This window comes from Mustela nigripes, chromosome 2 (genome assembly GCF_022355385.1).
Source record: "Mustela nigripes isolate SB6536 chromosome 2, MUSNIG.SB6536, whole genome shotgun sequence".
NCBI classification, from domain to species: domain Eukaryota; kingdom Metazoa; phylum Chordata; class Mammalia; order Carnivora; family Mustelidae; genus Mustela; species Mustela nigripes.
The window spans coordinates 149,285,396-149,357,484 of NC_081558.1; the positions used below are offsets into that span (position 1 = coordinate 149,285,396).

Below are 72,089 nucleotides of genomic sequence, written 5' to 3' on the forward strand. Positions count from 1 at the left end.
CAATACCACAGTGAGGTACCATCTTGCACCAGCCAGAATGGCTGAAATTAACCAGTCAGGTAACTACAGGTGTTATTGAGGATAAGGAGAAAGGAGAACCCTCCTACACTGTTGGTGGAAATACAAGCTGGTGGAGCCACTCTGAAAAACAGTATGGAGCTTCCTCAAAACGTTGAGAGTAGAGCTATTCTATGACCCAGCAATTGCACTACTGGGTATTTACCCTAAAGATACAAATGTAGTGATCCAAGGAGGCACATGCACCTAAATAGCAGCAATGTCTACAATAGCCAAACTATGGAAAGAGCCTAGATGTCCATCAACAGATGAATTGATAAAGAAGATACATACAGATATATATATCTGTATGTATATATGTTATATATATATATATATATATATATATATATATATGTATATATGTAAGATTTGGGGGGGTTTTGATGACTGCATAGTATTCCATCAAAAACCCCCAAATCTTGCCACATTTGTCATGAGATGGATGGAAATAGAGGCTTTTGTGCTGAGCAAAATAAGTCGATCAGAGACAGGCAATAATTATATGATCTCTCTGATATGAGGAATTTGAGAGGCAGGCAGGGTGGGGTGTTGTGGGGGAAGGAAGGAAAAAATGAAATAAGATGGGACTGGGGAGGGACACAAACCATAAGTACTCTTAATCTCAGGAAACAAACTGAGAGTTGCTGGAGGGTGGGAGGGGAGGGATAGTGTAACTGGGTTATAGACATTAGGGGGGGTATGTGCTGTGGTTGAGTGCTGTGAGTTGTGTAAGATTGATGACTCACAGGCTTGTATCCCTGGAACAAATAAAACATAATGTGTTAATAAAAAGAAAAGAACAAACGAATCATTTGAAGGTTAAAAAAGAAATAATGTGCAAAGGAAACACAATTTTATAATGCTTTAAAAGCAGTTCCAAAAAATAAAAAGGACTTACCAAATTCTAGAGAATAGCACTTACTTAGCAACATGGTCAACCTCCACAATCATCTCCATCAACACCACATTCCCCTGAACAAAGAACACATCACACACATACACAAATGCGTATGAAAGCAAATATATTTCATTTAGGTAATAAGATCCCTCATAGGAAAGTATGTAAAAATAAGTCTAAGAAGAACTTTATCCCTTGGTCTTAGTGTGTGCATCAACATGTTTCTCATGTAGAGTGTGCTATGACCCACCTCAGCTTACAGAACATATCTAATCCTCCAGTAAGCTTTTAATGCAAGTCATCTTGCTTCACACTATAGTTATAAATGGTTATCTCACATCTTGTTGGCAGACTCCCAGTTCCTTAAAGGCTTACATATTTATTGAAAATATATTTAAAATTATTTAACAGTACTTCAGTAATTTGTTCATTATTACTTATCCAATAGCATAGCATTTATTGTTTTAGAAACATAGTTATTGTTTTAGAACATCAATTTTTGAGGATTATTAAAATATGGTGTTTATGTGTATTCTAAAGACCACAATAAACTTATAAATAAATATATATATAAACTTATATATAAATAAACTTAAAACTATAGGAAGCTGCAGCTGAAAATGTCCTTAGGAATAATTTCATCCTACTTCCTCTTTAGAAGAAAAAGTTGAAAACCAAATAAACAAAGCAATTTTCCCATGATTATTCAGCCCACTAGTGGTAAAGAGTCATGAGTATCCTGGCATCTAAATCATATCTCCTTTCTCTAAAACTTAGTAAATTCCCTCGATCTTAAAACTTAATACTCTGAATTATTTAGCAAACTGAATCTTTTAAAAGAATTGGATAAAATGTCCTTAAAATGCTTAAATATACTCTGAGAATAATAACTTTAAGTCTATCCATGGTAACCACTAGTTTTATCACAGCAAAATAGCAGCATTTAAATCTTCTCTGGCAAATCATGTTTAACACAAGTAAACACAGCATTTGCCTTGAGGTTGCAGCCATCCTGACCTTGTCATGCCATTGTCTAAGATGAAGACATTTAGGCAGACATTGTAGTAGCTCTCAGCAAAGAACATCTATTCTGAAATCCATAGAACAAATTCAACCTTAAGGATGAGGCGTTTTCCCACATTATTATCTAGGCTTGACCCAGCCTCAAAAATGAAAAGAGATTATTCATGGTGACTAAGCTCTAGAGTGGCAGCAAAGGAGCTAGAAAGGTGTGTGCAGATGGAATTTAAATCTGAAACATTATAAGACAGAAGATTAGAGAGAATTCCTTGGAGTCCATGTGGAAGTCACATTGGAGATTCGTCAAGGACCACCTCCTTGCATATTGCAGAGTAAAGCACACAACTGGAATTTTATGTTTCTGAGTAGAGATCAAAGAAATGTCCTACATTCTCCCTTTCCTTCAGCCAACCCTTCTACTGACCAGGCATGCACATTTATTTACAAGGCAGCTGCTCAGAGGAATAAAGGGGAAACCCGGAATTTCCCTAAACTTTTAACTTACAGTAAACTAATGGATGAATGATTAACTGTGATAAGACAGGCCAAAGTGATATAACTCTCTTTAAAGTGGTAAAAATGAAGTTGTTTTCCTAGAGGCTTCAGATGAAAATAGAAAAAAGATTAATGAACGTGTCTCACTTTTTCAGATTAGCCTTTTCCCCCCTTTGAGAATGATTTTTCAATAGTCTCTCATTTGGAAACAGTCTAAAAACAGAGCATTTCTTTTTGGTCCTATTAGATACAGGAGGCAAATAGATGAAGGATAAGTTCCTGTGGCCACAACTCTTCTTCTTTACCTAGTATCTCGTTTATGTAACTCCAGATACATTCATCCACAAATAGAAATGCCCTCCAAAGAAAGGATAACTTCTCAAAGTGTGGCAACACATATGAGCATATATTTTGTTCAGCTCAAGGCCTGGTACGAACTAACTTTTTAGTGTCAAAAAATAAAATGGTGCAAGGCAAATATTGAAGATCACATCACAGACATATATTTTTTAAAGCATCAAGTTGTCAGAAACTTGCCAAAAGGAAACAGCTATCATACACACTGAAAAATCTTGCCAAAAACTTGAACAAAGTTGAAAGATCTGTAGACCCATACTTTTTTTTTTTGGCCAGTAGCACTAAATATAACCTGAGGTGGCATGTAAACTCAAAAGCTAATCTCATCTGATGGGTTGTTTCCTAACATGTGACTTAAGACTATCTTAAAAGGAAAAACAAAACAGATATGAGCAGTGCTTTAAACAGTTGTCAGTATTCAGATTTAGAATTTTTATTAAAACAATACATGAAGGGTAAATTAAAAAAAAACTCATGTCTTGAATTCCTGGTTTAAAAGAAATCACTCTTGGGGTGCCTGGATGGCTCAGTCGTTGTCTGCCTTCAGCTCAGGTCATGATCCCAGGGTCCTGGGATTGGGCGTCGCATCGGGTTCCCTGCTAAGTGGGAAGCCTGCTTCTTCCTGTCCCACTCCCTCTGCTTGTGTTCCCTCTCTCCCTGTGTCTCTCTCCATCAAATGAATAAATAAAATAAAATTAAAAAATCACTTTTTATCCCTATAGAATGTACAAAAAAGGCAGTGAGTAAATGTTTCCTAGTTAAAACAGTTTAGTGCTAGTTTATTAAAACTATAAAAACTATGGAGAAAGAATTACTGGGAATTTCAAGTGGGATCCAAACTACTGAACTGGTTTTTTTTGTTTGTTTTTTTAAGGTTTCTTCATGCAAAGGTATGACATAAGTAAATGTTTCTTCAAGGACCAGATTACATAGATACGTTTTTTCAGCCCGGACAGCATATCAAAATGACAAACAAAAACACTGCTAGAGATCTAGATAACTTAACATTTTCCTCCAAGGATTGCCAAGATTTCCTCTAGATGTTAGACATGGTAACAGCATACTTGCAATTTAGAATTTAGTTTTATGAATTCAGTTAAGGGTGAACAAACCATTTTCTCAAAATCAAAACTGAAAAATTTGTACTTGAGAAAAGTATGCATCACAAGAAGAGAATTAGAATCAGATGAAAAAATTCAAAGATGCTTCTTATAGATTAGAAATAATTAGGGCCTGGGAAAAGAAGAAATGGAGAGTTATTAATACTTAAGAGTTTTGCTAGGGGTGATGAAATATTTTGGAAATAATGGTGGTGATATTTGCACAACACTGTAAATGTAATTAATACCACTGAATTGTACACTTGAAAGTAGTGAAATGAGGGTGCCAGGGTGGCTCAGTCAGTGAAGTATCAGCTCAGGTCATGACGGGGGTGGTCCTGGGATCCAGCCCAGCATCTGGCTCCCTGGTCAGCGGGAGTCCACTCTTCCTTCCTCTGTCCCTCCCCAACCCTTACAGTGCTCTCTCACTTGCTCTCTCTCAAATAAAGAAATACAATCCTTTAAAAAAAAGGGGGGGGGATGATAAATTTTGTTGTATATATTTTACCACAAAACCTGAAAAGGAAAACAAAGACTCATGACACACAGGAAAAAAGAACTCTAAATCATCAATTATAACAAACATTTCTTCAAATTTTCACATATCTTGAGTCAACATTTGTTGTACAATCAGTGGTGTCTTACATTTGCTGTTTGTCAGGGAGTAGTTGTGAAGTAGAGCCATTGTCTGGACATGTTCAAAATTGGTTGTTTTTCACATTATTATTGGAAAGGTACAACCCCTTAACACTTCGCTCAACACACTGTTCAAGAACCATTTCAGGAGGAAAATATGAGTCCTGTTTTTTTGTGTCTGATAAGTTCAAGAAAGCAGCATCAAAACTTATAGAATTTGTGGTATGGCTTAAAAAAAATTCTAAAGACAGTAATGAAGAAATATGGCTGCACCAATGTATTTGATGACACAGAGGATGATATATAGTGTGGAAAACCATGAACAGCAAAGGCTCTGGACAGAAAAACTGACTCTTTAAGAGAGTGGGTAAGCTCTGAATATGAGGTGTTTTGTGAGTATCTTAGCCAACCGATTTATTTTGCTTATATTTTCCCTTTTAGTATACATGCCAAAAAATGTCTAAGCAAGTTCTTTTAATTAATATAAATTCTAAGTTACTTAACATTGTTTTTTTAACCTCCCTCCTCTTAGGAGTGTATAAAATAATGGTGTCTTATAAGTAATGGCATCTTAGATTTTAATAAATACAGTAATTTCAACAAATAACCAAAGACTAATAACTTTAATAAGAGTGGAGCACTCCTACAAAGCTATAGAAGAATGTGAACAAACCAGCTTTTAAAAATGGGCAAGGAATAAAAATAAGCAGTTCACAAAAACTGCGTAGTGAGGCTGGAGTTTGAGTGTTGGGGAAGACACTAAGTTCCTACTGAAGTTTGATGGTAGAAGGACTGCCTAAGAGTGGCGCTCCTGATCTGTCTTCCTCCCTTCCCCTAACCGGGAAGTTTGGGGAAGGGAACTGGTCATGCGTAGTTCAGCCACTCTCTCTCTTTCCTTTTGGGATATGACTGTCTTATGAATCACAAATTTTGCTTCTTCACGTACATTTTCCAAGGAGAGACTGCTAATGTCAGGTCTGTTACTTTTCCAACACTGCCTGTGATAAAAGTGGCAAAAATTAGTTCTAGGATACATATAGTATTTGAAAAACTATTGTTATCACAAATATAGGTCAAGCTATCCACAGCTTCATCAATAGCATAGGTGATATTCTCTATATTGATTCCTATATCTGACTCTTAACTCATTCTAAATTAGGCAGGAAGGTAAAAGGGTGTTATTAGTTCTCTCAAGCCTTACCAGTGAATTATTAAGCAGCTGTAATAAAAACAAGGAAATACTATTTTTGCATATAGTATTGGTAAACATTTTTAAAAAAATAATAGTGTTGGCAAGTATTAAGATGTCCATTTTCATATGGTTTTCGGAGTACATGCTGGTAAAGGACTTTGGAGAATTTAGAAGCTATATTTTACATTTAAATATACATATCTTGGGGAGGAGTCAAGATGGTGGAGAAGTAGCAGGCTGAGACTACTTCAGCTAGCCGGAGATCAGCTAGATAGCTTATCTAAAGATTGCAAACACCTGAAAATCCATCGGCAGATCGAAGAGAAGAAGAACAGCAATTCTGGAAACAGAAAAACAACCACTTTCTGAAAGGTAGGACCGGCGGAGAAGTGAATCCAAAGCGACTGGAAGATAGACCCCGGGGGGAGGGGCAGGCTCCCGGCAAGCCGCGGAGCAACGGCGCACAAAATCAGGACTTTTAAAAGTCTGTTCCGCTGAGGGACATCGCTCCAGAGGCTACCCGGGGCAAAGCCCACACGGGGTCAGCATGGCCTCAGGTCCCGCAGGGTCACAGAAGGATCGGGGGTGTCTGAGTGTTGCAGAGCTTGCGGGTATTGGAACGGGAAAGCCGGCTACAGAGACAGAGCCGACAGTAAGCTCGCAGCTCGGTGTTACCTTGAACCGGTCGCAGGCTCAGTGAGCTCGGAGCGCGGCCGGATGTCAGGCAGACGGGAGTAACTGGGCGCTGTTCTCTGAGGGCGCACTGAGGAGTGGGGCCCCGGGCTCTCGGCTCCTCCGGGCCGGAGACCAGGAGGCCGCCATTTGTATTCCCCGTCCTCCGGAACTCTATGGAAAGCGCTCAGGGAACAAAAGCTCCTGAAAGCAAACCCGAGCAGATTACTCACCCCGGCCCCTGGTAAGGGCGGTGCAATTCCGCCTGGGGCAAAGACACTTGAGAATCACTACAACAGGCCCCTCCCCCAGAAGATCAACAAGAAATCCAGCCAAGACCAAGTTCACCTACCAAGGAGTGCGGTTTCAATACCAAGGAGAGCAGGAGAATTCCAGAGGAGGAGAAAGCAAAGCACGGAACTCATGGCTTTTTCCCTGTGATTTTTTTTAGTCTTGCAGTTAATTTAATTTTTTTCTTTTTCATTTTTTGTTTTTTTTTTTCTTGCCTTCTGGTTAAATTTTTTTTTAACTTTTACCTTTTTCTTTTTTAACGTTTTTTAACTAGTTTATCTAATATATATATTTTTTCGTTTTTATATTTTTCTTATTTCTTTTCTTTTTTTTTAAATTCTTTTCTTTCCTTTTTTTTTTCTTTTTTCTTTTTTATTTCTTTCTTCTTTTTGAACCTCTTTTTATATCCTTTCTCCCCCCTCACGATTTGGGATCTCTTCTAATTTGGTTAAAGCATATTTTCCTGGGGTTGTTGCCACCCTTTTAGTACTTTCCTTGCTCCTTCATATACTCTTACCTGGACAAAATGACAAGACGGAAAAATTCAACACAAAAAAAAGAACAAGAGGCAGTAACCGAAGGCTAGGGACCTAATCAATACAGACATTGGTAATATGTCAGATCTAGAGTTTAGAATGACAATTCTCAAGGTTCTAGCTGGGCTCGAAAAAGGCATGGAAGATATTAGAGAAACCCTCTTGGGAGATATAAAAGCCCTTTCTGGAGAAATAAAAGAACTAAAATCTAACCAAGTTGAAATAAAAAAAGCTATTAATGAGGTGCAATAAAAAATGGAGGCTCTCACTGCTAGGATAAATGAGGCAGAAGAAAGAATTAGTGATATAGAAGACCAAATGACAGAGAATAAAGAAGCTGAGCAAAAGAGGGACAAACAGCTACTGGACCACGAGGGGAGAATTCGAGAGATAAGTGACACCATAAGACGAAACAACATTAGAATAATTGGGATTCCAGAAGAAGAAGAAAGAGAGAGGGGAGCAGAAGGTATACTGGAGAGAATTATTGGGGAGAATTTCCCCAATATGGCAAAGGGAACGAGCATCAAAATTCAGGAGGTTCAGAGAATGCCCCTCAAAATCAATAAGAATAGGCCCACACCCTGTCACCTAATAGTAAAATTTACAAGTCTCAGTGACAAAGAGAAAATCCTGAAAGCAGCCTGGTACAAGAGGACTGTAATATACAATGGTAAAAATATTAGATTGGCAGCTGACTTATCCACAGAGACCTGACAGGCCAGAAAGAGCTGGCATGATATTTTCAGAGCACTAAACGAGAAAAACACGCAGCCAAGAATACTATATCCAGCAAGGCTATCATTGAAAATAGAAGGAGAGATTAAAAGCTTCCAGGACAAACAAAAACTGAAAGAATTTGCAAACACCAAACCAGCTCTACAGGAAATCTTGAAAGGGGTCCTCTAAGCAAAGAGAGAGCCTACAAGTGGTAGATCAGAAAGGAACAGAGACCATATACAGTAACAGTCACCTTACAGGCAATACAATGGCACTAAATTTATATCTCTCAATAGTTACCCTGAGTGTGAATGGGCTAAATGCCCCTGTCAAAAGACACAGGGTATCAGAATGGATAAAAAAACAAAACCCATCTATATGTTGCCTCCAAGAAATTCATTTTAAGCCCGAAGACACCTCCAGATTTAAAGTGAGGGGGTGGAAAACAATTTACCATGCTAATGGACATCAGAAGAAAGCAGGAGTGGCAATCTTTATATCAGATCAATTAGATTTTAAGCCAAAGACGATAATAAGAGAAGAGGAAGGACACTATATCATACTCAAAGGGTCTGTCCAACAAGAAGATTTAACAATTTTAAATATCTATGCCCCCAACGTGGGAGCAGCCAACTATATAAACCAATTAAAAACAAAATCAAAGGAACACATCAACAACAACACAATAATAGTAGGGGACTTTAACACTCCCCTCACTGAAATGGACAGATCATCCAAGCAAAAGATCAACAAAGAAATAAAGGCCTTAAATGACACACTGGACCAGATGGACATCACAGATATATTCAGAACATTTCATCCCAAAGCAACAGAATACACATTCTTCTCTAGTGCACATGGAACATTCTCCAGAATAGATCACATCCTTGGTCCTAAATCAGGACTCAATTGGTATCAAAAGATTGGGATCATTCCATGCATATTTTCAGACCATAATGCTCTGAAGCTAGAACTCAACCACAAAAGGAAGTTGAAAAGAACCAAAATACATGGAGACTAAAGAGCATCCTTCTAAAGAATGAATGGGTCAACAGGGAAATTAAAGAAGAATTGAAAAAAATCATGGAAACAAATGATAATGAAAACACTAACAAAGGCAGTCCTGAGAGGAAAATATATAGCGGTACAAGCCTTTCTCAAGAAACAAGAAAGGTCTCAAGTACACAACCTAACCCTACACCTAAAGGAGCTGGAGAAAGAACAAGAAAGAAACCCTAAGCCCAGCAGGAGAAGAGAAATCATAAAGATCAGAGCAGAAATCAATGAAATAGAAACCAAAAAAACAATAGAACAAATCAACGAAACTAGGAGCTGGTTCTTTGAAAGAATTAATAAAATTGATAAACCCCTGGCCCGACTTATCAAAAAGAAAAGAGAAAGGACCCAAATAAATAAAATCATGAATGAAAGAGGAGAGATCACAACTAACACCAAAGAAATACAAACTATTATAAGAACATACTATGAGCAACTCTACGGCAATAAATTTGACAATCTGGAAGAAATGGATGCATTCCTAGAAACATATAAACTACCACAACTGAACCAGGAAGAAATAGAAAGCCTGAACAGACCCATAACCAGTAAGGAGATTGAAACAGTCATTAAAAATCTCCAAACAAACAAAAGGCCAGGGCCAGATGGCTTCCCGGGGGAATTCTACCAAACATTTAAAGAAGAACTAATTCCTATTCTCCTGAAACTGTTCCAAAAAATAGAAATGGAAGGAAAACTTCCAAACCAATTTTATGAGGCTAGCATCACCTTGATCCCAAAACCAGAAAAGGATCCCATCAAAAAAGAGAGCTATAGACCAATATCCTTGATGAACACAGATGCGAAAATACTCAACAAAATACTAGCAAATAGGATTCAACAGTACATTAAAAGGATTATTCACCACGACCAAGTGGGATTTATTCCAGGGCTGCAAGGTTGGTTCAACATCCGCAAATCAGTCAATGTGATACAACACATCCATAAAAGAAAGAACAAGAACCATATGATACTCTCAATAGATGCTGAAAAAGCATTTGACAAAGTACAGCATCCCTTCCTGATCAAAACTCTTCAAAGTGTAGGGATAGAGGGCACATACCTCAATATCATCAAAGCCATCTATGAAAAACCCACCGCAAATATCATTCTCAATGCAGAAAAACTGAAAGCTTTTCCGCTAAGGTCAGGAACACGGCAGGGATGTCCATTATCACCACTGCTATTCAACATAGTACTAGAGGTCCTAGCCTCAGCAATCAGACAACAAAAGGAAATTAAAGGCATCCAAATCGGCAAAGAAGAAGTCAAAGTATCACTCTTCGCAGATGATATGATACTATATGTGGAAAACCCAAAAGACTCCACTCCAAAACTGCTAGAACTTATACAGGAATTCAGTAAAGTGTCAGGATATAAAATCAATGCACAGAAATCAGTTGCATTTCTCTACACCAACAGCAAGACAGAAGAAAGAGAAATTAAGGAGTCAATCCCATTTACAATTGCACCCAAAACCATAAGATACCTAGGAATAAACCTAACCAAAGAGGCACAGATTCTATACTCAGAAAACTATAAAGTACTCATGAAAGAAATTGAGGAAGACACAAAGAAATGGAAAAATGTTCCATGCTCCTGGATTAGAAGAATAAATATTGTGAAAATGTCTATGCTACCTAAAGCAATCCACACATTTAATGCAATTCCTATCAAAGTACCATCCATCTTTTTCAAAGAAATGGAACAAAAATTACAAAATTTATATGGAACCAGAAAAGACCTCGAATAGCCAAAGGGATATTGAAAAAGAAAGCCAATGTTGGTGGCATCACAATTCCGGACTCAAGCTCTATCACAAAGCTGTCATCCTCAAGACAGCATGATACTGGCACAAAAACAGACACAAAGATCAATGGAACAGAATAGAGAGCCCAGAAATAGACCCTCAACTCTACAGTCAAGTAATCTTCGACAAAGCAGGAAAGAATGTCCAATGGAAAAAAGACAGCCTCTTCAATAAATGGTGCTGAGAAAATTGGACAGCCACATGCAGAAAAATGAAGTTAGACCATTTCCTTACACTACACACAAAAATAGACTCAAAATGGATGAAGGACCTCAATGTGAGAAAGGAATCCATCAAAATCCTTGAGGAGAACACAGGCAGCAACCTCTTCGACATCAGCCGCAGCAACATCTTCCTAGGAACAACGCCAAAGGCAAGGGAAGCAAGGGCAAAAATGAACGATTGGGATTTCATCAAGATCAAAAGCTTTTGCACAGCAAAGGAAACAGTTAACAAAATCAAAAGACAACTGACAGAATGGGAGAAGATATTTGCAAACGACATATCAGATAAAGGACTAGTGTCCAGAATCTATAAAGAACTTAGCAAACTCAACACCCAAAGAACAAATAATCCAATCAAGAAATGGGCAGAGGACATGCACAGACATTTCTGCAAAGAAGACATCCAGATGGCCAACAGACACTTGAAAAAGTGCTCCTTATCACTCGGCATCAGGGAAATACAAATCAAAACCACAATGAGATATCACCTCACACCAGTAAGAATGGCTAAAATCAACAAGTCAGGAAATGACAGATGCTGGCGAGGATGCGGAGAAAGGGGAACCCTCCTACACTGTTGGTGGGAATGCAAGCTGGTGCAGCCCCTCTGGAAAACAGCAAGGATGTTCCTCAAATTTTGAAAACAGAACTGCCCTATGACCCAGCAATTGCACTATTGGGTATTTACCCTAAAGATAAAAACGTAGTGATCCAAAGGGGCATGTGCACCCGAATGTTTATAGCAGCATTGTCCACAATAGCCAAACTACGGAAAGAACCTAGATGTCCATCAACAGATGAATGGATCAAGAAGATGTGGTATATATACACAATGGAATACTATGCAGCCATCAAAAGAAATGAAATCTTGCCATTTGCGACAACATGGATAGAACTAGAGCATATCATGCTTAGCGAAATAAGTCAAGCATAGAAAGACAACTATCATATGATCTCCCTGATATGAGGAAGTGGTGATGCAACATGGGGGCTTAAGTGGGTAGGAGAAGAATAAATGAAATAAGATGGGATTGGGAGGGAGACAAACCATAAGTGACTCTTAATCTCACAAAACAAACTGAGGGTTGCTGGGGGGAGGGGGTTTAGGAGAAGGAGGTGGGATTATGGACATTGGGGAGGGTATGTGCTTTGGTGAGTGCTGTGAAGTGTGTAAACCTGGTGATTCACAGACCTGTACCCCTGGGGATAAAAATAAATGTTTATAAAAAATAAAAAATTATTAAAAAAAATTGAAATTGTGAGAGAAAAATAAATAAATATACATATCTTTTTTTTTTTTTTTAAAGATTTTATTTATTTATTTGACAGAGTGAGATCACAGGTAGGCGGAGAGGCAGTCAGAGAGAGAGGAGGAAGCAGGCTCCCCGTGGAGCAGAGTGCCCAATGTGGGGCTCGATCTCAGGACCCTGGGGTCATGACCTGAGCTGAAGGCAGAGGCTTTAACCCACTGAGCCACCCAGGCGCCCCTAAATATTCATATCTTTGACCTGTCAATTTTACTTCCTACAGAAGTACTCATACATACAGGATTATTTGTGAAAGGATATTCGTAACAGTAGTGTTTAAAAAACTAGACATAATTAAGTAGAGAAATAATTAAAACAAAGTATGATGATTTTTATGCAGGAATATTATGTAATAATTTAGAACAGTTTGGCTAACTGCAACCCATGGGCCAAACTTGGCCTGTTTTTGCAAATAAAGCTTTATTGAAACACAACCATGCTTAGGAATTTATGTGTTGTCTATGGCTGTTTTTGTGCTATACAATGGCAGAATTTAGTAATTGCAACAAAGACTACATAGCCTGTCAAATCTGAAATATTTATTATCTGATCTTTAACAAAAAATATTGGTCATCTCAGTTTAGAAGAATAAAATAGATTCATTTAGACTGATAGGCGGTGAGGCCAATCATGAAAAACAAAACAAAAAGAAACAACAGGGGAAGACTCACATAATCCCTATTTTATAGCAAGCATAATCTCTCTATAGGTATAATCTGTATGTGTGTGTGCTTACCTAAATGCAATCCAACACAGATAGCATTATTTGAGGTAAAGAAGGGCTTGGAGTAGGGAAAGGGGGCTGATTTTAATGTGCATATAATCATGTACTCCTTTTGGACAGTATTAATTATAGACATCACAAAAGGGCAAAAGAGGGGGGGTGGCAGGAGCAAAGAAATATCTGGATCTGTCCAGGAATTTCTCTCTAGCTCCTGGCATTCTCTGTCTCTCCACTAAATCTTTGCCTACGACTCATATTCTGCCAAGCCAAAAGGAAAACACTAACTATCATTTTTACTGGTACTGTCACCTTCCAATGAGGAAGGTTGAGATGAAGTGGTTTATTATTATTAATAAGCTTGCATATCTTGCCATGTTTCTCCCCACTGTATTTCCTTTTTTGAGAATTCTCAGTAACACTTAAGTTATAGAAACTGGCTCCATTTACTTTTGATCAGATAAACTAAAAAAAATTTTAAATGAAACCATGAGCCGAAAACAAGTAGCCAAGTATCATGATAACTGCCATTTTCCCTTACTTTGATATTTCAAAGATGACGACAAAACTAAGCTTCAGAAATGAGAACTAACAGTCCCCCCTCCCCAAAAGTTTGAGAATATTTTTGCCTGCTGATTATAAATTATTATCCTATGAGGCAGAAGAAACTGGAACCCCTTACAGTAATCATACTGAATCACACCTTTGGCAATTTCACCTAAATGCAAAGTGTTTTCCAAAAATATCTGCGGCTCCTTCTCCTGTTAAAACTATTTAATCTTAGTTATAAAGAGTGCATGGTGGTCATGCACTGACAACTAGCAAGAAGCCGATTACTTAATTCTTGAATGAAGTTCCTTCTCTCTGGGATAAACATGTTTATTACAATATACTTGTACAGTACTTTGCAGGTATAAATGTGTTTTCCTGTACATAACCCCATCTGTCCAGTAAACTTGTAATGGAGTCAAAGAAGAAATTCTGAGTTTCTTTAATGTGAACACTCTCATAGATGTTAAAAAATTTGTCTAGGGTAAAAACTGGTAACTGATAAGAGGGATTCATACTCTCCCTCTCAGACACATTTAACTGTACATTTTTAATGGTTTAAAGAGGTCTATCTTTCCCCAATTTTTAATTGCCTTTTCTCAAATGACTTGAGAATCATTATTTCTCCATGAGAGATGAGTGTTATTGAGTGTTAGAGATTCTTATTTATGGTTTTAACAACAGCAAGTGACTTTTTTTTTTTTTTTAAAGATTTTACTTATTCATTTGTCAGAGAGCACAAGCAGAGGGAGTAGCAGGCTCCCCACTGAGTAGGGAGCCTGACGTGGACTCTATCCTAGGACGCTGGGATCACGACCTGAGCCGAAGGCAGGCAGACACTCAACCGACTGAGCCACTCAAGCGTCCTTTTTTTTTTTTTTTTTTTTAAGAGAGAGCATGAGCAGGAGGTAGGGTGAGGGTGTGGTCAAAGGGAGCAGCAGAATCCCAGCTGAGAAGGGAGCCTGATACAGGGCTTAACCCCAGGCCTCTGGGATCATGACTTGAACAGAAGGCAGACTCTTAACTGACTGAATCACCCAGCCTTCAGAAAATAAATTGTCTGAAAATAATTACATAAAAGGACCACAAAATTTCTTTTACATAGTGTCCCAGTAAATGTGAGAAAACCAAGAAACTCAACCCATGGTATTACTATAAAAATACAGGCATTGATTTAAAATAAACTCTAAAAGGTTGATTTTTAGAGTTGCTGATGGCAGCTAACAACATACCCTTTAAGGCACATTTCAGAAAATATATAATTTGGGTTGGGTGTTTTCCTCACCACTCCCTCCCCACCAGCAAAGTATTACTGATTATTCAAAAAATGGAAAGATAACCTCCATAAGCCCTAAGGATAATGCAAGTATAATGAAGTAATTTAGGTAGCTAAAAAAATGGATGAAGACATATTGCTTGAAACTAAAATCAGTAATAGTGTCTTTAAATACAAAAAGAAATTAGGGAGACCACTTAATGCCACTGGAGGGCCATTGACTATTTCAGAATTAAAATGAAATACTGAAAGATCGTTGCTTTTGCTAGTTCTGTCTTCAGCTAAATAGCCTGTAAGAGACCTCTTTCAATATTTACCTAATCGTGTGATATACATAGAAATGGAAAGCTAAAATTAACAAAACACCATGCCTGAGTAACTGTTGAGCTTAATTTTTAATTACACCTTACAAGGTCAGCTTTCTTAGGAAAGTATTTTTTCCTCCAACTATATGCTTCTGGTTCTGAAGAGCTGCAATATAATATAGTAGGAAGAATATTTAAGTCAATCATGTGTTAACACAACTCTGTGTTAAAATTTAAGATTCTTTTAGTGTGAAAGGCCTCCCTCCTTTTCTTTGTATTTTGTTAAGAAAAAAAAAAAGTCATTTATCCTGTAGAATTGCCCATGTTCCAGATTTTGTTGATTGCACACCAATGGTATCTTTTAACACATTTCCTTGTGTCAAGTATTTCCATTAACAGATTTAGGGGCTTGATCAGATTTTTTTTCCTTTTCTTGTGGTGCTGTATACTTTTGAGTCATAGTATAAGGCTTATCATTACAATTAACCAAGGAGTTCAGGTCTCCTCACCTTGATCTATCCAAAGTTCCTTATCAGCTTTTCAATTATTGGTTTCAGTAGCAATTGATGACTACTGCCTAGCTTTCATTTCATTAGTATTTATGAAATGGTGATATTTTAACACTCCTTCTGCATTTCCTAACTGAATAATTCTACATATTTTATAAATTCTTCCACTCAATTATTTGATTGCCCTGGGGTAATAAGGCAGGATGAATGCTTCTTTGTCTCCAAGTTACCAGTTTCCAGAATAATTCCCTATCTTTCCAAAACTGATGAAATTGGTTTGTCTGTGTGCTATTAACATTTTGAACACATAATTTACATTTTTACAATATTTTGGTCCATTTTAGTTATCCTTATTGACCATCAAATTAACTCCATGTATATAATAGCTAGCAGTTTAGAATGCCTGCAGCTGGATATTGAACTTTTAAGAAAAGACAATGGTATCTGAGAGCTTTTCTGCTTTGGTGATACTGAGGTACTACTGTTAATTTTTAGACTTGATATGGTACTGTGATTTTGCTGAGAAATATGTACCTCTGAATCAAATAACATCTCTCAAATTTGCTCAATATAACCTGGGGTCAAGCAGATTAGGACATAGATGAAATAAGTTTGGCCACATGTTGCTAACTTTTGAAGTTAGTAAAATCATAGTTAACTATTATTTACTATATTATTCTTTTGTATACATTTGAAAAATTCCCTATTTTTTTAAAACTTCCATATCAGCAGTAAGTTATCTACTTTAGAAAAAAGTTTACTACAGAAAAACAAAAGAAAACACACAAACTTTAAGTCTAGCACACAACCCACCAGATAGTTTCTGAAAACAGTATCAAAATACATGCAAGAGGAAAAAAAAAATAACTTATTGACACAACCTCACTTTCCATTAAAAAAAATTTTAGATATCTGAAGTTAAGAGAGTCTGAAAAGTGTGGTTCTTAAAGTATTCTTTATTAAGATCATTAAAAGTTGTAGAAACAACTTTATATTATAAAGGCACAGGGAGACAGTTCTGATAAAATATTCAAATTAAACAGTAACTTACAGTACAAAAGACAATTTTAATGCACATACAAACCCCAAATGTCTGATTCAAAAATATTTTACTGTGTCTATTAATGGGCAATGATTAAAAATATAAATTGCTGCTGTATAATAAATATCTGATAGTGAACATCTTGATAGCAAAGTGAACAAAATATTTATTGCTTTTCACATACATATTTTTCCCTGTAATTTAAAATTCCTAATTCTTTTACTATCTTCTCAACTTTTTCCAAAGATAAAAGAAATTCCACATAATCTCATGGGGGAAATGGTAGTTGTAACAACTACCTCCAGTAGCAGTCACTGCTGGCAGTGTTTTCTCACTTCCTGTTCTACAATCACAATTGCTTTTCCAAAGTAAGATAAATGTTTGCCAACCCACATAAAGACAACCCTCTGTGACTGGCATTCTAAAGTTTGTAATGAACACTTATCAAATATAAAAGGTGCTCTGTTTTGAAAATGTGTATTTTATTTGAAGTTCTAAGCATTGAACGTTTGACATAATTTTACCTGCTCCCCTCAAAAGTTTTCTGAAGTTATAAAAAGTCAGCTTTGTGAAACTTCTAGCACTTAAATGTTTGAGGGCTAGTTGATATCTGTAAGGTACGGATGTATAAAAATTAACATAATGCAATCTATTTTATAATGGAGAGAACTTACCCTTCTCCCAGTTTTTTATACTGGGGTTAACATTATTGATTTCATCATGCTTTTTTGTAGCAACCCAGTTATAGATGGTACAAGTAGAATTTCTATCACAAGAGTAAAATAACATGAATGCACCATCCTAACTCAATGCTATCTCAACTTAAGAAATACCTACATTAAAGTATTTGATAATCATTGTAAAGTTACTTAACCATGTCACCTTTAGACAGTGTGTAGCAGCTAGTAATGTGCCTGGCACAGAGCTGATGCTCAATAAATAGTTGCTGAATGAATGAAAAGAAAAAGAAAAACCTGGCTTTGGTGTGCATATTTTAATCAATTTCTGATTTAGAATAAGGTCCACCTAGAAAAATAATTACGCACTACACCAAACTTTGCTGTAAGCTAAAGCGACCAAAAAAAAAAAGTATCACCTATGTTAGTGATAGTTAATTTATATATTCTAACTTTTAAAAATAGCCCACAAATTTCACATGTTTGTTAATTTTTATCCACATACTTAAATTTGGGGTAATGAATACCAAGTTGGGCAGACTGGCTAAACTATGCTTTTCGATAAAAGTAACTAGTCCATCGATAAATAAAAAGTTATGATGCCCAATTAAACTCATGATGACTATAACATGTTAATTTCTGCAAAACTACCAATGACTATAAGGTAGGATATCTTTAAGTCACATATGCCTGAAGCAGCTTACCTCTTTGCAACATAAAGAATAACCAGTTAGATCTGAATTTAATAATGACAGAGTTCTAGTACTGCAAGTGTGATAATAAGAACTTTAAAAATCTAACCATGACACCAGATCTAACATTTCTTTGGCATATGCATTACTATCTTGGACTAGTTAGCATTTAAAAATACTGTGTTGTTGTTTCTTTTTTCTTCAATCAACATTAACAAAAGGTGTAGATTGCTTGTATACTCTTCTTAAAGCCTTTAAAAGGACAAGATGACATTTTGCAACATATGCCAAACTTTGTGTTTAGTGTACACTTGTAATTATAGGCATAGAGGGACGTAACTGTTAAATAACCTTGAATGATTTCATGCAATGGTGAAACCACAGAAAGTGGGAAGAAAAGTATTTACATAATAAAATATTCAGCTCTCTGAAAATACAGTAAACCTGGGAATCTTGCCCTAATAGTAAATGTGTACCGCATAGCACTGAACAGAAACTAGTTGAACTTTAAATAAACACATAGAATAACCTGAATGTGTAAAGTTTAATAAAAAAAAAAAAACATAAAAATGAGGGGAAAAAAAAAACACCTCTATATCAGAAGGAAAAAGTGGCCTATAAAACAGGCCAATCTAACTTAACATTCAAAGTAAATGCAAGAGATTCACAAAATCATGATAGTAATGCAAATTAAGTCAAATACCAAGTACCCTTTGATACGCAAGCCAATGCAACTATCAGACTCATTTCCAATAGCTTCACAATATTCATCAATCCACTCAGGCATTCAGGGGAGCGAAGCAGTCAATGATGATAGCTCAAGTCTCCAAAGTCTAAGAACAAACTTATTTGCAGAAGCGTCACGAGATTTTTGAAGTAATGTCTCATTTTGATGTTAACATAAGATATATCAGTGCAAGTTTATCATCTTCTGAATGTATTACTTCCAAATTTCATTTTTCCAGATAGTTTTTGGTGGTTTAGTTTTAGCCAGTGCTATTTAAACGGAGAAAAGAAAAAATTCGCCATAGACTACCTCACATTGTTACTTAATTGTGCTAGGTATTCACGCAGTTCTTTTGCAGCCTGGAATCTTCCATAGCGCTTCTTTGGGTTGGCACACTCGTCCAGCAAGGCCTCTAGTCGGCCGTCTTTGGCAATTTCACTTGGTGGGTCATGAAGAAGTCCTCCAGAAGTGCCACGCCAGGTGGCATGTCTGGATAAGAGGTTCTGACAAACAGCATAGTAATTGTGGTCCACAGTTGCACGAGCACAAAGAATTTCTTTTGAAAATGATAAGCAAGCCTCCTTATCACAGTCATCAAATTTGCTTTCATACCATACATCCCAATTTTCAGGTTTATCTGTAAAAGGGGGAAAAGCAGAAAGAGAAAAATACATTTTAAAAAAGCTCTCATTCCTTCCCAAAATATAAAATTTACTAATCAACACAGTAGTATTTGTTCCTAAAATTATATAATTTTAAACACTGAAATTTATTAATTTATATATAAACATTCAGTGGGAGTTCACCAAGGCCAGGCCTAAAGATCCTAGAGGATGGAAACTTTCCATCACAAAGAGAAAGTGCCATACAGAAGACTCAATGCTACAAGAGTACAGAGGAAGCAGTACTTTTGCCTGGGGCTATAGAAAGCTGCATAGAAACATATGTTTTAGGTCTTAAATAATAAGCAAGTGTGCAAAGAAATGTGGGAAAACAGAATGCTAGGCCCAGTATAAAATGTGCAAAGGCATGGATTTAAGGGCTTGTTCCAGCTAATTCAGGGGACAATAAGATCACGGAGGCTGAAGTGTGAGAAAGCTACCTGGGCAGAAGGTACAAATGAGGCCAGAGAAATAGCTTGGAACTTGTGTGGTCATGAAGACGACTTCTTTTATAGAAAGATAACTGGCACTGAAGACTGGAGTGACTAAGATGAGGATAGTAACTAATGGTCCAGAAAAAAAAAAAAAAAAGCCAAATTGCAGAAACACAGGAGTTTAATTTTGAGGAAAGTTTGAGGTTCTAATTGGATGACAAGGTAGATATTATTTACATAATATTATTAACATTTTATATATAGAGTAAATATAAAGTAATTACCAGGCATTCGGGTGAGCATATCACATGCAACTAGAAACAGACTTGAAACTTAGGGCTTTAAAGTCAAAGCTACAGTACACGTATTTAAAACACATCAATATACAAGTGCTTGATGGAGCCAAGAAAAGAGCTGAATTATATTGGAAAGCATGTTGAAAGCAAAGGAAAGATGTGAAGACAAGATGGAGCCTTGGAACTTAAGGGGTTAGCAGAGGAGAGGCTAGTGAAAAAGCTCATTCATTCAGCAAATAATAATTTGAATGCCTACTCTATGACAATAAAGGGTATATACTAGGTAAAAAAAATAATTAATAAGATGATTCCTGCCCTCACTGGCTTACTATCAAGTACATGAAATAGATATTAAATAAATAAACATTATCATAAGTAGTGGAAAATGCTACAAAGAAAACACATTTTTAACAGTAGAAAGGTTTCTGAAATAAACAGCTTTCCCTTCCATCAGTTACAGTGGTCAAGTGTAACTTTTAAGCTAAGGTTCAAAGGACAGGTACCTAGATGAATATGGAAGACAGATGAGGCACTTTAGGTAGAGCATATGGAAAAGCCCAGAAGCAAAAAAGTTCATTTAGAAAACCAAAAGGCCATTGTAGCTGAAGTATCAAGGGAAGTAGACAGAGGGATATTAAAATTCAAGCATTTTAGGCCCTGATTAAGAACGCTTTCTTTCTTTTCCTTCCTTCATTCCTTTCTTCCTTCCTTTTTCTTCCTTTATTCCTTTCTTTTTTCCTTTCCTTTCCTTAGGCCCTGATTAAGAAGGTCTTCCTTCCTCCTCTTTTTCCTCCCTTCTTTTCTTTTCTTTCTCTTTAATGTTTATTTTGTACATAAAGAACATAACTTACTCTACTTCTGCTTGAAATTCACATTCAAATGTTATAAAATTTTTTAAAAATTGGTTCACCTTAAGCTCTTGCTTTTAAATTGAAGTATAATTAACATACAACATTATATTAGTTTCATATATGCAACATATTGATTGACAATTCTATACATTATTCAATGCTCACCATGATATGTGGTCACCAACTGTCACCATACATTCTTGACTATACTCCTCATGCTATACTTTTCATCTTTCCGATTTATTTAATAACTGTAAGTTTGTATCTCTTAATCTTGTATCTATCTTGCATCTATCTTTATCTATTTTGCCCATCTCCCCTCTGGCAACCATCAATTTGTTCTCTGTATTTAAGAGACTTTGTTTTTTCTTTTCTTTTCTTCTTCTTTTTTTTTTTTAAATATGTTCCAAATAAGTGAAATCATGGTATTTACCTTTCTCTTCCTGACTTACTTCATTTGGCATAATGCCTTCTAGGTCCATCCATGTTGTTGCAAATGGCAAGATCTCATCCTTTTTTATGGCTAAACTTCCACTGTGTATATGTACATAAATATATACACATCACTTCCTCTTTTGTGCTTTCACCTTGAGTTGCTTCCATGTCTTGGCTATTGTAAATAATGCTAGAGCAAACATAGGGGTTCATATATCTTTTCAAATTAATGTTTTTGTTTTCTTTGAATAAATACCCAATAGTGGAATTACTGGATCATGTGGTATTTCTACTTTTAATTTTTTGAGGAACCTCCACACTATTTTCCACAGTGGCTGCACCAATTTACATTTCCACCAATAGTGCATGATGGTTCCCTTTTCTCCACATCTTTGGAAATGTTTGTTACTTAGCTTTTTGATACCAGCCATTCTGACTAGTGTGAAGTATTCTCTCACTCTGGTTTTGATCTGCATTTCCCTGATGACTAGTGATGTTAAACATCTTTTCATGTGCCTGTTGGCCAGCTGTATGTGTTCTTTCGATAAATGTTTCTTCAGTTCTCTGCTCATTTTTAGTAAGATTGCTTGTTTTTGTGGTATTGATAGTACGTAAACATGAATTTGAGTTTTACTTAAAGAACAATGGGAATTCATCAAAAACTTTAAGCAAGCAAGTGGTAAGATCAGATTTATGTTTTAAGAAAGAAACTATGTGAATAGAAGGAAATCAAAGGACTCAAGAATTTCAGGAAGTTGTTACTAATCAGTCACTTCATAAGTTTTGCAATTAGGTGGTTGCTAATGGTAATGCAGAAATCTGTCAGGTTCTAATGGGTGGAGGAATGAATGGAGGCTGAGGGAGTAGAAAGAGGCGAAGTAAGCAATACTTTTAACAACTGAAAAGCATGGGGAAAAAAGAAAAAGTCTTAGACATATTATTTATGGGGACGGAAGTGAAACTGGATTAAACTGGATTTTAAGAAGGGAGTGGGAAGTTGAAGATAAGTGTAATAAGTTCTCAGAGAAGGATCTACTCTGTCTGAAATAGAGGAATAAATGTGTATTGTTTTTACTAGTTTAGGTAATAAAGAAAAGGACACTTAGGGAGTTGTCACAGCAAAACCTCAGTTTCCCTGTGAAGGAGAAAATAAAGATCATTTACTATAAAGAGTTCAGCAAAGAATGTCAATAAATACAGCATTTTGAAAAGTAGATATTTAAACAACCCTACCATGAGACATTTGAAAAGAACTGGTCACGGCTAAGGTATTACTGGGGCAACACTCACTGTACGAATATACTTGTGTGGTTGTAGTCATCCAAGATTAGGAATTAGTTGGTATAAAAAACTGTGACATGTATTCCAAGAATGTCTACATAAAAAACTGTCAGAAATTATTTTTACAAACACTGAAATGAAAATTTTAAAAGTTTAGGCAAATTGCATAACTCTGTAAGTATACTAAAAACTACTGATCTACACATTAAAAAAGAAAAGGATAGGGTCTCTTCCCTGGAAGGAGCTACGTGGTGAGTCGAGAAATAATTAAGAAGGTAGTTTGGGTGAGTATGGAATCAGAAGGTACTGGGAAAAACCAAGGATCAATATAAGATCATGCAAAACCTAAGTGTGAACCTAATAAATTGCTGTTACTGTCACTGCATTCCCCAGGTGCCACACATTTTTGGTCTGGGCTCATAAAAAGATGCTCATATGACAAGAACAAAGGGGATTAATAATATAAGACCCTTATCATAGAACAACCCCCTTTCAGTTTCTTTTATTAAGTTATAGAGTTATAGACTTTGTCTCTGACACTTTAAAATTCCTGTAGCATTTAATTTTCAGAATACTTCAGACAATCTATCCACTTTGGCCATGACAAGCTCACAAATATATAAAGAGTAAAGTTTTGGGTAAGATGTAATAATGTCAAATCAAAATTAGGAATTTGCAGTGTTAGAAATCATCTAAATGGTTAAAAGAAAAAGAAAATCACCATGGGGACCCCACAGAACAATGGAACACAGAACATCACTGTGTTAAGTGATCCCACAGAAAAATAAGACCTCCTTGAGAGCATAACAGTTTCTCTGATAGTCTGTAACTACATAAAAACTTAATTCTGCATTACACTCCTAAACTACAGAATGTAGCAGACTGTTAAGAAAAAGACATGCATACATACACACACACACACACACACACACACAGAGTATATCTGTGTCCATTTGATCCAAAGGATATTTTACTAGTAGAAACTGATTAAGAGTACAATAATATAATAAACTGGTTCTGTTTACTGATACTGGTCAAATTAAAAAAAAAAAAAAAGGGGCAAGGCTTTCATCTAAGAAAGAAATTAAAGGTTTGTGTCATATAAATGTAAACTTTGACATAAAAAATGAGTATAAGAAGCAAATTTAAGTTATATACTTACTTTGTCTAATTAACCTTTTGTCAGCAACCAAAACATTTTCAGCATCCACAATGATTACCTTCCCATCTCTAGGACCAACTGCAAAATTGTCGAAGCTGACGTCCAAGAGGTAGAGTGCAAATTCAAAGTCATTGTTTGTAAGCTGCTCTGCTATTTCCATTAATTGCCATGCAAGGTCAACTCGTTTCTCCCATGGTGCATTAAAGTAACTCCACAGTTCTTCTCCAACATAATTTACAGCCACCATTCTTCCACAAGCTCCAAGATATTTTGCAAATGGCCAACCTTCATCAGATGGAAAACTCTACAAAAGAATTATCCTAATATTACAAGAGATTTTGATGAAGATATCCTAAGTCTACCCCTCAGATCCTCTCAGCAGAGATTATTACTAGGCATGCGCTTGGATTTCTTGTTATATTCAGGAGCTGAAGAGAGATAATTTGATTTCTAATTCATATCATTACTATGGACCTGAAAAAAATTTAAATACATAACTTTACACTATAAAGCTAAAATAGAAAGTCCTGTTTATCTTAAATTTCAGAACCAAACTGATCAACAAAACATAAGGCAACTTCCTTATTACCAAACCTGTAAGTATTTACAATTTCTTTTTGACTTGGTGTAAGTACAGTCAACCATCCTTTCTTTTGAGTGAACAGCACTGCAGGCCTATTAGCCAGCAAGTATTTACCAGGCACCACTCACTGCGCTGTGCTGGCAATTAGGAGTGAACTAAATGAAGAGTCTCTAAAATAAAAATTTTAGAAGAGAAGACAGATACTAAGCAAATAACTTTGAATCTAAATGTTAGTTACCAGGAAGTGGTATGAGTCTTGAGAGCATTTAATAGAGACCTTACCTAGTCCACAAACAGGTGGGGGTACAATTTAGAGAGGAATTTACAGAAGTGTTTTTTGTTTTTTGTTTTTTTAAAGATTTATTTATTTGTTTGACAGACACAGTGAGAGAGGGAACACAAGCAGGGGGGACTTCATCCCAGGACACTGGGATCATGACCTGAGTGGAAGGCAGATGCCCAACGACTGAGCCACCCGGGCGCCCCTACAGAAGTATTTCTTAACCTATAACTAAAGGTTAGTAAAGCACAATCTGATGTCCTTTTGATACAACCTGCAAGTTGTACCTTTGGTCCCAAGACAGTCTTGCTTCCCTTTCTACTGTCACTGTATTTCTGTTCACCTTTAGCTCAACTTCAAAATTATTTATTCTCCTAATCAGGCTTTATCTAAGATACTTTCCAGTGCTAAAACACCCACCTGGCAAAATGAGCATTGTGGTGCAAAAGGATGGGAAGTAATGTTTTAAACAACTTCTGGGAAGATAATATGACTAGAGGAAGTACAGAGGAAGCCTGGCATCTTTCCTTAAAATGGGGGAAAAAAAAATCACAAGATGATATTTATATAAACACTTGTAGGGGAAACAGAACAAAACAGTGCATAATATAAATACAGATTACTTCTATTGTTAAAAATTGAACAATCTACACACTATTTTTTTTTTTTTTTTGAAGACTTTATTTGAATGAGAGAGCGAAAGCAACAGAGGGAGAGGCAGAAGCAGACTTGCCACTGAGTGGAGAGCCCAATGCAGGACTCCATCCCAGAACCCTGGGATCATGACCTGAGCTAAAGGCAGAAGCCTAATCTGACTGAGCCACCCAGGCGCCCCAATCTACATACATTTAAAGAGCTAAAGGCTCTTCTTCCTGGACCACTTATGAAAATAAGTAACATTAAGTTTGCCCTGAACTTTCATAAAATTGAAAAATTCAGTAATATCCTTAATATTAACATGTTTATCAACTTTAAAACAAAATGTTCTTAGAACTAAACTTGATCCATAATCATCTATTTTCATTTGTGCTTCAACTATAACTATTAAAGCACAGTAACTGTATTTGTTTCTTTGTATATATAATTTCTTTTAAATTTTAATATCTGCAGTTTTGTGATAAAACACTAATTAAATAAATTAAAATTTAGATATGATAGTAAGAATCTTTAGTAAATGAATTGATTCAATTTTAATTCAAAGGCAACATCTGATTCTTTAGCAAGAAGGAAGAGGGAAGCCCATTTTTCATCTTATACCTAAGAATTTTTTAGGTACTAGGTACCTTAAAAAGTACTGGGTACTGGGAAAGTGAGACTGCTCATGTCCAATGTGAGCTGCAAAAATCTGTTTGCTAACCATCTTGTTTTCTACTTTTTCTTTCAAGTGTAAAATACCTCAAACCTTGAAAATTTACAAATAATTACAAAAGAGTTAAGTGTTTCCCAGAAGTATTTATGTACAATGTCCATGACATTAAAAGAAAAAAAGGGGAAAGAACTAAAAATTGTAATATAAGAGATTATATAGTTTTGTCCCACAAAAAGTGAAACAAAAAAATTCCTCCATACATTATTGGTATATTATTCACATGTCATACCGTAGAACAGATACAAACATATCTTTGTGAAAATAAAATGGTCTTTGACAACAGGAGAAAAGGGAACCTTGCCAATATCTGCACATGTACAAATGCCTCCTTGTTTTTGGAGCCTTTCCAACTGGCAAATGACAGTCAAATATACACTTCATTACCCAAGTCCCTCATAGAAGAAGATAAAATATATGAACAAATGTCAGACTGAACAATTTTACATTCATACAGTGGTTTCTGACAATGTTAACTGAAATACTGTTATGCCTCATTTTAAGAAGAGCACTAAAATTCTTTCATATAGCTTGCTACCTAATCTTTTGGAAGAACTTTAACAAATGAATCCACACCACTAACTCAGATGACAAGAATTTTTCAGGGTATAATCAAAATAGTCAGATTTTATTAATGAGAAAAGAATTCTATTGAAAACACTATAGGACAAAGAAAATGCTCAAAGGAAGCCAAAACATAATTTTTATTTAAAACAATTCTGGCTTAGAACCAAATTACAATGGTCAAGCAGAGTGTAACAGACAAAACTTTTAAGAGGTTACAGCCTGGATTTGTTAAGTAATCACACAATGAGAAACACAATTTCTTACCTTCTGATTATTAAACTCAACAGAGCAAAAAAACCCCCCAAAACAAAAACAAAAACAAAACCCATGGCAGCTAGAATAAGAAGTTTATTGCTGAGATTCATAGTCCAATGATTTGTTAAGAGCTTTACACCAGGTTGAATGTACATCAAAGTGTAATAGCTAAAGTTTTAAAACTAAATTATTAGCTTAAAATTATACAAAAGGTACAAAACATTTATAAAATTATGTATTCCCTTTCCAGGACTGTACTTAAAAAAAAAAAAAATGGTGAGCACCCAAAGAAAACTTCTCTGACTAATCCTACCAATGTAAAAATTAAAAATGGAAATTTAGGTATCAAGATAAACAAGGATAACTGATAAGATTTAAAAAATATATTATATGCCTTCAGTTAATTTACAAAATAAAAGTATTTTGAATATGAAACCCAAGATAATTCACTATGTCTCTTTCTCTCTTTCCTTTTGTAACAGAAAACTGCAAGCTACCTCTTGGATACCATAAAACTCCAATAATACTAATAATAATATTACAGGCATTCACAGTATCTTAAAGTCAGTTTCAGAAATAAGTAAACAAAATCACCAAGGTCACCTTCCATTTTAAGAGAAAACGAAGTTGACATAAAATGTACACACTCGATATTAAAGATTAGAAAATTTAGGTATTTTATATTCTTTATGGTAATGTAACATTTTATAAAATTCACATATTTAAAAGACAATAAAATATACAAGTAAATAGTGGACTTGAAATCACTCTGTATCTCATGAACTGTGACTGTGCCAAACTGAAACCTCTTAGAGCTTTCAGTCTTTTCCTCTGTAAAACTGGACTATTTGTACCACCATATATATTCATTAAGACAATCCAAGAACCAAAGGAAAAAATAGAAAATGTACTTTGCAGATATACTACTTTAAAAAGAATTTTTTATACTACTTTATAAAGAACTGCTTACCAAAACATTTTATGCTTCCTATTTAAACCCATTAAAAAAGAAGTCCAGATATTCAAGAGTTACACTTATTTTCATATCACTTACTGAAAGTCATCCACAAATAATGAATATATTCCAAAAATAGTCAAGAACCACCAAATTAGAAAAGCATCATCACTATCCTCTAATAGTTCCTAATTTACAGTGAAATATATAAATTAGCTACCAAGGTTTAAGAAGGCTTAATACTATGAAAAATGTATAGGGCATCCATAAGCACTAAAAATAAAAGAAATTAAAACTTGGTAACTTGTACATACATAAACTCAGCATTGTAATTTATTTTCATTTATAATAGCACAACAAAATAAATTCTAAAAGCTTAAGTATTCTATCATCTATTTACTGATCAAAACCAACCATCATAATAGTTTACGTGATTTATAATGGGGATGTGAAATCTAAGAATTCTAGAGTTGGAAGTCCGTGAGTTATAAACCTAGCGCAATCTTACTATCACAATTTAAGTGATCTGCCTAAAGTCACACAGATAGAGGTAAAGTTAGGCTAGTACAACCCCTCAATCCAATATCTTCCTGTTTCAAAAGTTTCTAAATTTTGGAAAGGTAACAGTGCATATATTGCATTCTCCTATTATGGAGAACCTGGGACACATTATGCTGTGAAAATAATGTAAGCTAATTAAGTACCAAATAGGATAAAGCACATAACTCTCATGTTTTCATATATTTTTTGATTTGATAAACCCTATTTACTATAGGTTTTTAAATTTGGAATTGCAGATAAGAGATTGTAGGTTAACCCACATTTCACTGACTACTACTAAAGTAGTAGTTAGAAAGTGAGAGAGTCACTATGGAATGAAGAGAATACGAATTTTATATTAAAAAGTTCTAGATCTAGCGTAACAACATCATGAAATACTAAGTAAACAGCTGTAAATAAAACACTCCCTATTCTCAGGAAGCATTTTCAACCTGAGTTGGGAGAATGATTATTAAATATACAAAAATCATAAATTACATAATTTGTTACAAATTATGAAGTAGAGTATGCTGAGAAAGAGAAGTAGGGACATATTTCAGATTGTGTGGTAAAGGTCAGCCTCTCTAAGGAAGTGCTACTTAGGCTGAGATAAAAAAGATGGGTGTAATATTAGACAGACTGGGGAGGGGGCGTAAAAATGTTCCAGGCCACAGAAGAGTCAGAAACAGTTTTCTCAGTACTGAAGAAAAGGCCAAAAGCAGCTTTACAAAAATGAATGAGGAGGAAATGGCTTGAGGTAACAGAGTCTGTAAAGAGAAGCAGGGACCAAATCATGCTGGGACTTAAAGAATAAAACAAAAACAAAGTCCTCAACATGGCCTAAATGCTCTGGAAAAGCAAAACAAAACAAACAAACAAAACAAACAAAAAACCCAAAACAATTAAAAAAAAACAAAGCCTTAACATTCAGAAACATTGTACATACTGGAATTAACAAATATCTTGTAATACATAATGTTATTCTTTAAAAAGAACCACAAGCTTTTATAATACCTCAATATCCTTTGATCACTAACCAGTCTTACCAGATTAATAAGGTCATTTTATTATATTATGTCAGAACACAGTTTTTTAAAAAGACATACAATGTATGAGTAAAACTGACAGATTCAAGTAAGGTCAACTCTAGAACTTGTGATTTACTCTTTTGTTTTTCGTCCTTACATGACCAACAGTAGGGTTTGTATATTACGTTTAAAAGACTGGGGCACCTGATAGGCACAACAGAGTGTTGTGTCCCAACTCTTGGTTTTGGCTCAGGTGGAGATCCCAAGATTGTGAGATGGAGCCCTGTGTTGGGCTTCGTGCACAGAGTCTGCTTAGGACTCTCTCTCTGCTTCCCTACTCCATGCTCACTTCTGCCCTTTTGCGTGCTTCTCTCTCTCTCTCTCTCAAATAAATAAGTCTTAAAAACAATAAAAGATCAGGTGCCTGGGTGGCTCAGTTGGTTAAGCGACTGCTTTTAGCTCAGGTCACGATCCCAGAGTCCTGGGACAGAGTCCCCCATTGGACTCCTTGCTCAGCAGGGAGTCAGCTTCTCCCTCTGACCCTCTCCCCTCTCATGTGCTCGCTCTCTCAAATAAATAAATAAAATCTTTTTTTAAAAAAGATCATATACTTCGTTTAATGCAAGAAATATTTTACAGTCATTTACTAACAATATTCCATTAATTTATTAATAATCAAAACACACAATTTAAAATCTGGTTATAGGTTTTCTAAACAACTGGCATTTCTGAACACACAGGAATTTAAACTTGAGAATACTTATCAAAAGTTAATGTTATCAAAAGACAAGAAAATGCTTAAAAGTTCAATTTAACTTTAAAATTATTTTTAAAAGCACAAATGTGAACAAAATCCCATTGTAGTAACGCATGTTATAACAGCTGTTCACAGAGATTAGTCAACTGTACTGGTGACAGACTAATGTGTTCACAGTTTTGTGAACTGTCTGGAGGGGGAATATAGTAAAATTACTGGGATGATTTAATGGTTACCTAATTTTTGCTAAAATTTCTCTAAGACTTTAGCTTCTTAATGTATACTGCTAAATAGTGGCCAAAATCCATTGTAAATACTGTAGAATCTTAATAATCTCAAATTTCTAAGTTGCAGGTTATGTTCCATTTATTTCATTAAATAATTTCCTGAATGCCATTTTCCACCCACCTAGAATTCCAAATATGTTAAGCAATTCCTTGAAAATAGCAAGGTTATGCTATTTCACTGAATATGTCCAACAGCTGTTTCTAAAATTGGAAACTAATGTCAAAATGCAACAACAAAAAATCTACATAAGTTTGATAGAAAACAATAATCTTTTAGAATAAATAGTTTAAGCAATGCACTCCCCTCCCCCATCACTTGGCTACAAGTTTTAAATATGCATAAATTTACCTATCTCAAATGATGTTTTCTTACCTATAGTTACATCTGCAAGTGTGATCCACATTTCTAAGTTGAAATACAAATCTAAAACACCATACTCATACACTCATACTTATTTTCTTCCAATAATGTTGGAAGAAAAATTGAAATAAAATTTCAAATAAAGAAAAAGGATATAATAAGCTTCTTCAGGACCCAATAACCCAAAAACACTACTTCGCTTTCTTCAGTCAAGACTTTATTTCTTTAAGGTCTGACAAGTAGAATAGTAAGTACGAACTTACTCCCCTGGTTCCTTTAATAAAACATAAACTGAATTAACATCACCCTTTTGAAAAAGACCAAACTATCCTCTAGTAGCACACTGTATGTGTTAAACCCGAGGCCTAGTTTTAAATTTGTATTCCTGTTGTTGCCTTAAATTCACTACAGACAAACAAAAACTTTTGGTCCCCCTACCCCAAAGCCATTCCTTCTCTGGGCTTGCACATTATGATAAGGAATTATTTAGTAGTGTCTCAGACTAAAACCCCAGGATATATCCTTTATTTTTCCCTTTCCATCATACCTTTACCCATCAGCAAGTCTTGTCAACTATTTTTCCAAAATATACTGGTTCTGTCCATTTTTTATAATGTTCATCGCAACCATCTTAATCCAAACCACCATTCTCTCCCACAGTCTTGTGCAAAAGCTTTTCAGATTTCTCTCTTACCCCTTACAATGCTTCTCCCAAATCAAGCCCTACTGAAAACACCTCCATTGTTTCAAACTGCCCTGAAATTAAAAAAAAAAAAAAAAGAAAAAGAAAAAATCCCAAAACTCATTATGCATGGTTACAAAGCTGTACAGGATATGACCCTTGTCTACCTCTATGATCTTCTATTCTACCAGGCTTCCCTACTCCCATGCTCCCTTGCTCCTCTGGATTTGCCTTATTTCTTGTCCAAAAACACTGTGCCCTCTGATCCTTGCACCACTAGCTATATCTCCCATCATTTATACTTCGGCTGAAATGGGACTCTTCCTGACCACCGAAATTAGAGTATTCTATCCCCAAACCAAGTCTCCATCACAGGAGTCTGCTGTATTATTTTTATAGTATGTAAAATCTGAAATTACCTTGTTTTTTGTTTGCTGTCCTCACCTAGTGTCTGACAACACAAAGTCTGCACAAACTATCCTGGCCTGCCATCTTCACAGTATCCTACAGGTACACAGATCAGTTCCTGGAACTACTGAGCAATGTCACACAATTCTTGCCAGAACTTTTCACTTCATAGTTAAAACTCCAAATGTGCACTGGAAAGTCAAAATATGAAGGAGACCCTGAAGCATCACACCTACCTCAGATGATCTAGCTTTTAAGACTGTATCTCAGCCTAGGAAATTAGACCAGAATTAACCCTTTAAAAAAAATTATCACTTGTTACTGTACTAATTACAATTATTGAACTATAATAACTTAGAAAAAATTAAAATATTGATTAATATTGCCTACAATATTCTTTCTATTCAAAGTACTTCATATGGGACAAATCCTTAACCCTTTTAATTACCATTCAAAAAAAATCTATAGCCTGAAACAGCAACTAGGTAGGTATTTAAGGTGTGTATATATGTAAATAAGGTAACATTTGAAGGTTTGTTATAGAAAGAATAAAATGTGTGTGTGTGTATTTATTTATTTAAGGTTTTATTTATTTATTTGACAAAGAGACACAGTGAGAAAGGGAACATAAGCAGGGGCAGTGGGAGATGGAGAAGCAGGCTTCCTGCTGAGCAGTGAGCCTGATGAGGGGCTCAATCCCAGGACCCTGGGATCAGGACCCGAGCCAAAGGTGGACACTTAACGACTGAGCCATCTGGGTGCCCCAAAATGTATACATTTCTAAGATAGATGTCAACTTAATGTACTGAACAACTTTTCAAGTACAACTAAAAATGAAATAAATTAATTTGCAAAGTTAAAAAAACAAAGACATTTTGTGTATATTATTGGAATAACTGTCTCCTTTACTCTTTAAAACAATCTTGTTATAGGTAACTATTATAATTCCTATTTTGTTAAGAAACTAAGGCTCTAAAACATTAAGTGACCATTCAACAACTTTTGAGTTAGTACAGAATACTATCTCGATACTACCCCACCACTCTACCTGCCTCCCCTAGCCTCATCCATGGGCAAAATCCTATTTATCCTTTAGAACTCAATTCGCATGAAATCTTCCTTGGTATCCACACCTATAAAGATACACTCATGTCTCTCCCTAAATGAGTCATCTGACAGAATGCAGGTATATATATTTTTTAATAGGGCTTATTACACTATACTGGTTGCAACTCTTCATTTATATACCCACCTCTTATACAGTACACTATTTATCTATCTCTCTAGACAGATCCTTTGACTCCAATTGCCTTATAACAGACCATTTACCAAATAAATAAAGTCCAGTTCTTCTGATTCTAAATCCAGAGCTATAGGTTCAAAGAGCTTCCAGGTTATTTCAGATAACTTTCTATCAAGAATCTATTTTAATAAAGACATACAAATTGGATAAAGGTTAGATACATAATTAAAAACCTTTCAAGGTCTATGACCAGGATGAATAACTATCCACATCTTACTAATAATTTACAGTTATTTACTAAAGTTAGTTGTATGTGTAGGGAAAATGCAGGGCCTATATTCTAAGGTCATATTAGTTCAATATATGCATAATGAATAAAAAGTGAAGACAGGAAAAAATGTCAGCCATTCTGTGAAGTTTACTGCAATACAGGAAGTAGGCCAGAAACTATAAACCAGAAAAACAGAAAATAAAAACCAGTTGATGATCCTGAGAAAATGATTATCCAAGTCTAGAAAGCAAATCCCCCAAAAGTAAGCTTTCTATTCTCTACCAACATGTGTGAGGACATGATCTACGTGGTGGAAATATGAAGGAAAATTGCTTGTAGATTAGACAAAGTACAAAAGGGACCTCAGAATTAATAATGTTGAGAAGATATGAATAAATCCAGAAAATAGGCCAGTGGGGCAAAATTATTTTGCTCCACTGATCTGGAAGTGGTGCTATCCCAAGGGTGATTGCCTGTTTCTACAGTCTTTCCAAAATAAGAGTCTCTGGATGAGAGGTACACATAATTATAGCATTATTTTTGTTTTTTTCATGAAGCATTTTCAAGTGTCAATAAAACCTCTGATTAAAGAAAAACACTAAAACCTCTAGATTTAAGGCTACAAATTAGATTTTAAAAAAAGGTGCTCTACTTAGAACTACCTACTCAGAACCATCTTTGAAAATCTGGGAATGCAGTTACCACAGTAGCATCCAGTGGGAGAGAAGTAGGTGGCTCCCTAAGCTGTTGTTTGCAAAGACACTCCTGAGATAAAGTCTGGAACATTCTTTCAAAATGCTACTGCCCCACAAGATACTTGGCCACATGGAGCTCCATGTTTTTTTCCTTTAAAGGAAATCTCTGGTTTTTCGTTTTGTTTTAATCTGATTCAGTGTGTAAAAGTCTGGGAGGAAGGGAAGCTTGAAAACACGGTTATCTATCCTGGCCTCCTTCCCATACCTTCTAGCAGGGACCAAGTACCAAGTCCCCCAATCCCCTTTTCGAAGTTTAAACCCACCACTTAAAACTCAAACTCAGAAGTAGAAAAAAATAATTTCTCAAATCAAGGGTTTGAGACTAAGGATTTGGGGGCTAAAAAGGAAAGGACCTAATACAACAGTCTTATTTTATAAATAAGTAAGTCCCATTAAGAGTTCATCATCTTGTCCAAAGTAAGACAGCTAAATGGCCATAATCTTTTGTATACTTCAAAAACCATATCTTGGGCAGTGCACCTTAAAAATATTTTCTCCTTTGGGAAGTATTTTTAAGGACAAAACAACATTCACTCAACATTTTCTGTAAAAAATTCATCATGTAATATAGGGATGGACTAAATCAATGTAACCAAAGGTATGGCTCATATTCTGAATCATAACTATTTTTAAGATGATCCATATAAGCTTCAAAACAGCTGATTAACTAGCTGATGGTTAAAGTTACTTTTACCTTATTTAATGTCTAACATTGAGTGCTTCCTTAACAGGGATTTGGCACTATATAATGTGGTTTGCATGTACTATGTCATTTATAAAAATTGAAATAAAAGCTAAAATCTATAGCATAAATGACAGTTACATGCTGATAAATCAAGGTATTCCTATTAAAACCATGATTCAGAAAATTTAAGATAAAGTTCTATAAATGTAATGAAACAAATCCCAATTCCTCCATCTTAAACAAGTAAGAGCTTTGTTTCTATAAATAAGACCATCGTCATTATCTCTAGGTCATCAAGTCAGAGATAGTTTGGGCTTCAGCAAACTCAGACAGTATTTTTCTCTAACACACACACAACTTTTATAAATTCAAGAACAGGTAACTACAATATTGGCAGAAAATTTACCAATAACCTTGACATCTTGTCAAAACACTTCAATTCCTTGATTTTCCAGTATTCCAAGAATGCTATACACAATAAAAAATCAACAAAGTCCCTCTCTCCAATTTTCTTCACAGGATTATTGGTATACTTATAATTAAAACATAACTTCTTGGTGAAGTAAAACTGTGAAGAAAAATAGTATCAGTGTAGGAAAAAAGGTTCTAGCATTATCTTGCTTGAATGTTTATAAAATTTTTTTTAGAAGATGATAATTTTATGGCCAAACAACTTTTCTTTGAACTAGATAAGCTGCTGTAAGCTAGCAAAACTAATCAACGATGGGAAAAAAGAGTTGTACTTTCATACCATTTCATAATGGCTAAGACCATATTAAAATCTACATAGCCTTACATAGATAAGGTATGTGTATAATAGATCTTACAGACACTTAGTATCTTCCATGTCTTCTTTCAAGGCATAATAGAAAATTCAATTGCTTATTGTTTCTTGAAATCAGAAGAGGCAAATTTAACAGGCAAAATTTATATACATTTTCAGTTCTTTCTTTAGTATCCATCAAGAGATTTTTAAGTATTTATTTTGGAAGCATGTTTACCACACTGGAACTTTTGTTGAGAATACTTTGATGAAGTCAGTACAAAAGACTTTTTTCCCCCCCAAAGTAGTTAATTTTTGGACAATCAATATAAGAAAAATCCAATTTATCACCAACTGTCCAAAAATTCAATAAGTAGCTCCCTCTCCTGGAAACAAAAAAATGCTGCGTTCCTCTTTGAGCTGTAAAACACAGGCTTGATCTTTAAGCGTATTTTTTAAGGTACGTGAACAAAAATGCACAAACAGGCAAATATGAGTGAGGTTTTCTATCATTATTAATACAGCATAGTACCTTAAATAGCTATTAGTTTTATAGAAACCCATATAAATATTAAACTTGAACTCATTTATCTAGTTAGCAGAAGTAACAAACATCGTGATTTGACTTTGTAACAATCTGCACTTTATCACAGAATTTCAAGATTCCTTTAACTTTAGTGGTTTTACGCCACCATCAAACCTCAAGTGCATTGATCATACTTAACTCACTAATATTTCCCCATAGATGAAGAGGTTCTATAAACAAAGTACCAGCTCTGTGAAAATTTATTTAAAAATAAGTCTTACTCAACTTGCTTGTTCATCATGTAAAAAATTAAACATACCAATATGACTGACTGGTATTAAAGACCCCAAATTTATATTTAACACAGCACTTACTAGTTATAGAAAGGGGTTGCCTAAATTTCAAATGCAATATACAAAAGCCAAAATTAACCAGGTTAACATATATTTTCTTACATATTAAAAACAAACTCTTATCCTATAACCCATCTATCACCCACTCAGAGTAATGGTGTCACTAAGTTTAAATAACAAGGATATAACTAATTTTTTTAAGTTGTTTATCACTAAAGATGAAAACAGAAAGAGGAAGTTTGAGGGAAGAGTTAATCAGAAAAGGAGATATGAGCTCACTTGCCTATCTCGACTACAAAGTAAATTGAAAATGTGAAAACAATTTCAAACTTCAAAAATTTAACATAAAAGCTTCCCAAATAAGGCAAATTTTCCTTAGTGCAAATCAAATGCCAAGACAGCTTTATAAAGGACTGGATTTTTAATCTTAAAATATTAGTCCTATTGTTTCTAATATACCAATACTCATAATCACCTGATAAAAATCTTTCAATTGGTACCCACTATTACAAGTGCAGAAAATGTGTACTACTACTCAGATAGCTCCTTACCAAATTTTTGGGTCCCAGAGAATTTGACAGGTTATCTGCAAATACACTGCTAAAGCCTTCTACAGGGACCAACCTTTCTAATATAAACATCTACTTCTCAAAGATAAAAGACAGTTTAAATGGAAAAAAAAAGTTTCAAGTCAAATGTATATCACAAATATGGACTTAAGCTTTATAGACTGGCTAGTTTTATTGAAACCACTTAATAAAATAATTTCTTAGAAGGAAGTTTAACCAGTTTTACACACCATTCACTGTTAAAGAGAGCAGTATTTAATATACAATCTGTACTTTAAATGTAACCCCTTAGGTACAACCAATAATAGTTTAAGATTTACTAAGACCCTACACTAAAGTTTTGAGGCAAAGTATTTATTTTGTGTTAAAATTATCTGGCTAAACTAATGAAACAAAGCTGGTTTCTCTTAGCTAAGTTGGGCAGCGAACAACTTGAGAAAAGAAAGCAATATAAATGAATACCGTACATTCCTATTCATGCACTTCAGATTAAAAAAAAAAAAAACAAGAATTCTGTACAACCACACCCCCCACTAGTAACATTCTCAGGAGCACAGAAAAAGCATGAAATATACCAAAGTTAGTTATTAATTTTAAGTGATTCCCCCCGCCTTGTATTTGATAAACAGCAAAGCTGGTATGGGAGAGGAGCAAGGTAACTTTCCTGCAGTTACAGGAAGGGTCACCACCCCACAGCTGTAACCACTACCCAAGGACAACACACTAAAGCCGGGTGGGAATGTGCAGAAACTCAGTAACTACTCCAAAGGTCAACAGTGTTTTGGGTTTTCCTTTTTTTTTTTTTTGCTGTCATCACTAAAAAGACGCCAACCTACTCCCCGAAAAGGTGTGTTTGTTTTCAAAATAAAGTCAGGAGAGAGCCAATAAGGAGAAGAATCTCCTTCCCCTATTTCTCACCCTGGCTGAACATTTCATCTTCTTCCTGGAGCCAAAGTACTAGATGAATACAGCAGGTCACAGAATCAGGATGAAAATGTCCGTGTTGGCCTCAAATCCTTCCAGCCCCAAGTCCAACGGTGCCTTACTTTTTCCTCTTCCTAATCCCACTCAAAGCGCGGCTCAATGGATTATGCTGACCACAGCCTCAATTCCCCAGCTCGTCCCCAAATTAACTGTCCCAATGACCCGTCAGATAACTTAGCTAAAGGATAAAACTAAGACTTTGGGGCCGAAGTTAGGCCGGGCACGAAGAGTACCAAAGGGGACAGCGAATGCAGTATAGAAACACTTGAAAAGAATTAAACATCCAAGGGCTCGTGAACAGACCGCACTGTGGAAGTGCAAACCCCGGTGGATAAAAGCAGAAAGGCAGGGAGAAGAACCCAAGGAAACTCACTGGAGAGACATTTTAGGAACGTACAAGACGCGCTCCCTCTGCTGTTAAAGGACCCGCAGTCGAATCCGAGATGCGCCCGCGTCTAGCTGCCAAGAACGGACTCTCCCCGCTCCGGGTCGCCCTCCCCGATCCGACACAGCGCCCAAAGGTCCCCCCGTGCCGCCCCCTTCCCACGCCCGCAGGCTGGCCCAGCCGGGTCGGTCCAAACCCGGCAACGAGCGCCGGCTGAGCCACTTCTCCGACTGCGGTTACCCCACGCGGCCCTTCCCGGTAGGACCCCCCCCCCCACCCCCTTCCTGGGCTCCGCGCCTACCTGTAGCACCAGCGGCTCGGGGTTGAAGGCCAGGGTCAGCAGCAGTTGCATGCGCTCCGAGTCCTTGAGATTGCGCAGCAGGAAGCTGCCCGAGTCCTTGGTCTCGGCGTAACGGCGCACCAGGCGATCGAGCAGGCGCTGCGAGGGGCAGTGCACCAGGTCCGACCAGCCCTCCACCGCCTCGGGCGTGAGCAGCCGCACGTCGCCGTTGAGGCGCGCGAACTCGGTGCGGGGCATGGCCTGGAGCAGGTCGCAGCGAGGTCGGCCGGTGGCCCGTTTGCAGATGCTCTGGTCGAGCTGCGCCAGCTCGCGCTGCGAGCCGAGGCGCTTGAGCACCACTCGGCGGCGGCCGCCCTCGCGGGGCTCGCCGTACTGCGCGAAGTAGACGTTCTTCACGTTGAGGAAGTCCAGCAGGCGCAAGCGGCCCCACGCCTCGAACACCACCTGTCCGTTGAGGAAGCGGCGGCACCAGCTCGTGCCGAAGCACGCCGGGCACTTATTGAGCTGCAGGAAGCGCCGGTCGGCCAGTTCGTTGCGCTGCCAGGAGGCGAGCAGCGACGGCGAGTGCAGCACCATCAGCACCAACAGGCTGCCCAGCGCCGCCAGCTTCAGCGAGCGGGACAGGCGGCCCAGCTTCGGGGGCACCAGGCGCCACATCCCGCCCGCCGCCCGTCCACACGCACCCGGAGGGCGAGGGCACCCGTGGGCGCCCCCGCCGCGCCGAAACCTGGAGAGAGACCGGCAGGGGTCCCCGGGCGAGAGAAGGAGCGAGGTCGTGGGCTGGGGCGGGAGGCGGAGTAGGTGTGTAAGAGAGAAAGACGGGGAGCGGGAAGGAGCCGACCAAAGCAGGCTGCGACTTCTCCCAGTCACTAGTCTTCACAACTCTCGAGCTCCCTCCTCCGAGCTCCCCGCCCTCCGACTCCGGCGGCGCCTGCTGCACGCCAACCAAGTTATAGAGGAGCGGGAGGGAGGGGGGAAGCGCGGGGACCCGACGGCCGCGCGTCCGCGCGCGCGCACGCGCACTGCTCGCAGGGGGCGCGAGAGCTGCGGCGGCGACCGCCTGTGGGGCGAGCGGGGTCTCTGAGGAGAGAGAAAGAGGGACTCACGGAAGGGGAAGAGAAGCTGGAATAGCTCACACCGAAAAGTAGCAACAGTGTAGGAAGGTGGGAAGGATGAGGTGCCCGCGCGTCCCTGACGCCTCACGCCCCGATTCGTACGCGCTGGCTCTCCAGAGAGAGGGAGCGGGGGCCAGGGGGCGGGGCTCGCGGGGCGGAGCGAGCGCGTCGCGCGCCGCCCGGAAAGCGTAAGCGCGAGCCCGCGGGGGTGGCTTTCGGGGCCGGCTTGGCGGGGGCGGAGCTCGAGCTCTTCGGGGAGGGATAAGCTGGCGAGATGTGGTAGCGAAACGACTTTCAGTTAACAGTAAATCTTTTATGATTGTTGAGTTTTACTGGGGCCTCTCTTTTGCTATCATGGAAACGCTCCTGTAAGCGGGAGTAAAAAATGAATTGCAGAATTACCAGTCCTCCACCCACAACTGCTCTCGCCTGGGAAGGAGGGGGGTGGGGCAACGTGCTCCACGCCTCTCACCCGGGTGGGGCGCGCGCCTGGGGGCGGGGCGAGGCGGGGCACGCCTGGCGGGAGTTCGCGTCTCCCTCGGCTCGCGCGCCTCTAGGCCAGGGGCGGGTCTGCGGTGAAAACGTGGGAAAGGCGTGAGTTGTTGGCGGGCGGGGTGGGGCGCCGCGTCTTTGGCGTCTGTTATTATCTGTGGAGGCATCTTAAATTTCCTGAGCGGGTACGAAAAAGCGAAGCTAAATGAAAAGTGCCATGAAGAGAGAACCGACGCGGCCTGGTGTAGCCGGGAGTTCTGTCCTAGCTGCGGCGAGCGGGGATGAGCAGTTGGCGGGGTTGCCCTGCTCCCGCTGTTTTCACGGCGCGGCCCTGAAGCCGTTTGCTGCACTTTGGAGAAGTGAATTTTCCGGCGCGGTCGGTGAGGCGCGGGCTGGTGTTTCCAGCCCCCGCCCCCCACAACTCCGCCCCGCGGCGGTCGCGGGGCTGGAGCCTGCTGCCCCGCGGGCCTCGACGCGTTGCTGTGGCGGTAACCATGGGGACCCTGGGCTGTCTGGCGCTCCACACAGGCACGTTGGCTCAGATTCACGCCACGACTGCAAAAATAACTCGGAAATGCTGAACTATAGCGCCTTGTTTTGGTTTGAGTTTTAGGGGACCCGGACTCTAGCAGTAGCTGAGAACATATAATCCTTTTTAGTCTGAGCGCTGAGTTAAAATGAGGGGTGTTGGTGGTTCTGAGAAGAAGGTGGTTCCTGATATGGTCTTAAAAGCCAGAGCCCTAACTGAGTTAACTTTAAGGATTGGACAGGGATTTTTAGAAGACGCTGGTAACTGGCATGTATAGATCACCTCTGCAGGGGCGTATTGACAGACTTCGCTTCTCTGTATTCTCAAGTTACTTGACTGTAAAAAGCGCAGCCATCCTCTCGAGAAGTACTGTTAATATTTTGTCCTTCCAGATAGAAGACTTCAAACTTAAAAAGAAAAAACTTGACAATACGTATATTCAACATAGAAGTGAATTTTAAATAATACTATATTACAGACAATTTGGAAGATTTAGGTTTCAGAGTCATATAAAGTGATTAAGAAATTTGGCTGCCACAGCTAAAGACTTTCTGCCCCCTTTGCAGTAATTTTATTGAACTTGCCTTCAAGCATCCTAAAACTCCATACAATGTGAAGTTATGATCACAACATCAAATGAGGATTTCCTGAGAAAGCGTTTGGTGTGATTACTCTGGAAATGTCAACACTGCTGCTGCTGCTGCTGTGAATTGTAAACTAGGCAAGTCATTACTAAACAACAAATTTCCTAATTCCCTAATACCTTCTTACCTGTCCTGTAGATGTATTTGATTAATACCAGATAATTTATGTGAAAATGTTTTAAAACAATAAAAGCACTACATACATTTTAATATTTATAGCTGAAGTGAATGATTCCATAAGCATTCTTGACGATAAACTGATTAAGCAGAGAGAATAGGAGCTTAGTTAGAGACTATTTAGGTGACTAGTAACAGGATTTAACAAGTACTGCTTCTGTGTATGAAAAAGATCTTTGGAGTTTTTAATCAGTCTCCAAATCCTTGGAGTTCTAAGATATCATCTGAAGAATGGATGTAGAAAGGGTTACTAGTCTATACAAGTTGAATTTTGAAAAATAGTTGCTTTTTCCCTACATATGTTGTATTTGTTTAAAAGCCCTGATACTTACAGTTTTCTAGACTTTTATCAAGTGTTTAAAAATTTAATAAATTTTAAAGTATATTTTTAAAAAGACATAGCTAAGTACTGTATTAGGGTTTGGAGGAAGATCAATAAGTGAATGTTAAAGTACACTGAATATTAAAGTACATTACCCACCTGTCCTATAAATTACAGGATGCTTTGGGCTAATAGATTATAAACTAACATCCAGAGCTCTTCCCCATAAGTTTAAATAATGGCAAATAAGGTAATTTACAGTGTATCATAAAATGTTATTTTACAATAACACTCTTTTAAATGTGTACCATAGATACCCATCATCCAATTTTAAAAAGTGAACTAACATTTTGATAGTTTAAGTATTATATTGCATTGCTGTTCTGTCCCTTACAATAGTGGTTTTCAGGGACTATTGCCTCCCTCTCGGGACATTTGACTGTATCTGGACACATTTTTGGTGTCCTAGCTAGGAATAGGGGCTACCGGATATCTAGTGGGAGGAGGCCAGGGATACTGCAGAATATCCAGCATTGCACAAAGGAATCCTCAACAACAAAAATTAATCAGCCCAAAATAGTGCTATGCCTCTGAGAAACGCAGACCTATAGAATTCTACTCTTATGTAGTATGGTTTTAAGCATAAAAGTCTTGCTGGTTATCATTTTTCACTGCAGCAAAAAAAAAAAAAAAAAAGTGCGTATTAATTATTTACTGCATATCTTGTGGTCATAATGTTCTAAATGTTAAGTCAGTCCAGGGAAATTTTTTTTATCATTATAACTATTAATATACAGCTAATAAACATAAATATCATAATTTTGAATAATTATAAAAAGTAATGCTTTGTTGAAATGTATTTCTGGGTGACATTGGGCTTTTTATCATTTAGCTGAAGTTTTCACGGATAAATATTGTTTATTGCTAGCATCTGACAGAGTTCAATATCAGTTTTTCTTTTCATTTTCAGAGATGTAAAGGCCAAAATTGAGAGGAATAAAAAGAATATAGCAGTATCGTTCAATTCCTTTTATTCCTATTGAGTTATATGCCAAAAATTATGGCATATCATGATTCCAGTGGCCTCTCAGAATATTCTCAATGACGTATCAGTTAGGTTCTTTAGTTTAGTTTGATTTAGAATGAAAGCATTAGGATCCCAACTTGGAAAATGATACTTTACCTAGTCATTTCATTTTCTCAGTATTGACACTTAGGTGCCCTGGGCAGTTATGTCCTGGAACAATGCACTGTAGTGAGATTCAGGTTAGATAAGAGGTGTTTGTTTTGTAAAGGCCAAAAGGGTAATTCTCTGTGTACTAAAGTGATTGTTTATTTGTAGTTATTTGATGGGTAGATGAATAAACAAGTGAAGGAACACTTTAGGACTAAATATTATTGTAAAAATCCAAGCCAGAAATAATGGTTGATAGCGAGGAGGTTGGTGGGAATATTCTGAAGACAGACTTAACATGATTTAATCAAGGAGATGAGTAAAGGAGATGTAAGGGAAGGAGAAGCATCAGCTATCACTGTGTGGTTTTATCCTAAACTACCCAAAGATTTACTCTTTGCTGAGGTAGGGGATACTGAGAAAAAAATAATGAGGCAGCTAGAAATAGACTTCCTCCTGTCCATTTTCTTTAGTGCCACTTTTGTGTTTCTAAGCTTAAGGTAGTTTTGAAACCAATAACTATCCATCAAAATGTAAATTATATATTACTCTCAGTCCAATTAAGACATCCCACAAAATGATGGAATCTTTTCCTTTGTTTCTAACTCCATTAAATTTTAGGCAAACACTTGACAATGTTAATTGTAACTCTTCACTAAGTAATGTTAATAATCTGATTTGTGTATACTAGATTACCTTGAGGACACCTTTTGTAGTTGAAAGCTGGTCAGTGTTTTATTTTTATTTATTTATTTTAAACACATTTTATTTTATTTTAACTCAACAACTCTACACAGGTATTTTTTTAGGATTGGTTCAATATCAAACAGTTGGCTTTGTTGGGTGTATAAAACTCATAAATACCCAAATTATGATTTTGTTTGATAATTGAGTTACATAGTTTCTGACTTGTGCAGAACAGTGCAACTTAGCTCAAATGCAACTGCAACCTGTAATTCATGATTTATATTTAATTCAAATTAACATGCTGTGTTATTGGCTAGGCTAACCCAGAGGCACATTTTTCTCTTAGTGAATTTTAATACTTAAGAGTTTTTTTTGTTTTCCCCAGTTTGTTTCAGCAAAGAAAATAATTCATGCAGAAACAGAAAAATTAGCACCATTTCAACGACAGGTTTCTTGTGTACCCAGTTGTTAAGATCTTTTGAAAAGTTAATCCAAAATGTGTGACCTGTGCAAATTAACATTATTATCACCTATTTTATGGGTTGGCATACATACTGAAAGTGCCCCTTACTCAGTTTTACCCAAGTTCAAGGTTTGAGGGTTCTCAGAGTCCAGTGGATAAAACATACATACTTACCTCCTTTATTACATGTCTGTGATAAATGTTGAAGTATAAGCAAATACTGAAGGATCATAAACAAGTTAGAAATGCCTGTAGTTACCAGCATTATATTTGCATTGATTGCTGTCCAGAGAGGAAGTTGTGTGCACTAGAGTAATTTTGCTTCTTTCTCCTTTGACAGCCTGTTTTCTTCTTAAGTCTTACAACTTATGTCTCTTGACTCTCCCAAGTCTGCGGGCCTGTGCAGATGATGTTCCTGTTACCTCTGGCAGATGATGACAGCTGCAGACCACTGCTCTGTATAAGCAAGCATGTCAGAAAGCTTAGAGAACCTCAGCTGCCCTTTACAGAACAAAAGCATCCTCTTGAGTAGCTAAAGCTTGGACTTTTAAGTAAGGTATCTTTACCAAGATCCCTTTATGGAAACCACATGTAAAAGACCTGCCATATTCTTCAGCCTTATGGCTATGCCATTTGTAAAGATGAGCCATAGCTGAAGAAGGCCATTTATGTTTTGTTCTTGGGTAGCAAACATAACATGTATTTAGTGATTTAGTGTTCAAAATTATATTGTTTAGATGTTTTTTGTTTTTTGTTTTGTTTTTTTTTTCCCTTACCAAAAGGCTTATAAACCCTGTAGGTAAATAATTAAGAATTCCCAATTTGGGGAACTAAAAATGCTGGCCACCAGTTCTAACATGTAGGATATGTATGTGTGTATGTGTGGGTGGAGGGGTGGTTCCCCACCACACATCAACAAGCGATTCTCTCAACACCGGCCGGGTATTCAACAATTTAACTCAATTCTGACATTATCTACCTGAAGATAGTATCAGATTCCACAGGTTAAAGGCTTAGTCCCCTAAAACTGCCGTCTGTTTTTGACACTAGTTGCAATTCCCGGTGGTTACTTGTTCTTCAAATAACCAGCTATAAATCAGAAGTTCCCATGAACAAAGAAGTTCTTTGGGTTACAGTTAAGGTTACAGGTTAAGGACTCAGTCCTACAAGACTATCTCTGTTCCCACTTCAGATGCCAGTAACAAGTCCAGGTTATCATCTATGCTTTCTTGCATACTCCCTCTTCAGGTTTGATTAATTTGTTAGAATGGCTCACAGAACTCAGAGAAACATTTTATTCACTAGATTACTGATTTACAATAGAAATATATAACTCAGGAACAGTCAGATGGAAGAGATGCATTGGGCAGGTTATGGGGAAAGGTCTAGAGTTTCCATGCCCTCCCCACATGTGCCACTCTCCCTTGACCATGTGTTCACTAACCTGGAAATTCTCTGAACATCTTTTCAGGTTTTATAGAAGCTGCATTATATAGGTATGATTGATTAAATCATTGGCCATTGGTGACTGATTCAGCCTCCATTCCCTATCCTTTCCATCTTCTCTCTTTCTTCAAGGGATCAAGGGATGGGACTAAAAGTTCCAACCCTCCATTCCTGGATTCCTGGTTGGTTCCCTTGGCAACCAACCTCCATCCTTCTGTGCTTTTCAAAAGTCATCCATTAACATAAACCTGGTTGTGGTGGAAAGAGGCTTGTTATGAATAACAAGACATTCATTTTTATCTTTATGTCTTTGAAGTGCTTTCAGGAACTGAGGACAAAAGACAAAATATTATAACGAAAGATGCTTTCATTGTTCTTGTGTTCAAAAATTCCAAGGTTTGGGGATCTGTGAACCAGTAAGCATTGGTGAAGACCAAATATACATGTATTATAAATCACGGTATCACAGGAACTAATTGTAGAGTTGTCCTGTCATCCAGTGTAAACTAATTACAGAGTGTGGTCCATTGAAGTATGAGATCACAACAGATTTACCATCTTCAAAATATTACTGATTCACTCAGCTGTTGCTTAGATGGACCACCTACTACTTTCTTGTTTTAAAAGTCTTCTTTTTTTTTTTTTAAGATTTTTAAAAAATTTATTTATTTGTGAGAGAGAGTGAAAGAGAGAGCATGAGAGGGAGGAGGGTGAGAGGGAGAAACAGACTCCCACTGAGCAGAGAGCCTATGTGGGGCCCGATCCCAGTCTGGGATCATGGCCTGAGTCAAAGGCAGACACCTGACTGACTGAGCCACCTAAGTGCCCTCATCTGCTACTTTCTATCATTGTGCTACCATGTACTTACTGTAGAAAGTAGACTGCTATATGGGCTTTTTCCTTTTTTTTCCCCGCTGAGGAAATAGTAAAGCTTTAGTTATTTTTTTTAAGAAGCCAGGAATTAAGAATTGAAATCACAGAACTAATACATGTCTTTATTATAAGTAAGTTTCCTTAAAGATTTGCTAGATACTTAGAAAGTAGAACTTGAATATTTATAGATAAATAAAAAATATTGTGTGCTAATCTAATCAGAAGGTAACAAGACTATTATTAGAACTTGTTGACAGACTGAAAATAGCAACTTAGTAGATTAAAATGGAATTTCATGATAATTTGTATTTTTATAGATGTTATATCATTTTAAGGTAAAGTAGCATCTAATTGCAGTTATGAGTTTGCATACTCAGGAGTAAATACAGTAATTGGAGTTCTAGAACTTATATAAAAGCAAGCTTTAAACTATATAAGGGTAGGTTTTTAATTTTGTTACTCGGTTTTGATTCCGAAGTCTTTAAGACACAAATACTTAGTTTTGAACTGTATGTAATGAAAAACAATAGAAAAAAACAGTTATGTAATCTCCAATATCAGGAAAGAAAGAAAAGAAAGTTATTGTTAGTCTCAAATTGTTAAAATCTCAAATAGTAAATAATTAAAACTTTACTATAAAAATCATTGAATTATAACATGTCTGTTTATTCATTTTTTGGAATATATGTTTCTACCAAAATGACTACCAATGAATTACATTTCATACATTGTTTTTCTGTTGAAGCTGGAAATAACTGCAAAGGAAATTTCAGGGAAAATATTTTAAGAATTTTATTTTAAAAATTACTTTCCGATTCCATAGATCTTTTAAAAAGCCATATTTAAAGAGAAATATTTTTCTAATAAAAGATTAGTCTGTCTATTTTATATCTGTGGCTTGTATATAGAAATAAAGTATTTTTGTTTATTGTCTTTATAGTGGCAACAATTCTGATAGTTTGTAGATTCTTTGGATTTTTACACATACCAATTATATGAATTACAGTAGCATCATTTAAAAAACAATTTTTAGGAATAAATCTAAAGAAAATAAGATGGACAATAACTCTACTGAAAATTACAAATCATTATTGAGACACCAAAAAAATCTAAATAAAAGGAGATGGTGATATACCATGTTCAAGGACTAGTAGATTTAATATTATAAAGATGTCAGATGTAAAGATGTTAATTTATAATTCAACATAACCCTCATCAAAATTCCAACAGGTTTTTAAAATTAAATTGACAAACTGAAAACTCACACAGGTACAAAGAACCAGGAATAACCAAGTTATTCTTAGTGAACAAAAAGCTGGAGTACTAGGTGCCTCCGTGGCTCAGATGGTTAAGCATCTGCCTTCAGCTCAGGTCCTGGGACCAAATCCCACATCCAGTCTCCCTGCTCAGCAGAAAATCTACTTCTCCCTCTCCCCTTGCTCCCCCTGCTTGTGCTCTCACACTCTCTGTCAAATAAATAAATAAAAATAAAATCTTAAAAAAAAAAAAAAAGGCTGGAAGACTGAGTAAATACAAAGAGTTGAAACACATGCACAGGTGGTCAGCTGATTTATGACAATCTTGACCTGTGTTTTCACATGCCAAATACCAAAATCAGTTCTAAAGGAAAAATTGAATGTGAATGATAAAATACTAAAGTTTTTAAAGGAAACAGGAGAACATCTGCTTAATCTTTGGTAGGCTGTGATTCAGGAAATCCCTGAGACTGCCCCCAGGTTCAACAATTTACTAGAACAACAGAACTCAGCAAAGCTGATAGTCTCATGGTTACAATTTACCGTAGTGAAAGAATACAGATTAAAATCAGCCACAGGAATAGATGCATAGGGCAGGGTGCAGGATAGACTAGGCACAGAGAGCTTTCAGTTGTTCTCTCTCAGTGGCATTGTGTGAACAATGCTTGCTTCTCCCAACAGTGATGTGTGGCAATGCACACAGAGTACTGTCAACCAAGGAAGCTCAACCAAATCTTGATGTCCAGGGTTTTTTTGGGGGGTCAGTCACATAGTCATGGTTCTCTTCCCACATTGCTAATCTTAGTCTCCTGCTCTTCCAAAAGTCAGTGTGATATCATATGGGCCAAGGCCCCCACCATAAATCATATTGTTAATATAGACTATTTGGCATGGTTTGAGGCCCCAGGTGAACAAAGACACTCTTTTGAGGCAGGACATTCCAGGGGCCTACAAGTTAACTTCCAGGAGCCAGGGATAAAGGCTGTATGTGTCTTTGGACAAGATTAATCTTTGGTACACTTGGGTAAAAGTTTTTAAACAGGAAATATCAAAAACTCTAGACATAAAGATAAAATGATAAATCGGTCTATATATTAAGAACTTTTATTCATTCAGAGAATGATGAACTCAGAGTAGGAGAAAGTATCTCCAATACATATATTTGACAAAGATGCATCTAGATTGTGTAAAGAACTTTTAGAAATCAGTAAGAAGAAACACCCCAATGACAGTAGCGGTTGGGGGACAATAAGCGAAAGACTTAAGAGGGAACTTTTGAAAATATAAACCTCACCTTTATTAGTTACTAGGCTAACAAATTAAAGTCATAATATGACACCACTATGTACCTAGACAAAAATGAATAAAATGAAAAAGATAGACAATACCAGACTTAACAAAAATGTGGAGCAGTCATACCTCTTACACAATGCTAGTGGGGAGGTCACTTGGTCCTTTGGAAAACTGTTTGGCCGTATCTACTAAGAGTGAACATATGCATACCCTATGACCTAACACTTTTATTTCTAAGTGTATACGCAAGGGAAAACTCACACCTTCATTCACCAACAGACATACACTAGAGTATTCATTGCAACACTATAACAGAAAAAAACTGAAGAATATTCAAACGTCCATTAACAAAGAATAGATAAGTTGTGGTATATTCACATGGTAGAATATAATATAGCATTGAGAATTAACGATCTACAGCTATGCAAAATGATGTGGATGAATTTCACGAAATATTGAAGAAAAACCCAGAAAAGGCAGTGAATTCTGTATTATTGCACTTACATAAAATAGAAAATCAGGAATTAGGAATCAGTTTATTAGTTATTTTTAAGCAATACAAAAGGCATATAGTGACTGGAAGGTGCACAAGAAAGGTTCCAACAACAACTGTTCCAAGAAAAAAAACAGTAATATACATGGCAATGCAAATCCAAGGAGAAAGACACTTTTTCAAGGAAGCCAAAAAGTGTGCAGAAACCTGATACCTAGATACATTTCAATTTACAAAACAAAATGCTTAGCTTCTTTAAGGTATTTACATTCAAGATACCTGAAGTTTTCCCAGGAATAAGTAGGCATTTGATTTGCATTTGCTTGGGGCACCTGGGTGGCTCAGTGGGTTAAGCCCCTGCCTTTGGCTCAGGTCATGATCTCAGGGTCCTGGGATTGAGTCCCACATCCGGCTCTTTGCTCAGTAAGGAAGCCTGCTTCCCTCTCTCTCTCTGCCTGCCTCTCCATCTACTTGTGATTTCTCTCTGTCAAATAAATAAATAAAATCTTTAAAAAAAATGATTTGCATTTGCTTTATAGATGATTCTTAAAGAGACAAAGGTAAGTAACTTCTTAAGAGGTGGACATAACTTTTAAAAGATTTTTTATGGTGGGGATGCCTGGGTGGCTCAGTGAGTTAAGCCTCCGCCTTCAGCTCAGGTCATGATCTCAGGATCCTGGGATGGAGTCCCGCATTGGGCTCTCTGCTCAGCAGGGAGCCTGCCTCCCTCTCTCTCTCTCTGCCTGCCTCTGCCTCCTTATGCGTGCTCTCTCTCTCTCTATCAAATAAATAAATAAAATCTTTAAAAAAAAAAGATTTTTTTTATGGTCTGTACTCATCAAGGTTTCAAAAGCAATGTGCCACCTTTTTGCACAAATAGGGTATGATAAAATATTTTATTATTGCCCCTGGTTCCTGACACAAAGCTCCTAAAGTGTTTGGAATTTCCTTAGAGATAAGTCAGGACTCCAGTAGCTTCAAAATTGGCGATGGTTACCGGAAAGACCAAACCATGATTAAAAGCTGGGAACTTTCAGTCTGACTTCTAAATCCCAGAAAGGGGTCAGGGACTGGGGATTGAATTAATCACCAAGAATAATTTAATCAGCCGTGTCTGTGTAATAATATCTCCACAAAAACCCCTAATTGATGGGGTTTGGAGTTTCCCAATTGAACTCATCAAGGTGCTGAGTGGGTAGTGCACTCAGGGAGGGGTGGAAGCTCCACATCATAAGCCACCCCTCTACCTTGACCTATGCATCTCTTCCATTTGACTCTTCTGAGTTGTGTCTTATATTAAACCAGTAATCACAAGTAAAATGCTTTCCAGAGTTCTGCAAGTTGTTCTAGTGAGCTATTAAACCAACAGAGGCAGTCAGAGGAATTCATGAATACTTGGTGTGCTGAGCAGAAATGTAGGTACCCTTGGCACTCTATGTCCCTAGCTTCTCAAGTGGTCTTGAGGGACTAAGCTCTGACATTTGAGGAGCCTGATGCTAACTCCTAAGAGTTCCTGCCAGAATTGAACTGAATTGAATTGTTAGACACCTAGTTGGTATAAGAATTTATTGATGTGAAATAAAAAACTCTAAAAAAAATCTCTTTTCACAAAGACAATTGTTATCATCTGAATTGTGACCCCCTCCCCTGTTTCCCCAATTCCTATGTTGAAATCCTTACCCCTAGCATTACAAAATGACCGTATTTGGAGATGAATTCTTTAGAGACATGAATAAGCTAAAATGAGACCTTTAGCTTGGATCCTAATCCAATCTGACTGGTGTCCTCATAAAAAGAGGAAATTTGGGTGTATAAGCAGACACTAGAGGTGTGTACAAATGGAGAAAAGACAGGAAGAAGGAGCAAATGTGCAGCCATCTCCAAGCCAAGGAAAAAGGCCTCAGAGGAAATCAACACTGCTGGCACATTAATCTTAGATTTTTATTTTTAGCCTTCAGAACTTTAAGAAAATAAATTTCTACTATTTAAGCCACTTAGTCTGTGGTATTTTGTTATGGCAGCTCTAGCAAACTAACACAATTTACTTTTCTCTGATTTTATATGCTTATTTTTGATCAGATTCACTTCCTCTGATTTTATGTGCTTATTTCAGACCAGGGGGTTTTAGCCTGGAAATTTAGGAATGCATTAATTAATATCTAGCTCACACTATCCCAACCTAAGAATTTAAATCATAATTTTCATACTTAAAAAAAATACATGAATCATACATTCAGCAGTATCAAGATCAAGTAGAGGAATATCTCAAAGCACAGAACAAAAACATAAACAGTTGGAAAGTATAAAAGATCAGAGAACAGAAGGACACATACAGAAGATTCAATAGTGAATAACACAGGAGTTCCAAAAGAAGGAAGAATAAAAAATGGGATAATATCAATAATTAAACATTTTATAGAAAAAAACTTGTCTTGAATTGGGGAAGGATATCTGTTTATAGAATAAAAGAGCTCAGGCAGGATTGATGAAGAAAAACACTGTTGTGGAAAATAAGACCACAGGCTCACAATGTAATTTACTAAGAATGATAAGGCAGAAAAGGAGGGGAGTTCCCATCAGCTATTGCAAAGTAATCATAACTGATTTCTTAATACATTAAAATTACCATGGTTTGCTTCTACACAATAGTGCACTCAAATTCTAGTTCCAAGATTTACATTATAGTCAGCAGGGAAGACAGGACCAAAGTGACCATTAATGAGAAAGGAAATATCAGCAGTCACAAATCAGCAAACAAAACAGTTACCTGAAAGAGGTGCCAGTATCATACAATGAAAATGTGTCATGGAAACTATTATTAATATCTGAAGGACCCATCATTTTGTTGAGATATCAACTTCTTCCCCATACTGACTTAATGCTACCTGGTTATAGACCTGTTAGAAATAATCTATTTTAATTTCTGAATCCAGAGGATAAAGAAAAGTAAAATTAGCTAATGGAGGAAGACTAATTATGAAAGAAAAAAGAATCAGATAGGAGCCAACTCTTTACTCAAAGTATTAGAAAGTTTAATATAAATTATATTTAGAGAAAGGACTAAATATATATTTAGAGAAAGGACTAAATATTATAGAGATATGATCCATTGACTATAATGCAATCAAGATAACATTTATCAGTGTCAAAGAAAGTTGTTTGTAAATATGTGCTAGAATATATCACTCAGCATAAAAACTGAGGAAATAGTATAGGAAAAGACTGTAATCAAACAACAACAAAAAAACCCCCAACCCCCCCCCCAAAAAAAAACCCACCTCAATACATGAGAAGATAGAGTAAATGAAAGAATGATGAGCTCTGACACATCTGTTATCTAAGGAGATACGTAAACAGATGTAGAGTGACTGAATATGTGTAATATAAATACTAACTGGTACTTCTTGAAGTATAAGTGGCATACTGAATAAGAATCTTGATAATAGACTCTAAAGGCAATTAAAATAGATCAACAAATTCTAGGAACTTGTGGGTGGGGAGAGGAGAAGTGAAAGTGTTCTAAAGGGCTCATCCAGAGAAGGAACAGAGCACCGAGCAAACAGAAATAGGTGAAATCTTATTTGCATATAACCCTTATTTTTGTATGGATTTCACTTTGAATGTATGAAAATATAATCACCAGTTGCATGAAAAAGTGCAATAGAATTTCATAATTACAAAGAGGAAAAGATAAGAGTAATGATCAAACAGGAAAACTATGTAAGGGAAATAATTAAAATAAGGACACATTTTTAAAAATGCAAACAAATAGGGTGAAAAGAATAAAACATGAATGTTTAATTTTCCCAATGTATAAAACAGATTCTCAGATTGGCTTGAAAAAAAAAAACAAAACCTATCAATATACCCCTTAAAAAAAGTGTTTAAACAAAGTAGTGAAGAAATGTTGAAAATTAAAAAATGGCATAAGAAATAAGCAATTGCATACAGAAAAATTGAGGAAAGACAGCATTAATAGCAGATAAAGTGAATTAAGGTTAAAAGTTCTAAATAAGATAAAGACTATGCAATGACAAAGGCACAGTTTACAAAGAGCATATAACACTTATAAGCCAGTTTTTAAGGTATTACCAGCTTCAAATTTACTGTTCAATATTTTGCTTTGTAATTCTGGAATTAGAACTCTGAAAAGCATTTCTGATTTATCAGTTTGCTCCCTGTTGAGCTCTGGCAATAAGGGGCAATAAAGGGTTATCAAAAGATAGATGAAAGAAACTGTTCTTTTTCTTACCATTTGTATCTTGTTCCTATTAGCATCACCCTAATACATCTTTACTCTGCAGTAACATTTCCTTACGGTAGCAGCAGCTGACTCTGCAGTTTTCTGAACACCATGTTTATTGTGCCACTTCAGGTAAACCAACATTAATGGTCTTCCAGCTTTTTTTAGGGTTAAACCCCAATCCCAGGAGTCCACTCATCTTAGCTCAGAAATGCCAGTATCAACCAACAATACATCCTTCTTTGGCATCTCCGCTCTGGATATTGTCATTGCTTCTGCAGTTTCTAGCTCTGTGTTATTCAAGGGTTCTTGTCACGCCTTTTGGTTCTTTAATACCTAATTAACTTTTAAATATTTTATATTGAATTATCTCATTTAAATAACTATAAGAAGGCACATGGGTAGCTCAGTCGTTAAGCATCTGCCTTTGGTTCAGGTCAAGATCACAGAGTCCTGGGATTGAGCCCTCCACTGGGCTCCCTGCTGGCGAGGGCTCCCTGCCAGGTGGGAAGTCTGCATCTCCCTCTCCCACTTCCCCTGCTTGTGTTCTCTCTCTCTCTCTCTCTGTGTGTGTGTGTGTGTGTGTGTGTGAAATAAATAAATAAATAAATAAAATCTTTTTTAAAAATTAAAAAAAAATTAAAAATTATGGTTTTGAGAAGATGGTCAGAGAGTTGGTACCATAGATGTGAGATTTTTTAAATTTGCACATAAAAACAGATGTTACAATTATAATGTCATATTACAAAGTCAGCAACGATAATATTTACAAACAAGACAACAGTATATCCTTACAAGCTTCAAAATAGAAGCAGGTGGAGAAAAGCCATCAGTAGACATGAGACCTATATCTTCTGGGTGTCTATGCAGGGAAAAGCAGAGAGAAGTAATAGGGTATTTGATGGACCTGAGGGCAGAAGAGCCCCACATAAACTAAAAATTATTCACTGGAAATCATGGCAATTCAATTTGGGAACAATAACTAAAACTTGAAGAGATTTAGCATATTTCAATAACCAGTAAGTCTTAAGAACTTGCTAATTCCCTTAACTTCTCATAGGGTTTCCTCCAAGTACAAGGTTTCATACTGAAGAGAAATTGCTGTGATAAAACAAAATTTTTCAGATTAGAAACAACTGAAATAAAGGAAAAAGAAGGTCTAGATAAAAGAGAAAAGGAAGCAGCTAGAAACTGCCCCAACCAAGCCATTACTAATACATGAAAACAACACAAAAAAGGATCTCATAACTAGTTAGAAAAGCTATCTGAACTAAATCTAAGAAATCATGAAAATTAAATTTATATAAAAGAATAGAAAATAAAAATAGAAAACTTTTTTAAAGATTTTATTTATTTATTTGACAGAGAGAGCACAAGTAGGCAGAGACACAGGCAGAGAGAAAGAGAGAGGGAAGCAGGCTCCCTGCTGCGCAGAGAGCCTGATGTGATGCAGGGCTGGATCCCAGAACCCTGAGATCATGACCTGAGCCTAAGGCCGAGGTTTAACCCGCTGAACCACCCAGGTGCCCCATGATATAGAAAATTGTTGAAGTCAAATACTAGGCAAGTATCTATAAGAAAACACAATAATAGAATAGCCCTGCAGGCAAAGAAAACACACTAGAAAGACATACTGAACATACATGCAAATTGAAACATACCATTTCAAAATGAGTTAAAAATATTAGAAATAGCATTATTCTCTGAATATAATTAAATGAAATATAAAAATAATTTAAAAATTATCTGTAAATAAATACCTAAATATTTGAGAATTAATTACACAGGTTTAAATGACCTATGATTCAATGAATAAATAACATGGTAATTTAGAAAATATGTTGAATTAAACCGAAATGATATGAAATTATTTTTTAATTATAATGAGAATACACATCAAAACTTGTAGAGTACAAATAAAGTGATTCCTAGAAGGGAGTTTGTAGCTTTAAGTGCTAATGTTTTAAAAAATAATAATAGTAAGAGAAAACATTTTAAAAATCAATGATCTATTTTAAAGAGCTGAAAATTAATGTATATAAGCTCCATAGAGATTTATCCTTTTTCATTCCCTTATATTTGACATTTTTTATCTTCCTTTATTTTTTTGATCATTCTAGAAAGAGGTTTATCAATTTTATTGATCTTTTCAAAGACCTAGTTCTTTGTTCACTGGACTTTTTTCTATTTATTGTTTAATTCAAATTCTATTCTTTATTTCATTCATTCTACTTATACTGGCCTTAATACTGCCTTTCACTTACTGGAATGTTTTTGTGGTTCAATATATAATCTATCTTGATGAGTATTTTCTGTGCACTCAAAAGGTACATGTATTTTTTGCTGGATGTAGTTTTCTATATTTCGATTAGGTTAAGCAGAATGATATTGTTGTTCATATCTTCTATAAACTTAGTGATTTGCTGTCAACTTCTTTCATCAGTTACTAAACAGTGTTGAAATATTCAACCATAATTATAGATTAATGTAATCTTCCTTTCAGTTCTCATAGTTTTGGTTTCATGCATTTTGAAACTCAGTTTGTTAGGTGAATATACATTCAAGACTTGTATCCCTTTTGATGAACTGATCCATTAATTTGATGCCATTCTTTACTTTGGTAATACCATTTCACCTGAAGTTCATTTTTCTGATATCAGTATAGTCATGTTAGCTTTCTTTTATGATTACAGACCTACCACTGTCTTCATATTCAAAGTTAGAAGGTATGTAAAAACAATAAGAATCAGAACTAGAAAAACTCAAATTAGCTGATATAACTCAAAAAATAAAAATCTATTTGATAATTGATGAATAAACTAGAGAAAGCATATACTCAAATATAACAAATAATATCTTATTAGAAAGAGTAGATTAAAAGACTTAAAATAACAAAAAATGAAATAAAAAGGATTTGAGAGAAAATGACAAATATTGGAGAGATAAAAAGATTTGACATATGGATGGGGTGCCTGGGTGGCTCAGTGGGTTAAAAAGATTTGACATATGGAAATGGTAATAGAATAGAATAGAAATTTAGGTAATAGAACAAATATAAAAAACTTGCTGAGGGGTGCCTGGGTAGCTCAGTTGTTGAGCAACTGGTTACAAAAGTTATTGAGAGAGTGGGCATGTGGGATCTGAGATGTAATTGGTTGAATATGTAAATTTCAGGCATCCATGAGGAGATCATCCTGATTCTGTTGACATCCTGAAGTAATGCTCAATGCCAAGAAATCTCCTTGACCTTAAAAACCTATTTGGCAAGGTAAGGCCATACTTCATCCCAAGGTAGAATGTGAAAGCAGCTATATACCTTAGGACTAACTTACAATCTATTATTCTTTTGCAAACATCACTTATTGTTTGATTCTGACCTTCCTACTCCTTTTGTTCTTTCCAGTTTCTTCTCAATCATCAGCTATTAACAGTGCTCATCCAACTCATCCTTACTGAATTGTCTTTCTTTGCTTGATGCTGTAGAAGTGCTGAAAGAGCCCATAGTGATAACTGCTTTTCTTCTTTTCTTCTGTGCTTCCCACTCAGGATTGTTTTATTATCCATTTCCTAGGTGTAAACCTGTATTATAGTGTGTTTTGTTATGACACAGTTGCAGTCTCCATTCCTTTCAGAGTGGTCTTAAGAAATGTTATTATTTTAGGTTTTGCAACAGTGTTTTTATTTTATTTTTTGCCAGTTTTATTGAGATATAATTGATACATAGCACTGTACAAATTTAAGATGTATAGCATGATTCAATTTACATATTTGTGAATAGATTACCACAGTAAATTTAGGTAATTTCCATCATCTCATATAGATTTAAAAAAAAAAGGAAAAAGAAAATGTTTTTTTCCTTGTGATGTTGAGTGTTTTTTACCTGTGATGACAACTCTTTACTCTTTTAACAGCTTTCAAACATACCATAGAGCAGTGTTAACTGTAGTCATTATTATGCATATTACATCTGTAGTACTATTTATCTTAGAACTGAAAGTTTGCTCCTTTTCACCACCTTCATCCAATTCCACCCTCCACAACCCACTGTCTCTGGTAACCAGAAATCTGATCTCTTTTTTCATGAGTTTGGAGGGGTTTTTTTGTTTGTTTGTTTCTTCAGATTCCACATATAAGTGAGATCATGTGATATTTGTCCTTTTTTAACTTATTTCACTTAGTATAATATCCTGAAGGTCCATCACTGTTTTCCCAATGGCAGGACTTTGTTCTTTTTTTAAATGGCTGAATATTCCACTGAATGTGTATTATTTGTGTATTATGTATGTATTACCACAACATCTTTATCCATTTATCCATGAATGGACACTTGGGTTGTTTCTGTGTCTTAGCTATTATAAATAATGCTACCATGAACAGAGGAGTCCAGATATTTTTGACAGTGTTTTCATTTCCTTCCAATATATTCCCAGATGTGGAATTGCTGGAGCATATGTTAGTTCTAATTTTAAGTTTTGGAGGAACCTCCTTACTATTTTCCATAGTGGCTATACCAATTTACATTTCTACCAATGGTGTGCGTGTTCCCTTTTTTCCACATCCATATGAGCATTTGTTATCTCTATCTTTTTGATTATGCTGTGAGGTAATACTGTGGTTTTGATTTGGATTTCCCTTTGGGATATTGAGCATGTTTTCATGTATCCGTTGGCCATTTGTATATTTTCTTTGGTCACATTTTTTAATTGTATTTTGGGGGGTTGCTATTGAGTTGTATGAATTTTTTATATGTTTTGGGTATTTTATTTATCAGATATATAGTTTGCAAATATTTTTCCCATTTTGTAGGCTGTCTTTTTACTTTGATCAAATTTTTTTTTGTTTCTTTGTTTTTGTTTTCTGTGCAGAACTTTTTAGTGTTAGGAGACCCACTTATTTTTTACTTTGTTGCTTGTACTTAAGATGTCATACTCAAAAAGATCATTGCCAAGACCATTTCAAGGTTTTTTTCCTTGTGTTTTCTTCTAGGAGTATAAGGTTTCTAATCTTATCTTTAAGTCTTTAAACTATTTTAATTTATTTTGTGTGGTATAAGATAAGGGTTTAGTTTAATTTCTTTACATGGAAATACCCAATTTTTCCAGCACCATTTATTGAGTAGACTGTCTTTCCTCCATTGCATATTCCTGGCTCTCTGGTCAAATATTTGTTGACTGTATACACGTGGGTTTATTTCTGTGTTTTTGATTCTGTTCCATTGGTCCATATGTCTGTTTTAATGCCAGTATGATATGATTTGATTAGTATAGCTTTATAATATAGCTTGAAATCAGGAAGTATGGTGCCTCCTATTTTTTTTCTTTTCTCAGGATAACTTCTGCTTTTTAAAACACCCCATTAATAAAATGAGAAGGCAAGCCATAGATTGGGAGAAAAAGTCATATATATATATATAACATTATATATTTATAATTATATTTTATATAAAAATTATTGTATATAATTTTATATAAAATTATTTGTTTTTAAATAATATATTACTAGTAAATAAATGCTGAAAAGGTATTTATTATCAATAGTCAGAAAAATGCAAACTGAAACCCAGATGACCAAATGACTATAAACCTTTTAATTCGATCAAGATGAAAAGAACTAGGAATACCAACTATTGGCAAGAATGTGAAACAACAGAAACTCAAACACTGCTGGTGGTATTGAAAAACTGCACACTTTAGAACACTGTTTAACAGTTTTACAACATCTTAGAAAACATTTATACAAATAAGTCGATGTCAAGAAATAGCCTAATAATTTACCTTATTCCAAAAATGAGGAGAAAATTATATAGAATTTCATCCCAGTAATAATCAGTGCTGGAAGGCTATGAAACATCATTTACATTTCCCCAGAAAAAGAAAGAACATCCAAAGAATTTGATATGAAACCAAATTATTGCACAGGTTTAGGCTAACAGATGTTATAAACCTATAAAAATCATAGGATAAATTATATCACTTTTAAAAAGGAAAACACTGAAATTATTAAAAAGAAAATGAGCCTAAAGAAAAAACAAAAACTTAAAAAAAAAAAGAAAAAACAAAAACTTGTAGCAAACATTTAAAAAGTAAAAGAAGAAGGGGTGCCTGGGTGGCTCAATCAGTTAGGTGTCTGGCTCTTGATCTTAGCTCAGGTCTTGATCTCAGAGTTGTGAGTTAAAGCTTTGTGTTGGGCTCCACACTGAGCATGGAACCTACTTAAAAAAAAAAAAAAACAAAAAACAACAACAAAAACCAAACCCATAAAATAATTTGACAGAACTAAGTCCAAACATATCTCTCAGATGAATAAATTTACATGGAATAAACTTACCTAGTAAAAGAGAAAAACTCTTAGATTGAATCACAAAGCAAACCCAAGTATAAACTATAGATTTAAAGAGATCTAATCCAGAAAAGTTGAAAATTAATAGTTGGTATAGACATAACTACAAGTACCCACAAAATAAAAATAGGGGATATTTGTGCATGTTTTTCCCCAGTTTTACTGAGAAAGAATTGGCATACGTCACTGTGTAAGCTTACGGTGTACAGCATGATGGCTTGATTTCCATGTATTGTAAAGCGATTCCACAATAGGTTTAGTTAATATCCACCATCTCATGTAGATAAAATAAAAAGGAAAAGGAAAAAACAATGTCTCCTTGTGATGAAAACTCTTAGGTTCTACTCTTAACAACTTTCCTACATACCATACGGCAATGTTAACTATAGTCATTATGCTGTATATTATATTTGTATTATTACTTGATGTGATAAAGATAAATATAAGATATAAGGTAAACATAAGATAACCAGAAGTTTATACTTTTTCACCACTTTCTTCCAATTCCCCCTCCTATCATCCCTGCCTCTGGTAATCAATTATGATCTCTTTCTATGAGTTTAATGTTTGTTTGTTTGTTTTTCTGGATTCTGTATATAAGTGAGATAATACTGAATTTGTTTTTTTTTCTGTCTGGCTTATTTCCCTTAGCATAATGCCTTTAAGTCCCATTCATGTTGTTGGAAATAGCAGGATTTCCTCATATTTATGGCTAAGTGATATTCCGTTACACACACACATACATACATATTCTATTATATTGATGTAATTATAACTAAGTACAACTAAGTATATGTATGTGTGATATATGTATATGTGTATATATATGTATGTGTATATGTATATATATATGTGTATGTGTATATATATCCCTCATCTTTATCCATTCATCCATCAGTGGACACTTAGGTTTATTTTTATTCTTGGTGATTGTCAATAGTGCTGCTGTGAATATGGGGCTATAGATATCTTTTCAAGTTAGTGTGCATGTTTATATATATCAATTTTTTTCGCACTAATTGTTAGATACTTATCAATCCCATTTCCTCTTCCACATGGGGAAACTACATTTCCCAGCTCAAACTTCAATATGGGTATAGCGTGGTGACTGGATTCTGGCTAAAGTAATGTGGTGGACAGGATACACCCACTTGCATGTCTGACAATAAAATGTTTCATGCAGTCTTCTCACTTTTTCTATTGATTAACAATAAGCAAAAGACCCAACATAAAATTCTGAGGGGGCCAAAGAACATGACTTGAACTAATTTGCTCTTTTCTAAATATCAGTACGTAGTTGATAGAGTATGCTTATTCCTCTAGAGAGTATGGCCCTCCACATAAACAGGTGACATCTTCACGGGTGATTTTCTCCTTCTGGGGGCTCTACTTAAATCCCAACTATCAGTTATCCTTAAACTTCAGGGGAAAGGTAATGTTAAATTTTGCTGAGAGTAGTGCAATATAAAAACCATTTTCATTCAGCTACTTTCCACCATATAGAGTTTATGAATCATCAAAGTCTTATACAACTATTAATAATTTCAGGTCAGTACAACCATTTGATGAGAATGATCTCATTCCTGTCATATCCCTTTGTCCATATAATTTCTATTACTATATTGTGTACTAACTCTTGGCATAGCGTTATGATTTGGGGTTCTTCTGGTAGCTGATCTTTTAAGTATAAACTAGTTGCCAACTCCTAGTTACCACTTTTATTGCTAAATATATCCTGTTACTATCTCCTGGAACCACTTTTCAAATCTTTCATTTAACCCATATGCAATCCTATGATTTTCTTTCATACAAAGTGGAATTTTCTGTTTTGGTTTGGTTTTTTTTTTCTCTTTAAGATGTAAAGAATTTCTTGCTATGATATTTATAGAATTTTTTGCAGATGATCTGGTGATTGTAACTAGTAATAAAGAGTCAAATTATATCAATGTATTAAAATGTGTTTGAGCAGTAAAATAGCACCACATTTTAGATTTCAAAGTCCTATTGAACTGCTCTAAAATCTCAGCCTTAACCAATCACTGTTGACAAAATGATGGATGTTATACTCTTTTAAAAGTTTCCTTATGAGATTATTTAAAATTTCCCCTGCTTTCCCTATCCCATATGTCTGGAGTGTCTATGCTTCATTGGCCCAAATCAAACATTGCTTTAGGAGTTTGGGCAATATAATGGCCTCCTTTGTCTCTTAGGCCCCTGGCTAAGGTAAAGTTTAAAAGTACATCATTGAATGTTAAATCATCCTCTATTACACTTATAAAACTGGCTCATATTCTCCAAGTCTATTTGTCAATGTTATTCCATATCTAAATCACCCTATTGTTCTCTTAAAATGAAAAAATAAAAGGTACTTTATTATAAAGAACATAAACATTTTTTTCACTTAAAGATTATAGTCCTTGATTTAATTTTCCTTCTTGTTCCTCCTTAACTGTTTCTGAAAAATAGGAGACACGGCCTGTTAGCTAATAGTTCCTAAAAAATAGTAAATTCCTAAACAATCATTGATCCTTGTTTAATGATGAGAATTTATTAAAATAGTGGTTGTGTTACTTTTTTAAAGCTGCCATAAAAAGTATCACAAACTAGGTAGTTTATAGAAAGAACAACAAAATCTATTGTCTCATAGTTTTGGAGGCTAGAAGTCTAAAATTAGGTGTCTACAGGGTTATGCTCCCACTGAAGCCTGTAAGGGAATCCTTTCCATCATATCATTCTAGCTTTTGGTAGTTTGTCAACAATTTTTGGCATTCTTTGGCTTGTAGAAGCATTACTCCAGTCCTCTATCTTCATGTGGTATTCTCCCTACATCTTCTGCTGGAAGCTTTCCTCCTTTTGAAGCTCAGACTTCTGGAAGAGTAGAGTTTAAGTTTGTGGGTACAGGAAGCAAAAAACTTGCTAGTGGATACTAGGAATGATGGTGAGTGATGCCACTCCCATATCCTCTAGGAGCATATTTCTGTCTAAGTTAGTATCCTGTATACAATGTTGTTTTTCCCTTAGCCAGGATTCACAGGTCCAGGAATCAAAGGATCGAACTGGGAATGAATCCTGTTACTGATTGATGCAACTGTTTTCCATACCCCAAAGGCTGACCAGTAATAGTGTTTTACTGATTAGTTGAAATGAACTCTCTTAACAACAACAACAACAAAACCTCTCAGTAGAAAATAATTAGTAAAATAAATAGATAATTATATATTGCTTATACTGTATAATTATATATTGCTTATACTGTAAATTTTTAGAAGAATTAAGTAGCTGCTTATTTGTGTCTTCTCCGAATTCTTTATAGTTTTTTCCCTTCCATCTGTCAGTTGTTACTCCTCAATCTTACCATCTTAAATACCTCATTTATCCCTATCGGAGAGGGAAAAAGATAAACCCAATCACCAGAACAGCTCAAAAAAAAATAATACCTCCTGTGAAGCAAGTAAAAAAAAATAGAGAGGCAGATTTTTGACTTTATATTCTTGAGTTTGCTGTACTAGCTTACCATAGTGAGGTTAGTATCATTGTCATTCACTTTGAGTTTTTGAGTATAGGATATATATTTACCAATAGAAAAGTATGTGGACACTATGCCATGGTCTATTCACCTCTCCTTTGTGTGTAACTTTATTATTTTTGAAATACCTTTACGTTTATTGTGTTGTTTAAACAAAAGATCTTTGAAGTAGATTTATTGTGTTTTAAAATAAGAAAACTAAGGTTTAAGGCAGTTAAACAATTTGTGTTCAGACATGTAACTAGTTTAGTGGCAAATATGAAGCTCAAATTCTACTTTTTTTTCCCGCTACTGCTCAGCTTTAGAACAACTTTACAAATGAAATCCTCTAACAAATATTATAATAAAGACTAGTGTATTAAAATTCTCCTTTTAAACTTTTAAAACTAATGCTGCTTGTATGAATCTTGTCCTAAAAAATATAATAGCTTAAAATCTAATTTTCATTCATCATTTACTTCTTTTTTTAAAAAAAAAGTTTATTTATTTATTATTTATTTATTGAGAGAGAGAGAGAGAGTGTGTGTGTGTGTGTGAGCAGGGGGAAGGAACAGAGGGGGAAGGAGAGGGGAAGAATTTCAAGCAGACTCACACTGAGCGCAGAGCCCAAGGTGGGACTTGATCTCACAACCCTGACATAATGACTTGATCCAAAACCAAGACTTGGAGGCTTACCCGACTGAACCACCCAAGTGTCCCTTTTCATAATATACTTCTAAAAACTACTTCTGGATTATTTGAATATTAAAGTATATAATAAAACAATTTTAACAGAAAACAGTTACAGCTGAAAATTATCATTTCTTAATAATGAAAAATTTTTTAGTTATAGTTTAAGAAGACCTCATGCATCATTCAAAATAATTTTCAAAATTACTTCATGTATTTATCCCAAGGACATTTAACAAGTTATAGGGGCAATATTTCCTTTTATTTATGTTTTCTGTAGTAAAGCATTGCAAGTCATCAGGTGCCAGTGTTTAGGTCACAGGTATAACTCCTAAAAGAAGTAATCTACTTAGAAAGGAAATGACTGCCCACTTTGTTTAAAATCAGTCCTGTGTGTTAATTTAAGAGAGGAAAAAGTATACTTTTAAGTAAAGATGATGATCTAAATATCTGTCTGCACCCCTGATTGCTTTTCTGAGCTCCAGATATGCTTACCTGTCATAATGACCCTATCCACTGGGATGGCCACTAGACACTTCAAACATAACCTGGTCTTGCCAGAACTCTTGTGTTAGCCCTTTATCCCTGTCTTCGTAAAAGCTAAAATCCAATACATTCTTATTTCCTCTTTCCTTTACACCCTATATCCATCCTTTCTGCAGCAACTGTTGGATTTACTTTCAAATTATAACCCAACCACTTCTTGAAAACTCTACTGCCACTGCCCTAGTCCAAGTTGCCATCATCTCTCACCCTAACTACTGCAGTAGTCTGCCTGCTTTTATGAGACCATTATCCTACCATCCAGTCTTTACATGGAAGCCAGACTGATTTTTTTACAATGTAAATTAAACCATGTCTGTTACTCCACAGCCCACAACATGGCCCAATGTCCTTATCTTGGTTTAAGGGCCTACATAGCCTTCTGTCTGGCCCCATCTTGTACCACTTTCCCCTTACCACTGCTCTAGCCACACTATCTTTCCAGCTTGTCCTATAAACACACCAAGCTTGTTTAGATCTCAAGGCCTTCCCACCTGGTATTTCCTTTACCTTCCACTGAAGATATTTGCATGATTCAGTCCTTCACATCATTCAGGTTCCCCGAGAAACTTCTTGCTTGCTCTATCTAAAATGTACCCTCCCTGCTGCTTAATTGCTTTTGACTCCTTGATTCATTTTCTTCTTAGGAAGTGTTTACTTTCTGTTTTTACACTAATTGTCCCTCCTGCATGAATAGGAGGTTTGTGTTTTTCATGGCTCCATCCCCAGTGCCTGGTGTAGTGCCCAGTGCTTAGAGAGAAATAAGTATTTTTGAATGAATGGATGAATGCATTTATTTAAATATTCAGAGCTCTAAAATTGAGGGAAAATAGTTTAATTTAAAAATATATAATGCTAGCTTAATAGTTACATTGCTTTGGAAAAATCTTAGTTAAAATTGTCTGCAATTTGCTTCCCTGTATAGTTGATCTGCTGAGTGACTCAACCCTTAATAGGCACACCTGATGGCAGATGCAGGCAGTGCAAAAATGAGGACTAAAAATATATAGTCTGTCTTCATCTACAGCAGTGGTTTTCAACATTGGTCATACACTAGAATCACCTGGGGAAGTAGTAAGAGTCTGATAAGCAGGCCAGATTCCAGAACAAATAACTCAGAATCTTGGAGGGTTGCATTTAGGACTCCATTAACATGTAAAAAAATCTCCCCTTCTGATTATAATGGATATCCAAGATTGAGAACCACTGATCCAAGAGGCAAAGGGTTTTGCGAAACTATTCCTGATGCCTACAATAGTGTATGAGGTATTCCAGTACCTGTTGAATTAATTAATGGGTGGGTTAATGAATGGGTAAATGTAAAGTGTGTTGATAGCCAGTTGAACTGAGTATCACTTGAAAACCATTCAGAGGGCTTGGCTGGTAGGTTTGGTAGATTTAGGATCCCTAGTTACACTTGAAATTTAGATAAAGAAAGGTTTTTTTGTTTGTTTGTTTGTTTGTTTTTTAAGTAATGTGGGTCCCAAATATTTCAGGGAGCATACAGATACTAAAAATATATTCATTATTTGCCTGAAATTGAAGTTTAAGTGGGCATTCTGTATTTTATGTGGCATAAAATGAAGGAACAGTTAAGGTTTTCTTGTAAAATTCAGCATATTATTAAAATATTTAAAATAATTCCCTGTTGAAGGGAATTTAATCTTCTATCTTCAGCTGTACAAAGCTACCATAAAAACAGACTATTATTCTTAGGAATTAACTTTGCCTTTTTAAGCTATTAATAAAGTAATCATAAAAAAGAAGTGAATTCTTCCACATTATAGATTTTTCAAATGAACTTAGAATTTAAATTCTTCAGTATCTGTTTTTGAACTATCAAATCTTATACACTAGAGTAAAACAAGAAAATTCAGAGTGTTTTTAAGATCTGTGAAGTATACTCTCAGCATAACCTCTGAATCAGAGACTTTATCAGGTGCTATATTTTTAATTCTCTTCATACCCATATGAAGTGTGAGAAAGACAGTCACTCAGGCTCTAGACCTGTATTTTTCCCCAGCTATTTTCTGCTCATTATACTGACTAGTTAAAGTGAAGATTAAATGGTGATCTTGAATAAAACTTAACTTTAATGCTGGAAAAATAAAATAATTGAAACAAATCAATTGAATAATTGGTCATACAAGCAGAAGTCTCAAAGACACTGCCTTTTTCCTAAAAGATCCGTAAAAGTCCCCATCTTTTGCAAATAGCAGATAAATGCCTTTCCACCAATAGGTAGCATTACTCATGTGTTCAGAAACTCTCCAATGGGTGGGTGACCCCCCAAAAGTATCAATTATGTTTCATTTTGAATGTGGAAAGAATGAAATGTTGAAAAGATAAAACAGGAAAAGCTATTCACATTTCTAACATTTTCTTTCTCCATTTAGAGAAAGCACAGTATGGGCTAGATTCTATGCTTCTTGAAGAATTTGCAAGAAGTGGCTTGCTAAGAGTTAGATGGTCGAAAAATATTTGATTTTATTTGCACAATGTCTTTGATTGTTTGAGTACCTCCTCTTCAAAATTTGCCCAAATGTAATGAAAACCAAACTTTTATAGCAATTTTCCAGGTTCTGTGCCATTTTTTTTGTGGGCATTTTAGTAACCATCCCTAAATCTAATAATGGATTAAAAAAAAAAAATCAGAAAAGGAGAAAGTCTATTCAGATAGAAATTTTAATTCATCCATCCCATAATTCTGAGACTACTTCAACAAAGGTAAAGTCAAGTAAGCTATGTATTTTCTGCATATCACTCTAGCTGACAATCTGCAGTGACGATACAAGAACATTAGAACTCAAATTGAGTTTTCTGACATGGAGTGTATCTGGCACCATGCTCTTTCATAAACATTATTGCACTTTTCTCAGAGTTTAAGATTACATAATTGCAGGATTTGTACATTTTCAGCAACACACACTATTTAAGATATCTGATGTAGGTATTACATAACTTTGAAGTACAAAATTTCAAATTATATTTTCAGAAAGACTGTCCGGGGGAAGTGGATCCAGGTGGAAGTGCTTAGCTCTGTTTTGACTTTTAGTAGTCCTCATATTTACCTTGCAATTAGTATAAAAGGGAATGCTCTCAATTCAAGATATTATACATGGAACTATTTGATTCCCTAACAATGTTTGTCACATTTCAAACATATGTGTATATGTATTTTCTTAGTGTATTGATTTTATGTTTTTTTAAAAATAGATATCTATGTTAATAATAATAATAAGAAGAAGAAGAAGAAGAAGAAGAAGAACTATTCCTTGCTGAGGCATTATAGTTAAGGTTAAAGGCATGGGCCCTGGGTTTTTTCTTCTTGTGTTCTGACCCTACCTCTAACTCTTACTAGCTGTGTAACTTTGGCAAAACTAATGTCTCCAAACCTTAATCTCCTCATTTGAAAACTTGAGATAATAATAATAGCTACCTGTTGGCACTGTTGGCTAACTGAGAAAATACATGCGAATTCCCTAGCACACAAAAGGCAGTAGGTGATTGGTAGCTGCTCTTCTAAGGGTAGAATCTGTAAACTGGAAATTAACACTTTAATGAACTCATTTCTGAACTAGAGATAATAACAGTAACTACCTTTAGGATTTTTGTGAGGATTAAATGAAAGTAAGGTGTGTCTACTACACTAAGCTTAGTGGCTGGTATATAGTAAGCAAGTCAATAAATGGGAGCCATTGTTTTGTTGTTATTATTCACCAATAAAAATATCACCCTCATTTTATTGAGTAGAAACTTGGGCCAAAATAGGCTAGAAGGTAATTGGGCCAGCAGTCATACCCTGGTCTGGCTCCAAAGACCGACCTCCTTTCATGACAATCTATTTGGCTCTAACCGAGGGTAATTCTGTCATTAAAAAACTAAGAGCAAGAGACCAAGAAACATGTTTTATTTCAGTTCAGTTGCTCAAAGACAGGACATTCTTCCTACCACTTTGCTTATTACTATATAATAACTGAAAAATACATTGTTTACTCTAAATTTTGAGGCCTTTTAAAAAACACCATAATGATCTTTTTTCATTCATACAGTGAGAATATAGAGATTGCACAACCAAATAAAAAAACAAACTAATATGATATTCTTTAAACCCTCCAGAAAGGGCTTTTATATCTCTCAAGAGGGTTTCTCTCATATCTTCCATGCCTTTTTCGAGCCCGGCTAGAACCTTGAGAATTGTGATTCTGAACTCTAGATCTGACATATTACCAATGTCTGTATTGATTAGGTCCCTGGCCTTCGGTACTGCCTCTTGTTCTTTTTTTTGTGTTGAATTTTTCCGTCTTGTCATTTTGTCCAGATAAGAGTATATGAAGGGGCAAGTAAAATACTAAAAGGGTGGCAACAACTCCAGGAAAATATGCTTTAACCAAATTAGAAGAGATCCAAAATCGTGAGTGGGGAGAAAGGGGATAAAAAGAGGTTCAAAAAGGAAGAAAGAAAGAAAAAGAAAAAAAAAAGAATTAGAAAAAAAGAAAACACCTAAGAAAAATATAAAAAAGAAAAAATATATATATTAGATAAACTAGTAAAAAATCGTTAAAAAAGAAAAAGGTGACAGTTTAAAAAAAAAAATTTTACCCGAAGGCGAGAAAAAAAAACAAAAACTGAAAAAGAAAAATATTAAATTAACTGCAAGACTAAAAAAAATCACAGGGAAAAAGCCATGAGTTCCGTGCTTGGCTTTCTCCTCCTCTGGAATTCTGCTGCTCTCCTTGGTATTGAAACCGCACTCCTTGATAGGTGAACTTGGGCTGGATTTCTTGTTGATCTTCTGGGGGAGGGGCCTGTTGTAGTGATTCTCAAGTGTCTGCCCCAGGCGGAATTACACTGCCCTTACCCAGGGCCGGGGTGAGTAATCCGCTCGGGCAATATCATTCTCAATGGAGAAAAACTGAAAGCTTTTCCGCTAAGGTCAGGAACACGGCAGGGATGTCCATTATCACCACTGCTATTCAACATAGTATTAGAGGTCCTAGCCTCAGCAATCAGACAACAAAAGGAAATTAAAGGCATCCAAATCGGCAAAGAAGAAGTCAAATTATCACTCTTCGCAGATGATATGATACTATATGTGGAAAACCCAAAAGACTCCACTCCAAAACTGCTAGAACTTGTACAGGAATTCAGTAAAGTGTCAGGATATAAAATCAATGCACAGAAATCAGTTGCATTTCTCTACACCAACAGCAAGACAGAAGAAAGAGAAATTAAGGAGTCAATCCCATTTACAATTGCACCCAAAACCATAAGATACCTAGGAATAAACTCTCCAAAATATCTGCTAAAATTATAGACTTAGTTACAATTTTTGGTGCATTTTAAATGAGTAAGGAAGCTGATATTTAAAATTAGAAGTATTTTGAACAAAGATGTTAAGTGAAATTTTTATTTTTGCTTTTAATATTTAGTTTTTACCTCAGGTGTTTACAAAATGCACCTGGCTAAATATAAATAAGTCAATCAGTTAGTGTTCCAGATGTCTTGGTAAATATCCAGATGTTTGTGATCTTAAAAAAGGATATTTTCAAAACAACCGTTTTATTTTCCCGCTTTTCATCTGTGTATACTAGCTGAGCTATTACACTGATTTAACTATAATTTCCTTTTTAGTATAAAATAACCTGAATCTTTTCGTAGGGAAAATCCAATTCCAAAAGTATAAACTTTAAGTAACTTCGAAAATATTTTAGAAAGTTAGAATGGAAAGAAAAAGAAGGACTATTCAAGCCAGGATTGATAAAATTTTCTGTCAAAAACTAGATAGTAAATATTTTAGGCTTTGTAAGTCACATGATCACTTGAAACTACTGCCTTTGTAGAATTGATAGGCATGTTTGAATTTCAATAAAGTTTTACTCACAAAAGTAAGCAGCAGTAGGCCATATTTGGTTGGCCTGGTTCTAACCATACTAAATATACCAGATATATTCTATTTTGGATAATAAGTAAATATATAAGTTAGGGAGGAGAAAATTTCAAAATAGTGGGACCTATCTCTATCCAGTTGGCCTTGAAGATATAATGATTATACCTCATTTATCCCCATCTCCTTACTCTCCTTATCTGACCTCCTTTGTCCCCCAGGAGGCTAACTTTAACAGACTGCATCACCCTCCAACTTTGGGGTTACACTAGCCAGACATGAGAAGCTAAAAGAGAGAAATTCTTACAACTTTGGAATGATTCACCCAGGCATAGTTACTTAACTGCCTTCCAAACCTGGACTGCTGTGTCCTAAGGGAAATCCACACTGTGCACCAATCTTTTCCCTCTCCTCCAAACTAAAGTGTATTGCTTCTATATTCTCCCAGGGAAAGCTTCCTGCTGATTTTTACTTAGAAAATACCTGATAAATCTGCTGAGTATTAACTAAACCTCAGGAGGGACTTCTCTTTATTAGAGGATTTCAAGAAATGTATTAAAAAGTAAATAAGGAATTTATAAAGATGGTACTGAAGGCTACCCTGTGGAACATGGGGGCCAAAGAGCTATTCTGGCAACTCCTACCTTAGAGAAAATTAATTATCCATAAAGTCAAACGTGATACTAGTTACAAATCAAGATTTGGGGACACAGATGTTTTTGTATCACTTCACCAAATGCAAGTTAGACCTTTAAAAACAAGTGGTGAATGTTTATTCATCTGTGATACCAATAGTCTATATTTATTTTTAAATTAGTCTAAATTGTCAGGTGCTATGGTACCCATGATGTAATTGAGAGATGGTGAAATAGAACTAAAGTGATAATTTTTTTTCATGTAATCTTGATGAAAATTAGAGATGTTGCTGGTTTGACCAAGTATGTGTCTACAAACAATCTGCTGTTTATTAGCACCACGCTCTAACCAACTGAGCTAACCAGCCAACCACCAATCTGTTGTT

At 36.0% G+C, this 72,089-nt stretch overlaps 1 protein-coding gene across 3 annotated transcripts; it reads right to left on the bottom strand.

Moving 5' to 3' along the window:
* Positions 1 to 16,670: 16,670 nt before the first annotated feature.
* On the bottom strand, positions 16,671 to 39,653 carry DIPK2A (divergent protein kinase domain 2A). Of its 3 annotated transcripts, none has more exons than XM_059391787.1 (3): positions 38,898 to 39,653; positions 23,994 to 24,297; positions 16,671 to 19,509 (listed from the first exon to the last, which is right to left on the bottom strand). In XM_059391787.1, exons 1-3 carry the CDS (start codon positions 39,552 to 39,554, stop codon positions 19,178 to 19,180), a joined length of 1,293 nt encoding a protein of 430 aa, XP_059247770.1. In that variant the 5' UTR covers positions 39,555 to 39,653; the 3' UTR covers positions 16,671 to 19,177. The 3 variants fall into 3 exon arrangements, with proteins under 3 accessions (XP_059247770.1, XP_059247772.1, XP_059247771.1); XM_059391789.1 differs by lacking the exon at positions 38,898 to 39,653 and adding an exon at positions 38,585 to 38,823; XM_059391788.1 differs by lacking the exon at positions 38,898 to 39,653 and adding an exon at positions 38,146 to 38,479.
* Between the last annotated feature and the right edge of the window lie 32,436 nt (positions 39,654 to 72,089).

Bases quoted from the DNA above. Each gene is read 5' to 3' on its own strand.
- DIPK2A (XM_059391787.1), bottom strand. From the start codon at position 39,554: ATGTGGCGCCTGGTGCCCCCGAAGCTGGGCCGCCTGTCCCGCTCGCTG. The intron at 24,298-38,897 runs GTAGGCGCGGAG...ATTCTTTTGTAG, and splicing joins CCGAGCCGCTGGTGCTACAG to AGTTTTCCATCTGATGAAGG. The intron at 19,510-23,993 runs GTAAGTATATAA...CCCCTTTTACAG, and splicing joins CAAAAGGTTAATTAGACAAA to ATAAACCTGAAAATTGGGAT.